Below are 72,089 nucleotides of genomic sequence, written 5' to 3'. Positions count from 1 at the left end.
TTCTTTACACTGTCATGTTTATTTCCAGCAGAATTTGCAGTACATGCATGTGCACATCTTCTGTTTGACCAATACTTCTGGACTATTATTGAAAACTGTTAGTTTTGTGGCATAATTAAGACACACATATTGCTTTTGTTTCAGGCTGGTATTTATATCAAAGGCATGAACCACATTTTTACAAATCTTCCTTGACTTTTGGAATTTTCCTTAACTTAAAATTGCTCATAGGAAAGCATGATATATGTTTAGGCAATTTCCTTTAAGTTTTTCATTGACTTATGTGATGCTTTTCTATGGTAGTTAAGATTTCCTTATGTTAAAGAAGATTCATGAAACTGAGGCCTGACCAATGTTAAATGTATATGTATGGGTTCAGCTTAGTTTATTAGCACACGATCATCAGAGGGTGGGCTATTCAAATTGCCCTTATACGTCCATGGTCTGTCCCTAAACAAGTCTTCGTATCACCATTTCTTGAGAAAAATCGAATGGATCTTTCTCAAATTTTATATGAAGGTTTCCTTGAGGCTAGGTCCCTAGTTGTCTCCCTTCGATTTTGGGACTAATCAGAAAAACAAATTGGCTTACAGGTGGCCATCTTGCCTATTCTTGGATTTTGACAATGAAAGTTGTTATTGCCATTTCTTGAGGAGTACAGGACAGATCTTTTCCAAATTTTAAATGTAGATCCCTTGGGGTCTATCTTTGGTTTTTTCATTATCATTATTATTTTGGAACTGATCAGAAAAACACATGACCAAATCCAATTGTCAAATCCAAAAAACAGTTGCCTGATACCTAGGTTATGATCTCTTAAGAGGAATTTTGAAATATCATATAACTCAGAGCAAGAAAAAAGGAAAAAATAAAAGAGTAGGAAAAATATCCAACTTTTAAAGAATAAAGAAATATATCCAACTTTTAAAGAATAAAGAAAACTAAATAATTTTGATCGACAAGATCAGTAAAACATTACGATACAAACATATTACGGTACATTTTCTATAGGTGACATCAGATTTCCTTTTATAGTATACTGTTTTACATATACTGGACAAATCTTTTCTTTAATAATATTCTTCTAAATAATGTATTTATATAAATAACTGAAAAATGGAAGCAGGAATGTTTTAGACAGGCACATAATTTCCTTGTGCAATGAGTAGTTATCATCAGGTAGACTTGTTTGATGCCCATTAGCTTGTATGCTGGAGAGCTTCCTCATTATAAACATAGTTCTCATTGGAGAATGTGATGTAATTACTTATATCGACCAAGATTTGCTGTACATGTTGGATGCTGTTGATGAAGCAGGATATGCTTACTCTTCATTTTCTGTACATTGTTTCTTTATATAAATATACATAAAACTTCAGATTCAGTTTGTTACATTTGGCAGGATTAGGTTTACAGTTTCTTTCCTTCTTTTGACATTATCATGAGAAACATACATTTTGAAGATAATGTTAAAACAGGGCTCACATTTTTGTCATGGAATGATTCTGATCAGCCTGTTGCCATAGTACTCAACTAAGTGTCATTAATTGATATAGCTGGTCCTAAATCTAAATTGACTTCAAATAAATTATATTAGAAAAACTGATATTCCTTACAATTTCTGGTCAAGTTATAACTATATGATTTTTTTGAAAATTTAGTGAAAATGTGCAGACTTACTTAGTAAATGGACAAGTTTTCGTCTTGAATTTGATTTATCAAAAGTTTGACATGACAGCTATGTACCTTTATCTGTTCAAAACATATTTCACACTTCTCAAGTTCTACCAAATTAATGTGTGTAAGTTAACATTGCCAAGAATGTTCTTGGATGATGCTTACAAAGCATTGTTATTTTTTGGGTCAGCTTTATTTTGTGCCAGGCATATAGAAGAAACAAACATACGAAAGAGGCTTCCATCTATGAAACACATTTTCAAATCTTAATGTACTACCAGCATGGTAGAGAAAGACAGAGGCAGATCCAGAGAGAAGTCCAACCAAATTTTGCAAAGTCTGGTTTTTGTTTGAAACTAAAATGGCCACCTAAGCTTTGTCACCATCTTGAAAAAGACCTTTTACCATCATGTTTAAACTGAACCCTGAAAGGAGTGATGTTGTTATTACTTAGGATGTTTGAAGATCCATAATGGCTATGAATACATGTATATATACCACAGCAGCATCTATCAAATAAGTTTTAACCCACTATCACTGTTGGTAACTATACAGGATGGCCATCTTCAATTTCTAGCCAACACTTGACTTAACAAAATTTGGTTTAGTTTGTCTCTGTATCATCCCCTATCAAATTTAGATTTTAAACTTAATCATGCTGGTAGTACTTAAAGAGTTGAAATGTGCTTTAATAATGGGGAAGATGCAAAGTCTTGATAACAAAATTTTTAATGATATAATGTATAAAAAACAGAAAGATGAGGGCAATCACATTCCATCTGGTTTCTAATTTTATATTGATTAATGAAGTCAATGACCCTTCAACACATAAAAATAAAATACATCACTATAGATATCATGTATCCGTTAAGTCAATAATGATACTTTATATCTGTAGGTATTTGATATGATTACAATTATCATTATCATACTTATATGTACCTATGATCTCTATATTAGAACATGCAATAAAGTTTACACTTTACTACAAGTAAGCAGACAATATTCATATATTCACACAATCCTGATGATAATTCTAAAGCATTATACATGACACTGCATTCAATCAATTCCCGTTACATATCAGAACAGTGTTTATCATTTACCCACCCAGACAATGGGTCAAGGTCCTATGTCTTGGAAGAGCTGCTGTGACTGGTTGGTTAAGGTATCTGACTGTTTTATCACAAGCCCTCCACCTCTGAGTCACAGGTTCCGGGCCTACTTTGGGCATATGCCAGGTACTGGCTGCAGATCCAGTGTTATTCTTTAGGAACTCAGGCTTTCCTCCACCACCAAACCTGGCAAGTCCTAAAATAGCCCTGGCTGATCAAATATGTGGTAAACCAAAACCCCAGTCTTGGAAATATTAACTCTCTTACACCAGTCTCTGGATAATATAATTCTTTGAATAGAACATTTATATCGATAACTAATATACTGACAATGTACTTCTGTATCAGTGTAAGATAAAAACCATGTATGAAAGACTGTAAATGGAATCCATAAATAAGATTGTCATTATATATAACTTAATAAATGGATTCAAGTGAATTAAAGACAACACTATTTCAAATGATGCACTTCAAGGTAAACAAGGAATATGATCAACTAGGCATACTAATATTTATGTATTAACCTACCTTCTGTGCTCTTGAGAATTTTATGCATTTGTTCGCTGGAATGGTCACTTGTCATCGAAATCCCGCCAAACATGAACAGACAAGACAATACCTGGACACAAACATATATTATGTCACACAGGTAAACTGGACACATATGTACATGATGTACATAAGTGCTCTAGCAACCAGCATCAGAAGATGTGGAAATACCATCGAAGCAACACAAAACAAAATAGAAAGAGTAGAACATGGGACCAAGTTGAACCGATATTTTGAAATCTGAAAAGGATCTATCAAGGACTTCTGGTTCAAGAAATAGTGATATCATATGTTCATTGTCAGAATTAGAAATGGTCTCTTGTCAGCCATTTTGTTTTTATGATTAGTCCCAAAATTGAAATTGCACATCAAGAGACCATGGGGAACTTAGATATGAAATCTGAGAAATATCCAACTACATGTAGTTCTTCTCCAGAAATAGATATTCTTTTATTGTCAAATTCCAAGATGTTTTACTGATCAGTCCTTAAATCAAAAGGGCATAACTATGGACAGATTGGAACCTTCACCTGAAATTATTAAATTGAAAGATCCATCAAGTACTTCACAAGAAATGGGGATCAGGATGGACAGATGGATCTGATGATAGTGGGCTAAAAAAGGCTTTATGATTTTATTATCACAACTGGAGACATCAATAGCTGAATGGCTGACGTGTAGTCATGTATTGGCATTGTTATACGGTATGCATCACACTGCAACAAGCTCAATGTATGCATAAAATTTAAACATGTACATATGTAATACATAGATGAGCAGGACTAATGGAAAACCTCATATTGTAGCTAGTGTTTTAAATCCAATGTCAGGGTAGTGGAATTTGCTAAACAGCTTGCACTATGATCCCTAGCTATGTGTAATAACACTTTCAACTCTAATTCATTTCACACTATCATTACACTCAACTTTTTACCAAGGCAGTGTTTTCTTTTTATAAATGATTTCGACCATTTTAATTAGTTTTCACTGTGGTTTCTCTTAAGTGGGTAAAATTGATTGAATTCCACGTTGACATCGGTGTGCTTGATGGCATGCCTTAAGGGCACCGAGAAGCATGTTGATTAGTAAATCTCCTTCCTTTGACAGTAGTTTTATAGTGAGACAGAGCAGTTAATGTGGTGAAAGGTAATTAGCTTCTGTCCAATATCAGTAAATGAAATTGCTATACATGTACAGTTGCTGTCATCATTTGATTAGTATTCAAATTTAATTAGATTGTCTGCCAATATAAGATATTGATTATTTCTAAATATGGTTTGTCCTCATATGAACATAGCCTAGTAATAACATCTGCAGTACTTCATAAAGTTTAGGTAGTTCTAAACAATTTATATCACTTAAAATATCTGTTATCTCAAACTGAAAGCCTCAATTGTTATATCAAGTCATTATCAGAGCCTGACATGGTATATCATGTCATTATCAGAGCCTCACATGTTATATTGAGTCATTATCAGAGCCTCACATGGTATATTGAGTCATTATCAGAGCCTCACTTGTTATATTGAGTCATTATCAGAGCCTCACATGGTATATTGAGTCATTATCAGAGCCTCACTTGTTATATCAAGTCATTATCAGAGCCTCACATGGTATATTGAGTCATTATCAGAGCCTCACATGGTATATTGAGTCATTATCAGAGCCTCACATGGTATATCATGTCATTATCAGAGCCTCAAGTGTTATATCATTTATCAAGTGTTATATCAAGTCATTATCTCACATGGTATATCGTCATTATCAGATCCTCACATGTTATATCAAGTCATTATCAGAGCCTCACATGTTATATCGTATTATTCACATGTTATATCAAGTCATTATCATATCGTCATTATCAGAGCCTCATTTGTTATATTGAGTCATTACCAGAGCCTCACATGTTATATCAAGTCATTATCAGAGCCTCACATGTTATATCGTCATTATCAGAGCCTCACATGGTATATCAAGTCATTATCAGAGCCCCGCTTGTTATATCGTCATTATCAGAGCCTCACATGTTATATCGTCATTATCAGAGCCTCACATGGTATATTGAGTCATTATCAGAGCCTCACAGAGCCTCATTTGTTATATTGTTATATTCAAGTCATTATCAGATTTGTTATATTGAGTCATTATCAGAGCCTCACTTGTTATATCGTCATTATCAGAGCCTCACAGTTATATCAGAGTCATTATCAGAGCCCCGCATGATATATCGAGTCATTATCAGAGCCTCACATGGTATATCGAGTCATTATCAGATCCTCACATGTTATATCAAGTCATTATCAGAGCCTCACATGTTATATCGTCATTATCAGATCCTCACATGGTATATCAAGTCATTATCAGAGCCTCACATGTTATATCGTCATTATCAGAGCCTCACTTGTTATATCGAGTCATTATCAGAGCCTCACATGGTATATTGAGTCATTATCAGAGCCTCACATGTTATATCGTCATTATCAGAGCCTCACATGTTATATCAAGTCATTATCAGAGCCTCACATGTTATATTGAGTCATTATCAGAGCCTCACATGGTATATCAAGTCAGTATCAGGGCCTCACAGGTTATGGTTCATTTGCAATGTTTAAAAATTAATATATTATGTATTTGTTATTCATTCATTTCCCTGTTTCACAGAAAAGCAATGAAAAATGATGATAGATAAACGAGAGTGTCATTTCTGATAAGCTGTTCTGAAATTTGAGAATGAAAATTTACTTTATAATTTTTGTGAAACGGATGCCAGGTTTCAAATGTCTGGCAAAAATTCCCACATAATATATGCCTTTTTTGATAGAGATTGTAAGGTGAGTAACGGGGTTGGGTACTTACAGTTCTAATAATTATTATAATTTCATTGTGTGGACATTTAGTTTTACCAATTACAATAAGATGGATGTCAGTCTTCTGTACACTAAATATCATTTATACATGTATGTTCTTGTTCTACAGTTATAATATTTTTTCGTTGTAGAGTCCCTCACAGGCAGAGATGTGTGGACCAAAACAGCTTGTGCTGGAGAATGTAATGACAATTACTCTCTTGAATGTCCCTACCAACAGAAAATTGCCATCAAAGATCTGCATTACTACTCCAAGCCTTTGACTTCAGAATGTCCGAGCACAGCCTGTCAGAACCTTGACAAATGTTGCAGATACGATCCATATGACTGTAGAGTGCCATTTTCAGAGTCCAAGGCATATGATGTGTACAAGCGTTGTTCTGGGATGCAGCGGTGTGGCTGGCTACATGCCGATAGGATGCCCTACTACTGTAACAGTAGGAACCACACCAACTATGTCCGTGCCTCCTACAAATGTGTTGATGGTATATCTTATACTTACTACATCCTCACTTTACACTTGTCATGTCTGTTCACATATAAATGCATAAGTTAAAAATTCTGAAGTTCCAGGACTATCTTTCACTAAAAGCTGATTATTGAAGATATGGTTTGAATTGGCTCTTATTTGAATTTAAATGCAAATGGAAAGCAACAATTTCGTCTGGTTCACTATTAATTCAATCTGGGAAACTAAACACAATAATTGTTTTATGATAGGTTCTGAAAAATTATGAATATAGATATAGATCTTCCTGAAATATTCTTGTAATATTACATTTATTTAACATATTCATTATGTATAAAACAAGGTTTGAATGTTTTGTGTAGTTCAATATTACATGAAAACATTTGTTTGATTATATTTGTAACAAAACTAGGAATGTATCATTAAAAATTGATTTTTTAATGCAGGCATTTTCCAGGGGCTCTGTGGGGTCAAATACAGCATGGTTCCATCTCCCATTTGGATTTGTTTCAAAATATGGCTAAATTCCCAAAATATATAGTTTACTCAAGAAAAATTCCTTCCCAATTGCTCATTTTTTCCCACTAATGAGATTAAATAGACCCATTCTCTGATGTGTGAAATAAAGCCCTGCAATGATTTTCTTCATCGTTATGTGTGCTTCCATTACAATAGGCTGATGTCATGTATGATGTCACGATAGTCTTGTTGTGTTACTGATTGTCAGGCATTCACATCAGTAAAGTCTGATTTATGATAAAAAAAGTGTTTATGATTTTTTTGTAGATTCCTCCTTCCTAGACATCTGTTCTAATCAGTCTCTTGAAGGAGACACCATCAACTTGATATTTAATGGAACTCATATGGAAACCTCTAACCGTCAGTCCAACCGCTGTGTGTGTATTCTGTCTACTTCTAACTGTGATTCCATTGCAAAGCTTCACTTCCGCACAGTTGATGTGCGACTTCACGAGGCCAGCAACATCTCAAAGTGTCATCCCCATGCCAAGTTTACCATCACCGATACAAATGGGCCTCGTGACTACAAATGTCAGACAAACCATTTTTACCGACAGTTCATGGACATATACTACAGTTCATCCTCTTATGCTCGCATGTCTATGTACTACGAACCAGGCGTGTACCCAGCCCAGGTTTGGCTGCAGGTCAAAGGTAAGACATCTATTAAACTTTGTCAGTGCTAATCAATGTTACTGTTGACATTCAGTGTTGATCTAAGTCACTGTTGACATGTCAGTGCTGATCAAAGTTACTGTTGATTTGTCAGTACTGATCACAGTTACTGTTGACAGGTCAGAGCTGATCAAAGTTACTGTTGACACTCAGAGTTGATCTAAGATACTGTTGACAGGTCAGAGCTGATCAAAGTTACTGTTGACACTCAGAGTTGATCTAAGATACTGTTGACAGGTCAGTGCTGATCAAAGTTACTGTTGACAGGTCAGAGCTGATCTAAGTTACTGTTGACAGGTCAGAGTTGATCTAAGTTACTGTTGACAGGTCAGAGCTGATCAAAGTTACTGTTGACAGGTCAGAGTTGATCTAAGTTACTGTTGACAGGTCAGAGCTGATCAAAGTTACTGTTGACAGGTCAGTGCTGATCAAAGTTACTGTTGACAGGTCAGAGCTGATCAAAGATACTATTGACAGGTCAGTGCTGATCTAAGTTACTGGTATTGATCGTGTTTTCAAGATTGCTGTGCTCTTAACTGCTTTGACTGGGGTTTTGACTTTTTAAGATTAATTTCTCTGCACCAAGGATATTTTAAGTTCAATACGGGTCCTAGTTCTGTGGGCCATATTTTGATTCAGATAAGATTTTCAAGATTGCCAAGAGCTGCCATTTAGACCTTGACTCCTGAGGTTTGTCTCTTCTCCTTCTTTAACTTCACACAGTTTGTTCAGTTTGTGTCCTAGATGTGCCTATGCCTATTATGAGTTTGATTAGACATTTAAGTAGACCATATTGGATTTTTGACTTTTGAATCTCATTACAACTTTTTCTCAAGACTTTCATGACAGATTTTCTTCAGACTTGGTGCATAACTTCATTATCTCTCTGTGGTGCATGCCAGCAGCCATATTAGATATTGATTTTTAAATATTGTTTGCAGTGTCTCGCAAAAATTGTAATTAAAAGATGATATTCATGAAAATCTAAAATAGTTTTCATTATTTTCCCTAGTAATAATGTGTGCCAAATTTTGAGCTTGATTGATATCCTTATTCCATTTTCAATTTCACATGATTCATTCAATAATAGTTGTTGCTTGTTGATATTACCTTTTAAATCTTGAACATGATTATACACTGTCATTCATACTTATAAAACACATCTATGAATAGAAAAATTCATTCAAGCATTAATGCCTGATGCACTACCATATTATTACAGCAACCTTACCAGGCCAAAAAGTGGTAATTTCATGTGGGAAGAAGAGTGCTGAAAATCCACGATTTTGTGGTCCAATTGAAATGATACCAACTACTCCTAAAACATACAATCCATCAGCCACAGTTAGTGAAGGTAAGATTGTAGTTAAATGAAAACACATTAGGTTGTTGTTAAAACCAACAGTTAAAGGAGTAAAAATTTGATATCAATTAGATATTGGATTTTAATGACACAAATTGTAGCTGTTCGCTGTAGTCAGTCTCTGTGTTAAGGAGGCTGCATGCTGACTATTATAGTTAGATGTACATAAACATACAGTTATATTCCCACCTGAAACCATGACAACATCATACTTGTGCAAAAACAGAACAGGAAAATGAGTTTATTAGTTGAGCAAAAACTAGTGAAAACAAGCTTTTTAGTGAATGTAAATGTGTAGTTAGGTATATAGTTAATGTAAGTTTGTAGTTAGGTAAGTTTGTAGTTAGGTATATAGTTAATGTAAGTTTATGGTAAGGGTATATAGTTAATGTAAATGTGTAGTTAGGTAAATAGTTAATGTAAGTTTGTAGTTAGGTATATAGTTAGGGTATATAGTTAATGTAAGTTTGTAGTTAGGTAAATAGTTAATGTAAGTTTATAGTAAGGGTATATAGTTAATGTAAGTTTGTAGTTAGGTAAATAGTTAATGTAAGTTTATAGTAAGGGTATATAGTTAATGTAAATGTGTAGTTAGGTATATAGTTAATGTAAATGTGTAGTTAGGTAAATAGTTAATGTAAGTTTGTAGTTAGGTAAATAGTTAATGTAAGTTTGTAGTTAGGGTATATAGTTAGTGATGTAAGTTTGTAGTTAGGTAAATAGTTAATGTAAGTTTATAGTAAGGGTATATAGTTAATGTAAGTTTATAGTAAGGGTATATAATTAATGTAAGTTTGTAGTTAGGTAAATAGTTAATGTAAGTTTATAGTAAGGGTATATAGTTAATGTAAGTTTGTAGTTAGGTAAATAGTTAATGTAAGTTTATAGTAAGGGTATATAGTTAATGTAAGTTTGTAGTTAGGTATATAGTTAATGTAAGTTTATAGTAAGGGTATATAGTTAATGTAAATGTGTAGTTAGGTAAATAGTTAATGTAAGTTTGTAGTTAGGTATATAGTTAATGTAAGTTTATAGTTAAGGGTATATAGTTAATGTAAATGTGTAGTTAGGTATATAGTTAATGTAAGTTTGTAGTTAGGTAAATAGTTAATGTAAGTTTGTAGTTAGGTATATAGTTAATGTAAGTTTGTAGTTAGGTATATAGTTAGTGATGTAAGTTTGTAGTTAGGTATATAGTTAATGTAAGTTTGTAGTTAGGTATATAGTTAGTGATGTAAGTTTGTAGTTAGGGTATATAGTTAGTGATGTAAGTTTGTAGTTAGGTATATAGTTAGTGATGTAAGTTTGTAGTTAGGTATATAGTTAGTGATGTAAGTTTGTAGTTAGGTATATAGTTAGTGATGTAAGTTTGTAGTTAGGGTATATAGTTAGTGATGTAAGTTTGTAGTTCGGTGTATAGTTAGTGATGTAAATTTGTTGTTAGGTATATAGTTAGTGATGTAAGTTTGTAGTTCGGTGTATAATTAGTGAATGTACGTTTGTAGTTAGGGTATATAGTTAGTGATGTAAGTTTGTTGTTAGGTATATAGTTAGTGATGTAAGTTTGTTGTTAGGGTATATAGTTAGTGATGTAAGTTTGTAGTTTGGTGTATGATTAGTGAATGTATGTTTGTAGTTAGGTATATAGTTAGTGATGTAAGTTTGTAGTTCAGTGTATAATTAGTGATGTAAGTTTGTAGTTAGGTATATAGTTAGTGATGTAAGTTTGTAGTTAGGGTATATAGTTAGTAAATGTAAGTTCATAGTTTAGGTTAACAACTTGTGAAGGTAAATTTGAAGTTACAAGAAAACTTTTAGTGAAAGTAAGTTTTGTAGATGGGTGGAAAAACTAAACGAGGGTTTGTCATTATGGGAACATTTACTTCAATTATTGTGAAGGGGAAGAATTGAGTGAAATAGATTGAGTAACAAACATTGTTTGTTGGCTGGGTTTATCACTCTGTGAGCAGGTACATTTTGAGTCATGGTCTTTTTGTAATAGCTTCTGGGTGCCTCATTGAGTGACATACAGGAGGCCCATGGGATGGCATCCAGAGCAACTGGGTGTGTGTCTCACCTAAGGACAAATCCTCAGCAGTATATACTAGTCTCAGTTTGATTCTCTGAGAAATACAAACCCATGTATAGTAGATGAAAATACCTGTTAAGTCTCATTATATTTGAGATGATATTTGTGTATGTATATTGTAGATGACATCTTTGAAGGGAATGGAGAACATACACAGGGTCCCCTTCCAGCCAACAATGATGGGGGTGGAGCCCAGTCTAAAGATCATACCGGTAAGACATTAGAAACATTACAATTAAAGTATTATTATTGCACACCACTTTGGAAGTTTTTGATGGACAATTATTTGTCACTTTAACTATATGTTTAAGGACCTATAGTTTTACTTGGATTTTCCAGAGAGTAAAAATGTACAGTTACCAACTATATATAGAATTATGCTTATCCATTGGTCAAGTTTGAGAATTCATGTTTGAGATGGACAAGGTCCCTTGTAAAATTATGATATAAAATATCTATTATCATTCAGTCAAGGTCACTGATACAATTGATATGAAATATCTATTATCATTCAGTCAAGGTCACTGATACAATCAATATGAAATATCTAGTATCATTCAGTCAAGGTCACTGATACAATTGATATGAAATATCTATTATCATTCAGTCAAGGTCACTGATACAATTGATATGAAATATCAATGATACATACAATTGATATGAAATATCTATTATCATTCAGAAATATCTAGTATCATTCAGTCAAGGTCACTGATACAATTGATATGAAATATCTATTATCATTCAGTCAAGGTCACTGATACAATTGATATGAAATATCTATTATCATTCAGTCAAGGTCACATTCAGTCAAGGTCACTGATACAATTGATATGAAATATATATTATCATTCAGTCAAACTTACTGGTGCAATTTATATAGAATATCTATCTTCTTTTGCTCAAGGTCACTGATATATATAATACAAAATAACTATCATCATTCAGTCAAGACTACTGGTACAATGATACAATATATATATATATCCTTGTAACCCTACAATAAACCAAGGAGTTCAACATACAAATTCTGACACAGATTCAAGAGATGGACTTATTGCAGGACAATAAAGCAGCAATGGTTTGTAATTCTACTAAACAGTGATAAACATGGTTTGGCTTTTTACAAACATGGGCTTATTGACAGATGAGATTCTTTTTCTTTTCCATATAGATATCTGATGTGTACTATGTTAACACATTACTTATACTATACTTGATATACCTCTCTATTTTGACATACATTCCTGACATCTAAAAAGTGCTGGTGATTATTATTTTTGAAAGTTTTGAAAACATCAGCAAATCAATTGATAAAGACTGTAGTACATGTTGGATCAGAGAAAGGAAAGAAATTAGAGGGATGTTTGCAGTGATAGTGTGAATATAAACCAGGAATATGTTCTGCATTACAATTATTGTCTTCAGTATCAGAACTTACTACACAGTCTTTATTTTCTAGAGTGGCCAGCTATCATAGGAGGGGCTGCAGCAGGGGCTATTGTTCTCCTTCTACTTATCATTCTCATCTGTATCATCCGGCGGAGACAATCAAGAAAACGGTAAATCACAACATAGTTATACAAACTGATAATGTTATGTGTGAATACATAGTTATACAAACTGTTAATGTTATGTGTGAATACATAGTTATACAAACTGTTAATGTTATGTGTGAATACATAGTTATACAAACTGTTAATGTTATGTGTGAATACATTGTTATACAAACTGTTAATGTTATGTGTGAATACATAGTTATACAAACTGTTAATGTTATGTGTGAATACATAGTTATACAAACTGTTAATGTTATGTGTGAATACATAGTTATACAAACTGTTAATGTTATGTGTGAATACCTAGTTATACAAACTGTTAATGTTATGTGTGAATACATTGTTATACAAACTGTTAATGTTATGTGTGAATACAGTGACAACAGATTTATATAAGTTAACATTGTTTTGTACTCTTGTTTATTGTATGTTTAATGTTTAATTTCGAATGAAATAAAGTTTACATTAAAGCAATTTTCTGTAATTCATATTGAAAATTACAATTGATATTGTTTGATATCTGTACCAGAGCATCCTTAGATGTTACATATACATTGTTTAAATGGTTTTAAAGTACTTTTTGGCTTGCTGCCATATTACTACAACAAGACCTAACAAATTTAAGCATTAGTAATTTTCAAAGTTAATTTACACAAGCTGTTTGTAAAACAAATATCAAGTGTTTGTTTGTTTTGAGTGATAAATACATTACTGGTATATGTATATTTAATATACAAGGGATTGATTATTAACTCATTTAAATCATGACAAGGCTTTTGAAGTACATACTGTCTTATTCAAGTATTGTTTTATTGTGTTTTAGGAGAAAAGCCAAGGAAAATGATGAGGAGACACGGAGAGTCCTGACGGGTGGAAGCATACCACCACCTCTTCCCCTGGCAGATAGGTACGAAGCACATGAGGGAAACTATTATGAAACAGTAGGGGCTACCAATGGTAAGCCTTCTGGGGACACAGGCAGTATCATAAGTCCAGGAAAAATCATGGAAACTTTTACACCTGGAAAGAAACAAAGCGGACAATTTTTTCCTCCTGATGTTAAACAACCACCTCCCCTGCCAACTCCGAAGGTAAACAAAAAATCTCCAGAATTTGAGGCAAATCCTTACCATATGCCGTGGGATAACGGTAACTTTTCAATGAATCGAGCTGAACAAAGGGATCTTGCGTATGCAACAAGTGATGAGATACAGGTACTGATCCAGCGGATGGAGCAGGATCGTCGTTGTCTCAATGAGGGTGTGAAGGAAGAGGAACAGGTCGTACCCAACCCTAATTTCTATATTCATATAGATGACTACAAGATTAAACAGAATCCACATAAACCTGTAGGGCATGGTGAGGATCATACTGAGGAGGGGGCAGGTGCTAATCCAAGGAATTACGAGGACATTCAAGTGGAATCAGACGAGGATACAACTAACTTAGCCTGCGAAAACCATGGCAGGGTAAAAGTGAATGTGTTGAAGGAATCATCTAATGAAAACTGTTGTGAAAGTGAGGACACAGGTTACCGGTCAGTAGGAAGCCCTGATCAGGTAATGGTCTCTGAGGATGATTACCTCATACCAGGCTCAATCAAGTCATCCCTGTCTGACGGCAGTAAAACTGGAACACTGCCAAAAACAGAGGAGGACACAGAAACCCTCACAAATCCCCGCCAGTCTGATGTTTTTGAGGCAGACAATGAAGCAGATGAAACCAGCACGAAGTTTTGACAATATTTGGTCGGAACTCATTTAGTCACAAATGTATACTCTTGTGTTGTGTAAGTTGAAATGACCATGCACTTGTATACTGCAATGAATTTCAAACATTCTTGCCAATTTGTGATCTAGGCTAAACGCTATAACACTGTCAGTATTTTAAATTCCATGTTGATGTTACACTTTAATGCCCATTGAATTTTTGTATATTTAGGTATACCGATTGTTTTGTTCTCAAGTAAACATTTCTGCTGAAAAAAATTCATCATGATAATTCTATGTTAGTTGTTAAAAAATTATCAGATAGATTTTTATGCACTCTTTCAATTTTTCATTGCACATCATTCAAGCATGCCAAGTTGCCACGTTTCAAGTGATATCAATATGCTGCCAAAGGAATGAAGTGAGACAAGTTATTAATTATAAACTAGAGACCCAAATTATTTAGATTAATTTTCATAGAGATAAGGATGTATACATTGAAATCAAAAGGTTTAACATGTTTAGCTAAATAGTTTTTTCAACCTGTTTGATTCTAGGAATAACATTTATGTTCATCAATCATGTAGTTTGTTGAGGAAAATAAGAGGTTGGGTAAGCAATAATGACGGAAACTTAAGACAATGTCACTTTTTTAGGTTCATACAACTTCAACATTTTCTCTCAGATAGATGTCTTTTAAGCTCTTTAGATATACATAGTATTATGCTGTCAACTGCAAAGTTTATTTCAAGAAAAAGTGACATTTTATCATGGTTTTGACAGACTTTCTAAAAATAGTAACACTAAGTCAATTTCATAAATCAGCTACTTATAATGCAGGAAAAAGAGTGTTGCTTACTAGTAGTACATTGTATTGTAAGAGGGGTGCATTTACATTAAAGTGTTATTTCACTTTTTTTAGAAATACTAGTTTTGTTACTAAGGATATCGAAGACAAGTGCAGCCATCTACATGATCGTCTATCATCATGTGCATTGTCTGAGGAGGATATAAAATCAACTCATTCCATTTATATAGAGGAGGTGTTTCACACCTTCACACAACCTGTACCTCTGGCCTTGATCGCGATTGAGTTGTGTTGCTATTTAATTAACATATGAATTACTACTCTAAGTGTTCTGAATGAACGTATGTCTAGTCAATACAACAGTAGTCTGTAGTGTTATCACATATAGATAAACACGCTCACATATTAATGTTTGTTGACATTACAAGCATAAACACAGCCGAAAATTTCGCCATAAATCATAAATTTGTTGACACCCTGTTTTTAGTTTGCATGTGAATTATTGGAAGGAAAGTATGTTGTTCTAAAAAGGTTATTTTATTTGCTGAAACTACAGAAAATTATGGCTTAGAATGGTTTTTTTTTTTTTTTTTTTTTTTTTAATGAATTATTCTAGATTTTATCTGTTACTTATTGATTGACCTTAAATATTTCCTGTATTCTTTATGTGTCTGTTGATTATAAATTATGTGAAGTTTTGAGTCTTTACATCAGCTTGACATTAATATTCAAATTGAAAGAATTTTAGATTGGAAAATTTACTTGTCATTTAAGAAAATATTGTCTGAGTTGACAATCATCATATTTAGTGTCATTTATCATTTATTACTTTTATATAATTACTAAAGTTAATATTAAGTTTATCATTAACTGGTAAACATTCCCACTAACTTGTGAAATTAGTTTCTATTGTGATTGTTATTTGATAAAAGAGTTTATCTAATGTTTTTTTTCCCATCATCAATACTCCAGGGGTTACTATCACTTTTGCTCTCTGCACCCCTTGAACATGTCATGGCAAAATTGAAGGTTCTATGTGTTACACTTCATGGACGAGACGAAAAGTCTATTTTGATCCTTTGATGTACATCAAAAAAATCTTGAGGTTGCACAACATGTTTTGAAATGGCTTTGGCTTTGAAGTTGGATGTCACTCCTTTGTAATATTCAAAAGGAGTCTATCTGCCTGTGATTGGTCAGTTTTAGTCTCTTTGATCCAATCAAATGCCTTTGCTGGTGCCTTCAATTTCGCCACGAGATATTCCATGGGAGCAAAGAGTGAAAGTGATGGTGACCTCTGTAGTATCAAAGGTGATGTTTTCCATTCCATTTACAAAATTCATACCATTCCTCTTAAAATTTTGTTAACACTGTTTCACAGCATATGCACTTATGGCTTCTGTATTCCCATTCCAGATATTGAAAATCCGGTTCTGTTACCAATTTTAATCTGAGTCTCTCCACTCTATGAAATTGTTTATAAAAGTGTTGTATGCAATTTTAATTATATATTACAATGTAATACACATGTACTTAGTTATGCTGGTGTTTATTTCAAACAATAAAAAGTACATCATTAGTTACAAAACAGATTTACTTCAGAAGAGGAGCATAATTTGAATTTCGGGGGAGGGAGGTATTTAATTTCAACTGTATTATTGGCAGGGTGTTGATATGGAGTTCAAAAAGATAAAAACCAGGGTAGTTTGACTTGGTAGAATGATGAAGAAACCAAACTGCTTTTTTTTTCTCTCTCTCTTTCTTTCTCTCTCTTTCTCTCTCTCTAGAGGGGCTGGAGATTATTAGGCAAAATATAATACTTCCTTTAAATGGGATCCAGCTACTATACAGTTGGGTTTTTTTTGTAACACTAATTATTTGGTTAAACATTTTGGATGTTTGTTTGTGGCTGTACATATCTGTAGGTATAGATACAGACATACAAGAAGCAGAGATTTCATGTTAATATCAGCTGAGCATTAAAATTTGTATCTTTAATGCACTAAAACGTTGTGAGATTAAATTCCAAGAAATATTACTAATAACAGGTATGTGTATATAATAGTAACATACAATATATAGAACATTATCAGGTATTACAGGTACCACCGAATATATGTATGGAAGATCACCGAAGATGACAGGGTAGTCACTGAAATGTCACACATTATTTTCTAACTGGTTGGTATAACCATACCAACATAAATGAGAACTTCTTTCCAACAATCTGTATAATATGTTCTGGGGTATACATGTTTGCAGTCTATTATGAATGTTTTTACTTTATATATATAAATATTAAAGTTATCAATATCTAGAAATTGCAATATTTATCATGTTGGGTTTATGCTGTGACAAAGATATACAAGGACATACCTGGTATGTGATTTAATTTCAAACTCAAATGTAATTTGATATGTCAATATATGACACAAAAACACTTTTTTTTTTTTTTTTTTACAAATTAGTTAAAATAATTGTTCTATTTGATAAGGTTGTGATATTTATTTCCTTTTCAGTATTTCAAAAAAAGAAAAAATCTTACAATTAAATTATGGTATCACACTGCTATGTGTGGATATGCCAGTTCTGATATGTATGATATACACAGAAAGCTGACTTCTTGCTGACACCTGAAATTAGAATTAATGTAATGTACAACAAGATTTATGAGCTCTAATGTCTTGATTTTAGTCTTTTTTCAAAAAACATGACAAAACCAATGTTCTACACAGGATGGTAGATTGTCTGCAGAAATAGTTTAATAGTATTATAATAGATACACATATATGTGGCCAAGATATAGGTAACTCCTTATGTTGTAAATGGCCATCTATAGTAATAGAACAGTTGTACCATAAAACATTATAATGAACACAAATGTAGTGATTTTATGCTTAGTGCAAAGTGAGATACGTTTCCTGTCAAATATCCCCATTTATTCATACTCTTTCATCGTGTTCACATTTTAAATAACCACCTCTACTTTGTACAAACCACAGGTGATGTACAATTTCGTACAGAAAATGGGAGAACCTGTTGAAACAATGGATTGTCAGTAAAAACAGAAACATGTTTGCTAGTTGCTGAATTAATGATGCATTACTGTAAAGGAAATTAATCATTTCAATTAAAATATTTAAAACATCACAAGATTTTTATTGGCCAAGATCATATATAAAGTGAAACAGCAGTGGAAACGGTTGTTTCGTGCACACTGAGTAGTTCTAGGAGTAGTAATAGAGAAGCATTTATCTTGTACATCATATATCTGTATACCAATTGACCTCAAATTTTTATATTGTTTTCAGAAATTTTGAACTTGTTATATTTTGGTAAATTTTAAAATGCTGTACTCAAATAAGCTTTAATTAATGAACATTTTTATGCCATGAAAGTTATCTACCTGTTGGATTTCTGGGTTGTGATGTCTCCAACAAGTTATAATCTTAGTGATTCAAATCAATTATATATATATGTGTGTGTAAGAAAAAAAAATATAATTTAAAGATACTGTACTTGGTTAGGCTTTCACAACTGTTAAAATATGGATCATTACATTTTTTGATAAGTTTTTTTATTCTCTCCCAAGTTTGTATCTACCTGTTAAATATTTCGGTTGTGATACTTCTTACAAATTACGACGGTAATAGTTCTTATTTAACACAACGTTAAACCAAAAAAAGAGTGAAAACAAATGTCACTAAAGGTCACTGACCTCCGGCATAAACTTGTTTTAACCACTGATGTATAATACATCCCTGTATTAACATTAATTCCCCTCAGTATTTTCCTAACCCATTTCATTGCCTTCATGTATTTGCTCAGATAATTGTTTCATGACTAATATGTCAGTATGTATACTGTGCACTGTCATTACTCCACACATTGCCTGTTCAGTCTAGTGATGCTTGTACTTTTGCAGATTCTGTTCTGACCACGTAGTCCAGTGACGCTTGTACTTTTACAGATTCTGTTCTGACCTCCCAGTCCAGTGACGCTTGTACTTTTACAGATTCTGTTCTGACCTCCCAGTCCAGTGACGCTTGTACTTTTACAAATTCTGTTTTGACCTCCCAGTCCAGTGACGCTTGTACTTTTACAGATTCTGTTCTGATCTCCCAGTCCAGTGACGCTTGTACTTTTACAGATTCTGTTCTGACCTCCCAGTCCAGTGACGCTTGTACTTTTACAGATTCTGTTCTGACCTCCCAGTCCAGTGACGCTTGTACTTTTACAGATTCTGTTCTGACCTCGTAGTCCAGGGACGCTTGTACTTTTACAGATTCTGTTCTGACCTCCCAGTCCAGTGACGCTTGTACTTTTACAGATTCTGTTCTGACCTCGTAGTCCAGTGACGCTTGTACTTTTACAGATTCTGTTCTGACCTCCCAGTCCAGTGACGCTTGTACTTTTACAGATTCTGTTCTGACCTCGTAGTCCAGTGACGCTTGTACTTTTACAGATTCTGTTCTGACCTCGTAGTCCAGTGACGCTTGTACTTTTACAGATTCTGTTCTGACCTCCCAGTCCAGTGACGCTTGTACTTTTACAGATTCTGTTCTGACCTCCAAATCCAGTGACGCTTGTACTTTTACAGATTCTGTTCTGACCTCCCAGTCCAGTGATGCTTGTACTTTTACAGGTTCTGTTCTGACCTCGTAGTCCAGGGACGCTTGTACTTCTACAGATTCTGTTCTGACCTCCCAGTCCAGTGACGCTTGTACTTTTACAGAATCTGTTCTGACCTCCTAATCCAGTGACATTTGTACTTTTACAAATTCAGATCATATAGAGCATGTTATGCATCTAAATCAGCTTCATGTAAACTTTTGAATTTTCTTTTTACAAAATATTATACATTATTTTTGTATCATTGCCATTTTTTATTGTATATATGTATATATGACCTACATTATTTGCAGCTGCAACGTCCATTGTTCGCGGACTAGGTTACTGAGGGGCCAAATATCACAAAACAATCATCTATACGACTAAAATGTTAGCAGTGTGAGAGTTGGATGCCAGTGTATATTGTTGGTTAGTCTGTACTCTGTGTATTTATAGGACAAACCTGAAATGTAAAAAGATAAAAATTGGTGATTATTCAGCTGTCAAAAGTATATTGTAAATTATGGGTTGTGTGATGTGTTTTACTGTTAAGTTTGTTGCGTAATATTGTGATAACATGTATAATCGAAAGTTTTTAAATTTTTTTTAAAGTATGTCTGTCACTGTAATGTCACTGTAAGCTTTGTAATCAAAATGTATGAATGTTGATTGTCCTATAGTTTTATATTGTCAGAGGACCTGGTCATGGGATAAGTATGTGCATAGAAATTCTTCATTTATTTCATGTAGAAATATTCACAATGTCACAATATTAGCAGAAAGTCAGAACACCTACTTGTAACAGATGATTCACAACCAACACTGAACATTTTAATCACATTGTCTCAAGTATGACCGGTGTCATGGTGCAGATACTAAGTGTGTTTGCTTACCCATGGAATTCAAATTTAACATCAGCATTGCTTCTACATGCTTCCAAAGCTGCTGACCTTGAATGCTTTTCAGCCAGCTTGTCTTGTGACCTCCAATGACATCAGATAGTAAATACCTTTAGTGAAGTGAACAGTAGAAAACTGTAGCTGATTTGACCTTACAATTTAGGTCATACTAACAATTGGCAAGTTACAACAGTACATTCCTAAGATGAAATCCAAGGCTCCATACCCCAATTCTGCATAATGATCAGCGATTGTGAATGATACTACATATAATGATATATTTATGTATATTTATGCTAATTATTTTGAAAAGAAAATTTGTCTATATCAGTTTTCCCCCCATGTTAAGTGGAGCTGTTTCTGTTATGAAGGCCTGTCTATATATATTTATTGGACTTTGCGTTTGCACTATCGCTGTGAATTCTGAATTTTGTCAAAAATCAGTACATGTATTAGTGAAAATAAACCAATTTTATTTTATCATAGAGATTTATTGTAGGCTAGACATCCAAATAATCTCAACGTCAATCAATAAACTGTAGGTTTGAAGTCCATGAAAAATAAACGTAAGCAATGTAGATGATTACTAAATTGATTTTATTTAAAAAAAAATATCATGATAATTTTACCCAGTTCACTACAAAACTGTTGTTGTGGTGCCTGTAACACAGTCACTTCATAGCTTTGCAATTATGTGTCTGTGCCAATCAGGGCATATCCACCTGCCTGCGAGGTAAATATTCCCTATGCACAAGTCTGTATTCCCATTCCTGACTAGAGCTTGATATGGAGTGCTTTAAGTGTTCAATGGTTTCTGTTATTATGAAGAAGTGCCTGCTATTTAATAATTTTATCTGTTGTTATCCAGAATCATATATGTATATATATTTATCAAATTACAGAAATTCAATAGCTGAATATTTTTGTCCTATTTTGAATACTTTGTTCCAAATCATATATTTCTGATTGCTGTTTTTGTACCTGGAATATTGATTTGTTTGTGTAAACAGGAAATAAGATAACAAGACACAAGTTTTTTTTTGGCATTATCTTGCAATAGTGTTCACCTACTTTTTCCTACCCTGTTAAATTTTACAACACATTGGGATAGTGTTTTCTTTTACTGCTCTGTGTTAAAAATTCTATTCTTTATTGTACTGTCAAGTGTATTACTAACAGTGATAAAACAACTCTGGTAGGTATCCCATGTACTAGCTCATCAAAATGAAAAATCACTATCTCAAACATATTAAGATGGTCTCGGAATAGTGACCCAATGATATTTTTCTACCTATTTGTGACTGGATAGGACTGGAAGACATTATATGACTGGATGGAATCACCTTTTTATCCAGCTTATACATGTAATTTTGACATATTTTTAAACGGTGGAGTGTTTGCTTATTTGTGAAATTTTTACTCCTGCCAGACAATTTTTTTTTACAGTTTTAACCATTTGCTAATATAGAATACCAGAGTTTATTTAAACATGACTGTCTTGCTACTTTTCCCCGAGTCACCAGAATTGCAATAGGAAGCTATGTAGTAAAAAAATTAGTTTCTAGGAATGTAAAGATAAGGACACATGTATATTTCATTTGGTGTTTGACTTTTTTATGTATACATATACAGTAATCATTCTGTTTCTACCCATTGTTATATACTGAAACTGAACCTTCTAGGGACCCGATACAATCTAAACCTTCCTCTATGATTTCTATACTTAATTGTATCATTTGAAAATCTTTTGTTTATAAAAAGATATATGTTTTTCCTGGTTTCAGTTTAGACTGGTTATATACAGTGTTAACATATTCTCCTAATTCAGTCTAATAAAAAAAGAAGACATCTTCAACGTGTCTATTCTACATCTTATCTGAAGTTCCATCCTTTCATCAATGATTTTCAAGTGCTATTTTTCTTACTTTTGGAAGCTTCACAAATTACAAGTGAAAGTGGTATACAATCTGTATATTTTTTTCTTTTTTAGTGTTTTTTCTTTTAATTTTAATATTTAATAAACAGATTTTCCGCAAAAAACATTGTAAAAAGAAATGAAGATTTACTACAAAATAGAGGAATTACACCCAGACATAGTATTAAATGTATGTATTTGTGTAGCATCTGTCAGTAGTCTGGTTCCATTGATGATCGTGTTAGAAGAGTTAAGTATATCCTGCGATATTTACCAAACTGGTCACCATTTGTAATCCTAGGATCCAAAAATCATCAGAAATATAATTAATGAAACAAAGTTTAGAGTAACACACAGCAGATAATCATTCTAAGGAACCAAATCATATCAAAACATGTTTGGATTTCTTCTAACCACTTAAACTATTTGTGGCAATATTTCATAGTTATCAATGAAGGATATAAAAAAAACATCTTCCTGGATATCATTATAAGATATATTTACTGCTTTGCACATACCACTCTTTATGTACATGTATATGGAAATGATGTTGAAATTACATATTTGTAGATGGATTATATATATATATATGTTCAAAGAATGTTTTGAAAATATGTCTGGTTTCTAGATATGGTTGTGTACATGTTATGATAATGTACATTAAAACATGTGGTCAATACTTACTCCAAATATATTGACTTACAGTCTGCATCTCTGTCTTGTTTTTCTTCTTTTTGTTGCATGTGGAAGGCTGGAGAATACAAAATCAACAGACAATCTCTTTGATGATCTGGATATAGACCTAAAATATATTCTAGAAAATTACTGTACAATGTAAGTGAAAAGAAATGAGATCAAGCAAAAACAAGCGCCTGTGTCTAAGGATCCTTATGTTCTTAAAAATAATAACTGTACAAAGTGTATTGGATCAAAATAAATACTATTTCATTTTGTACAGATTAATATGGTCAGTTTCTCCGATTATGCCAAGACTTGGTATCGGATGTAAAGTTTTATATCGCAAAGATGGGTAAAAATAACAAAGTATTGAAATACCGCAGATTATCTCAAACTACATATCAGCATCAAAAAATGGGTCGAAGATAAGTCTAATGTTGTTGACATCCAACTCAGCAATATTCTTGTACGCAAGATATATCTCGGACTTCCCAGCGGTAAGGAAATACAGACACGCCACAACAGAAGTTCTATAATATACGAGACTTCATTCCAAAGAATGACAGAAAAATATGTATTATTTGTTTCATTTCCACTTCGTCATCCCTGTGAGCCACATTCCTATGATATAATGGTTACATACATCACAAGGACAGTGTGTATGATAATGGAGACAAATTACCGAAACAATGGGAGTTGACAGGTTCACACAACTACAGCACTGTAAGTTCGCATACATAATGGTCCAATTTATTGTGATAATCGGCGTACTTGATAACCTTCATATCTATGTTACAGCAGAGTTTACTGGTAAACAACCCCTCCCTTTTACAATCTAACATCGGCACTCTCAAAATACGACTGAAACGCGTTCATTTAAGCGCGGAATAATAATACCCTACGTCCGTGGTTTAAGTAACCTTCGATTTGGTTGTCCAAGGTCTGCTTGATGCTAGAACAATCTATCTTTTTTAGTTCCACAAGGAAAAGTTTCCCATGCAAGTGATAAATTACAATTAGTCAAAATGTTTTGTGTTAAATGTGTATTTAAGCAGCACGTCGACTTTAATGTGATAATTACAACTTTGAAATTAAGTATGCGTCAACTTTTCATATTGGAAATGGAAGATTTTGCTAGATACAGGACAGGGGTCAATGTTACGTTATTCTATTTAATCAGAGCCCTAGATATGTAGGTCTCTGATTCTACGCACCAAATATATCTTCAGACACTATTGAATGCACGTTTCAGATTGACGTTGAATGTTGAAGATAAGGAGGTACATTTTCGGTTAATTTTGTATATTTAAAACGGTTGCATTGAATACATTATGCATACAATGCATTAAACAAACTATTTCTCCTATTGAATATGGTTGCTTAACACCAGCAGGGGCGTTTATGATGCAATGGGTTTATCATGCATTCCTGTGTAATCATTTTGGTCTCCCAGAGTTATTGCCCTTCGTTTCACTATGTCAGAACCGATGGGTGCGAGAATGATACTGTAGTAATTATTGTGGGTTTTACAGACCGGCCTGACCTGATTCACATTATTTCGGTCATTGAGTAGAATTTACCACTGGCAGATCCCCCTCCTAAAATTGGCCAAGTGACCATTTTTTCGTGAATGATAAACTGAAAATTCATCATCACACATGCGTATATGTCTACAACACTTCAATTACATACGAACTGGGGACATTATATGTTAGTACATGTATGTATCAATGTTTAAAACTCGTGGCTTGACCCTAATAATCTATTACTTTGTAATTTTATCGACACATTTCTTTACTCAAGTTACTATCAAAAGATGCTGTATAGTTTTCATTCCGTTTTAAGTACGTTAGGCCGGACCTGTATGATTGATTGGTTATTCTTATGCAGCACGGTCCCGTTATTTATTAATCGTGTTATTTTTCAATTCAGAATTTGAAATAGCGACCGCAAGTTACTTTTCCAATCAGTCTCAAAACTAGGCATGAATGAGAAAGCTTCAACGAACACTTAGCCTATGAAATTTTGTTTGATAATTTGTCGAAATCCAAGACACATATTTATTCCTCTGTAGACATGTTTTCCTATTGTACCGAAGACTGTAAAACCAAACAAAAACCAAGAAATTTTTCAGTTGAAAAAAATGCGCCTCTGATAAGATTAGTTCATGGGCTAGGTAACTAAAAATTCTTTATTATAGTGCTACAAAGAGATACACTCTGAATTATATATCGTTAGATTAGATCAAAACTTCATGGCTCAGTGAACAAACACAAAAATTGACGCTGCAGAATTCACCACTGGGCGTGGTAGTTTTTTTTTTTAATCAAACATCAACAAAGACTGCCTTGGAAGATATTTAAATGTGAGAAGTTATGTTAATTGATAGGATATCTTTTGTAAACGTAATATAAAAATCCTAACAGGTTAACAAAATCTTCAGGTTTTGAAGGTTTGTTAACTTTCCTGGGTGCTCACATTTCATCGCATCAGAGACTGCAACTCTATGCAGTATATGGGTTCAGAATAAAGGGAATTTTACTTAATATTCATTCTTTTTATAAATATATTCAAATTTAGTTGTTAGCCCCTGTGATCGCATTGGAACTATTAAAGATCGAAGTGAATATAGAATATGTCCACTTTTAACGAACCATCCGTTATGATAGCTATGCTGACACGATGTGTTAAAAACGAAGGGTAACGACCGTAATCTGAATCCCAGATTGAAAAAGTAAAATATTGATTACGTCCCTTTACAGAGCTCTTTGATAACTAAGCTAGATATGACATTTTGGCGGGAGATAGCGATGAATGTAAACTTCAGTCGAAGTCTGATGAATTCCAGCGATTGCATTTCATTTAATTGACTATTGGTATAGTCTCCTGTCGCTTGTATGTGTGCTATTTATGACACATTGTCAGGGCTGTCTGAATGCACCTATCTCAGAATCGAAGCGACATTACTAAAACACTGTCTGCGTGATTTAAGCACGATTTGTATCATTCGCGAAACATAAATCATTATATATACTAGTTATCATGGTCAGAGGAAGAAGAAATACAAATACACAAAATGATGTTGACAAACAAGATTGTCCATCAAAAACGAAGACTGAAGGAACGAAAGCAAGCATACTAAAGAACAAAGCCGACTGTGGTGAAGACAGTGGAACCCGGAGGAAAAAGAGAAAGTCCGATGTAGATGTTGTTGAAAATAAAGGGGAAGGAAAGGAAGTGGGTTTAAAGAAAAGCAAAGTTTCAACCAGGATCAAGTCAAGTGTTGGTGACAAGTTGAAAAACGGTAATATCCGTGGAAAAGTAAAACAAGAAGTCGAGAGAACTGTTAAAAAAGAACCAGCAGGTGAAAGTGACGTTGCCAAGAAACCAGTGGGACAGAAGACGAGAAAAGTGTCAAAACAAGCAGCGAAATCTGCGGTAAAGATTAAAAGTCAACCAAAGTGTGCCAGTCTGCCTGCCATTTCTAAATTTAACCTGTCATCTCATAAGTGTGCGAAACGTGTAGGAGCTCATGTTTCCATTGCAGGTGAATTAAGTCCCTTCACTCGATACTATTGGCTTTTCTAATCCAGAATGTCTTTTGGTGGTGGTATATCATGCAAATAGTATAGGTCAACTACACATACACATACTGTCTCAAATCACTACAGTTATGGATCACTGCATCTACAGCAAGTTTGAAACCTCTTTAGTGTAATAATCTCCTAATTACAGGTAGTTTGTTTTGAAGTTTTAAGACCACAGGGGATCAGGAATTATCACATTTGGCATGTTTGGACTTTCCTGATATGTAAATGAGTATTGATTTTATGGTTCAGGGATTTAGATAAATTTATACATTTTCAAAAACATTTGATACTGAAATAATTGGATATGACAACATATTGAAATGTCTTTTGTGTCCTTCACTCTTACAGGTGGCCTCTATAATGCTGTAGATGCTGCTGTTTTTCATGGAGCAAAAGCATTTGGATTGTTTCTGAAATCACAACGACAGTGGAATTCAAAGCCATTGCTTGATAAAGATGCAGAAAAATTTAGAAATGCGTATCAGGTAAACTTTTATGGAAGTTAATGTGGTGAAAATAATTTAAATGGTCATGCCACTGAACAAAAACCATGTATGTGAAAGACATTGAGGATATATAAAGATCTCCTGTCTTATTTCACTGTTTGTTTATATGCAGTATTGAAACACATTTACCAATTTTTAGCCTAGGAGCTTGGATTCTGTGCCAAATATTGCAAAAGTAAGAGTCATATTGGGTATAAGGGAGCTTTGATACAAGTCACTGTGACATTGTATTTTCGATCAGGAAGCAGGATTCTCCCCAGGTGACATCCTCCCTCATGGCTCTTACCTGATGAATTGTGGTTCGTCTAACCCAGAAACCCTCCAGAAAAGTAGGGATACCCTTGTTGATGAACTTCAGAGATGTGAAAAGCTTGGTCTGACGCTGTACAACTTCCATCCTGGTACATGTCTGCATGCTTTTAATATTGTATTAGCTAACTTTGTGCGATGACTTAAATTTTACATGATATAAATAATGAATTGGTACGATAAATTATCTTGTAGATAACAAAAATGACACAGATTACAGGCTGATATTTTTGTACAGGATCAAGCTGTGGCAATATCACCACTGACCAATCACTAGCCCTGATTGCTGAAAGTATCAACATGGCTCACACAAAGACCAAATTTGTCATAACAGGTATTTAGTGTATTGTATACATTGTAGCACTTGTATTAGGAATATATATTCCCACCACAGCTGTAAAAATAAGACAAGTTGCACTAAATCATGTGGGGAAAAAATGTCTTGGCATGTAGATGAACAAAAACTTGACAAGTTGTTTCTCAAATGAAACTTCCTGAAAATATGTTCTTGAAGAGAAGTTATTTGTCTGAATGTTGTTGAAATTTTACTGTTCTGTAAGCTTACTCTTCATGAAAGGAGAAAAACTGACTAAAAAGAAAACATTGAAAGAATTGTTCTGTTGATGGTTTTTCAGGAGTTTTGGAATGTCTAATTGTATGTATACATACTGTACTGATGGGAAGAATTTTTGTTCTACTATTTCAGTCATAGAAAATATGAGCTGTCAAGGTAGCACAGTTGGAGGAAAATTCCAGGAATTGAGAGAAATCATTGACAAGGTGAAGAATAAGGCTAGAATTGGAGTGTGTCTTGACACTTGCCATGCTTTTGCTGCAGGTAAGATCATAATGTAAAAGGAACATGGGATATGCTGAACATTCTAGAGTGATTTTATCTCGGGAAAATGTCCATAGACAGCACAATCACTCGTTACCCATTAGAATTTATAATTAATAAAAAGTAAGCCTTTGTCACAATACCTAGTGATTAACTGAGAGCAACAGCATGCTTTAAAATACTTGTAGTCAAATGATTCTTTATAAACCCACTGTCTTCAGATGGTGGGCCGCTCCGGCGTCTGGTGTCTGTTGAACGTCTGTTTGTTCTTATACAATTCGTGTTATCACTATTTCTCAAGAAAATACTGGATATATCATTTTCAAATTTTGCATGTAGATTTACCTTGGTCCATGGTAGTTGTGCATGGTGTCATTTTGAACAGATCTGAAAAATAAAAACGAAGACGGACGTCAATCTTGGATTATGACAGGGTTGTTTGTTATCACAATTTCTTGAGAAGTTTTGGATGGATCATTCTCATATTTCATATGTAGGTTCCTCTTGATCTGTAGTTTTTTGAGGCTGATTGGAAAAACAAGATGGCTGAGAAGTAATGAATGAATCTTTTGAAAATTTCATATGGAGGTTCCTTTTGTTTCCTTGTTGTGCCTTTTTAATTTTTGGACTGATCAGAAGAACAAAATGGCTAGCAGGTGGCCATTCTTGGATTTTGACTATGAAGGCTTGTTATCAGTTTTTCTACAAAAGAACTGGATGGGTCTTTCTCAGATTTTAACAGGTGTTCTCCTTGGTCCCAAATCTTTTCATTTTGATTGTTGAACCAGGAAAACAAAATGGCTGACAGACGTCTTGGATTTGACAGGTAAAGATCTTTAGAGGAGTTTTCAAATTTCATGTAATAAAGAGCAAATCGAAGGAAATATAGGGAAACAGTCCTAGATTTACAGACCAAATCAAGATCAAACAATAGCAGGTTCCAAGTTTCCTGTGGGATCTCTCGTTCATCTTCATCAAACAATGTTTGAATGTTTGTTGTTGTATTGTATAGCAACATTTTATCCATCACCAAAATGTGATTAGTCACTAAAAATGTGAAATTATCATGTCAGAATTAACAAAAGTATTTGCATTTACATAATTTACTCTGTAAGTCCTTGAAACCAAAAGCATTTGTAGGCTTAGACATTCCATGGATTCCACTTCATTGTAGGTCATGACCTGTCCAGTCAGTCTGGATTTGAAAAGATGATGGCGGAGTTTGGGACAGTAGTTGGTTTTCAGTACCTAAAGGCTATGCACCTTAATGATTCTAAAGGTATGTATTAGAAGCTCAAAGTTAAATTGGAAGATGTTTTCTTGAAATAGATATAATTGTTTTAAGGTTTAGAGTTGTCCTATTTGATATAGTACAATCTAATGTTAAACAATTAAAACTTTAAAGACATATTACCACATGTTTGTGAAACTGTATTATGTATATTTACTTCATTATGTTTTGACTTTGTCGTGAATGTAAATGACTGTTTTGTTTAATATATTTCTTACTGCATTGTGAAGTATTACCTGGATTGTAAACTTCTCCTTGTGATAAAGTAATTTCTCTCGATATTATACATTTATCATACAATTCTGATACTTCATTTGTCCCCTGCTTATTTCAGAGAAAGGGAAATATTCACTTGAGAAAATCTATCTGTCTTTCATTTCTGCTTTAGTTTCTGTGCAATAAATGTGACTGGATTTCACATTTATGCTAAATTAGTAAGGTACTTCATTTCTGATTGGCCAATTGGTTCCCATACATTAATTTTGCTAAATATCAGTGAATTTCTTAACATCCTTAAGCTAGACTTCAGCTCCTGATATTATACAATTCTGATATTGTAACTCACTCCTGATATTATACATTTCTGATATTGTAATTCACTTCTGATATTATACATTTCTGATATTGTCATTCACTCCTGATATTATACATTTCTGATATTGTAACTCACTCCTGATATTATACATTTCTGATATTGTAATTCACTCCTGATATTATACATTTCTGATATTGTAACTCACTTCTGATATTATACATTTCTGATATTGTAACTCACTTCTGATATTATACATTTCTGATATTGTAATTCACTCCTGATATTATACATTTCTGATATTGTCATTCACTCCTGATATTATACATTTCTGATATTGTCATTCACTCCTGATATTATACATTTCTGATATTGTCATTCACTCCTGATATTATACATTTCTGATACATTTCTGATATTGTCATTCACTCCTGATATTATACATTTCTGACATTGTCATTCACTCCTGATATTATACATTTCTGTTATTGTAATTTTTTCCTGTTATATATTTCTTAAACTGATGCTGTAATCAATTCACTCCTGATGTTACTCCTTTCTGCTGTTAAAATTCCCTACTGATATTATGAATTTCTCTTGTAAGGTACTGTGGGTTGTCACCTTGACCGCCATGAGAACATAGGACGTGGCCACATTGGGATTGAAGGCTTCAGACGTGTCATGTGTGATCCCAGATTCAACAATATGCCCATGATTCTAGAAACACCACCTGCCTCAGACGACATTTACACAAAAGAGATTAAACTGTTACATTCCATTTGTAAATCATAAAAGGGAACAATTTATTTCATAAAGGACGATTCTTTCATGTTCCACCCAACAGCCTTTGCAAAAACTACACCTTTGCCAAGCTATCAGCATTAAGTTGAATTAATCAATCAACTTTTAGATCACCTGACACAAAGTCTCAAAGTGACTCACATAATGAATTGTGATTGCCTTCTTTCCAGCATCTTAAACATTTAACATTTGCAACTTCTTCTGGAACACCCCAGAACAGATTTCAACAAAATTTTGCAAAAAACCTCCCATGGCCAAAGATGAACCAAAATTATTCAAATTATATGGACTTACTCACCTGGGACTTTAATTTCAAAAATCTTTTCATCATTACCTACATATCGAAGAATCAAATGCTTTTCTTGGAAGGAAGTGTCTTTAGGTGCTTTACCAAAACGTGAATTGTGAATTTCCTGACCCCAGGGTCTCATATTTTCCAGAGGGAGGGGGTAAGTTTTATTGTAATTGTATAGGAAGTTTTACATTTCTATGTCCCACCATGAAATAGCGTTGCCCATGTCTATCCTGCCCTGTCCTGGCCAGTCGTATCTTGTACAATCTGGATTCAATGTAAGCACCTAGTAACTTCATTCTTTGACAGATTTTGGTCAAACTATATATAAAGATAAATTATTATATAGTCAAGGCCAAAGTCACCTTTTAATTTAAACACTTATCAATTTCCTTCTTTCATGGAACCTGGTCAAACTTTCTGCACAGATCAAGTATGACTTTACTTCAGACATAGATTTTACAGAGGTCCAAGGTGAAGGCCATGGCAGCGGGGGCATTTTTGTCCGACATTTTCTAATATAGCTTAGTTTGTTTGTTTTTTCATTGCAAGTAATTTAAACTAGATTAGAATTAGTATAATATGAGAGTTTGATGTTATGTTATGTTGACCCTGGCTGTCCCCAAGGGATAGATGGACGATGTCAAATTGACTCAAAGTTTTAAAATCTTTTATACACCTAGATTTGATAGTTTCTAATACTCATTGTGAATGGAAAGGTCTTTGGGTGTTTTACCAAAATTATGAGTTTCATGACCCTAGGTTCTCGCAACATAACCCCCTTGGGAGGTTTGTGTATGTAATGATACAAGGACTGCAGTTATAGTGCAAGTATGGATGCTGTAACTAGTCCTAAAGGAGTTCTGGTATAAGGATACAGGAACGTGTCCTACAGGAATTGTACTGTACAGATAGAGTAACTGGTCTCATTGGAAATGTATGAAGATTTAGTTACTGGTCCTAATTGAGACGTAGTGTAAGGGTGGTGTAATTTGTCCTGATTTAATACGCGAACTGGTCCTACTTTAAAGTGCAAGGCTACAGTGACTGGTCCTGCAGTAGTTAAAGTGTAAGTAGGGATACAGTAACTGTTCTACAGGAGTTGTAGTGTAAGGATACAGTAACTGTTCTACAGGAGTTGTGGCAGAAGGGTACAATTATTGAGAGATGATTTAGTTTTACTAGCGTAAATAATTTAAATATACATGTAGGATCTGGCCCTACAAGACCTGTTTTATAGATAATGATACATATAGTAATTGTACCTACAGCAGTTAGTTTTGTTATTAAGGCACCAGTGTTGTATTTGTAGTATATGATTAATCACTCGAATGTGTTTGCTTTTGTGTGGTTGTTTTCTTTTTCTTTAAAAATAAATTCTAAACACTGGTTAATTGACTTGTGATTTTATTTTATACAGTAGAAATTAAAGGCATAAATAATAATAACCTATCCTCAGATTTTGATGGTTTTTTTTATTTCGTTTTCTTTCTAAAATCATTTCATTCACAGGAAATCTGAAAACTTACAGTATGATGACACTTTGTAAAACACTTTTGAGGATATCTTCATAAAATCTTTATGTATCCTTAATATTTGTATAACTTGTTCTACTCTATGATATCATTAAAATTATATATACAAAATGTATTTTGTATATAGAAAATATTACTGGGAAGAAAAAAAAGTCAAACATTTCTTTCAGTCATTCATACCTGACTTATGCTACAACCATTCTCACTGGTATTTTTTCTTGCATACAAAATGAATTAAGCCATGACAATGTACTTGTATATGATAATTAAGTGAAGAGATGCCATTCCTCTACAGCCCACTTTCCAAGAGATACATGTGAATATCACTGCCTGTGCTGAAGCTGCAAATGGTCAAGTCTTTCAAAGATAATGAATCGAGACTTGTGGGTGAAGATGCTGGTACAGATAAATTCTGTCAATTGACAGTACGATTACTGACAGGAAATTCCACGAATAGGAAGGTTGTGTCAAGATGATGCCACTTGAGAAAGGGGTTCTTCTAGGTATGTTGCTAGAGCTTCAACCTGCAACAACAAAGAATAACTTATGACTTGAATTTTGATTTGGCTACCTTGTACACTATATCACTATTTTTATGATATATCTAATCATTTCTCAACATCAAAATAGGTCGAAAACTTGACTTACGGTATTATGGGTGTAATGGAAAGAAATAAAGCATGAATATTTAAGATCCTTTACCTTTGAGGCATCTTTCCACAAAGTTTTACAAGTTTCTGTCCACAGGATTAAAAAATTAGGTAAATGTATTGCTATATCCTTATATCCTTGATTCTACTCACAAAAAACTATGGGTACACTATTTAGAGTGATATCACAGCATGTGGCACAGTTTGTACAGATAGCCTCAACTTTTTGTGATTTCCAAACTGATTTTTATTGAAGTCTACTGGCCCCAGATTACAAAAATTGCAGGTCTTCAGTGCTGATAGCAAACAATGAAAATCTACTAACTGTTGCTTCTGTTTGCACCCATCAATATCATATTTTGAGGCAGATGTGGACACTTCGTCATTTTATTCTAGGAAGTTCTCTACACACAAATTTATTTCGCTGCACTTATACTTATATCTACGCCTACTTATTTCCATACCAAGCTAATCGTGGCAAATTATATTTTTTTGTTCACTTTTTCCTTTATATGTCTGGAATGGCAAGTGAAAGAATTCAATAGTATTCAAAGTGCCCATAAATTTGTATGCCCATCGACTATGCCTTATTGCAAGGTAAACAAAAGATTGCAGAGATTGGAAACATCAGGATTTTGACCAGAAGTTCTTAATTACACCCCTAATACCTTCAAAGAGCTGACCAGTCATTCTGGTTAATTTGCCTACCAGAGACTGGTAGAAATTGAAATTGATTATTTTGGGAAATCTTACCTTTGCTTTTAACAACCCAAATTCAACAATTTCCTTTGAACACATGCACAGCAGTAAATTGGCCACTCTGGTTATGGCCACTTTGCCTTCCTATAAGAAAATGATGCTGAATATCAATAATTTGTGAGATTTTGTTCTCATCTACAATATATACATTAAAAAGTAAACAGTTACGGCAATTAGTTTTGATGATAATACAAACATACCGGTACTCCACATTTTTTGTCTATTCCACTTGTCCTTTTGGAATCATAAATGTCATTACACTAATTCTGTGACAATAAAACAAAATCAGACAAGTGCTATAACAGTGCAAGCAATCAACATCTTACCTCACATTCTAATAAAACAAACTCCAGTTTATCTTCATTGAAAGCATGAGCTCCACTTTTCTGGTAAGAAGTCCAGATGTTGCAAGCTATAGCAGCTGTGACAGATGCATCCTTGTCTCCATACCCAGAATAGGCTAACAAGGCCCCTTCATTGTTGAGTAAGCTAGAACACAGATAATACATTATAGTCTACTTGCAAGGACCTAGTTAACTACCAGAAAATGTATGCTTCTATTGTGTAAAGGGGAATAATTCTGACAAGTCTGTAATTAATAAAAACAAACAAAATTACACATTTTCCAAGTAATCTACTTAAATGTTTTTAGAGTGATGAGAAAACTTTCCTCCAAATACCATTTACGATGACATTAATATGTATTAAGCCAAAGAACAGACTGTTTGAAAACTTGTTACATACAAATGTATACCCTTTTAAACCCAGACAGTTATGTTTTAAACGTTCTGTTAAAAATATATATATCTATATATATTTTTTGCAAATTTGTATGGTTTTATTTGAAAACTCAACCTCATATGTGTTTACTGTATACTATGTGACTTGTAGTGAATACATACACAGGCTTCACTTCCTTAAAATTAAGTTTTGACATGTATAATAATGATATGTAATAGGAAGGAGTAATGAAAACACCTTGTCACCGCTGGGACTGGAACTAGTGACCTTTTGGTTTCTAGTCCGACACTACTGCTTGACTAAAGGGAAATTTCCACTAGTCGAGGCTAGTAAGGCGACCTGTACTCTCAGCTTCTACAGATATATATGTTACTATGCCTTTTCAATTATAAGACAAGTCTTGTTCACATATGGTATCCAAACATACATCAACCAACCAAAATATACACTAATCAGAATGACAAGTAACAAAATATTTATCTTTTTCTGTCCTCAAAGTGTAGATTACTAGATTTCTATTTAAATCATTTTTAAAAAACTGGTCATCAACTGGTATATGTCACTGTCCAAATCCTTGTTATAACTAAGGGGGTAATCCATCTCTTCTTTTAAACCTGGATTCCTCCTTGGGACTTATTTATATCGGACGTTTGACAATCGTCAGAGGGATTGGGGAACTGGGAAGATATTAGCTATTCGATTAATTTAATTTGGTTACAGGAACCAGACTTTTTATTAGAGTAAGATGTTTATACAGACTGACTAAATATGCAGTCATTGAAACTGCATCATATTCAAACTCGCTAACAATTTAAGTCGTTTACCTATCATCACTATGTCATTATCATCATGTCACATGTCATAGCCCCCATGTTCGCGGCCTATGCAATACCCCTTCAACCACCCTGAGAAATGTAGAATCATTGTTGGAATGTTCGGAGGTATTTACAGAGTGCTTTGTACTCCTCCTGAATTGGCCTGACTCAGGACTTGTGTGAGAGCTTTAGGTTTGAGCATTTTCCACGGTTTAGTTGTTTTCTCCTCTTCCTTTTCAAAGTTCTTCTGCTACACTTCCGGGTCATATGACAGCAGCGGCCAAACTTATGTCGACGTCGTCAATTGGTTCAAATGTAAGGTCATGACCCTTATCTTCATTTCCGCAGAAGCATGGCTGAGAAACGAAAACACTTACCCGAAGATGTTGTGGAATACTACCTTTTCCCGACGTTACCGGAAACATTGAATAAGTCAGAAGTTGAAAAATATTTGGAGGAACTGTTGGATTCGTACCTGGCCTTTGTTAGTCCTTTGGTGGTTGATTACATTTGGCAAAACGACCCGTTCTCTCTGATAGTGACAGCAGAAGGTTTGTGACTCATAAACTAGTTTTGGCTTCTGTCATTGAACCCATCATAGAAAAGGGTTCCCCTTTGTCTGCTCGGCATTTTGTATTTGTCCCAATGAGAATTCCGAACCATATAAATTGGCGAATGCATTTATTGTTTCTGATAATTATTTTATTGATCGCAAACACGCGATCTATGTAAACGTTATACATACGTACGAACGTTTTCACCCGTTCGAAGTTGCAAAATTATACTAATTGTACAATAGTTAAATCTTTAGAATATGCGTGAATTAGTTTGTCCTAAGATCAGTCTGCCTGTTCGTTCACCGACTAAAACAGTATCAACTAGCCACGATAACATGGATCAGAATTGTCATGTATTTGGTAATTGATTGTTTAAAAAATATTGTTTTGACACAGACTTGTACAACATGCCCGTTATTTTAATAGTTCTTTAATTGATCAAAGTTTATTTTTCTTGTTGTCTACTTCATTATGTGACATACAATACAAAGGACAAGAAATCTGCTAAAAGAAAAAAAAATATTTTCCCAAGGTTTACCAAACACTTGAAGTACCACTGTGTGCACACTTTATTCATATCAATCACTATTAAATATTCAATCATCATAAAATAATCTGGTTGAATGATTTATAATCTAACATTATTTTGCTGACTGCAACTGACTATAAGTTTCTCATGTAAATCAGTGTTAAAGTAATGTAACACAGAGCTCTGTAGCAGGAAAGTAAATTATGACAAGTATCTGTGTAAAGGATAGGTCATTGTGACTTGTACATGTAGGTAGTGTCATTCAGTCTGGATTTTCATGTCAGAGACCCAGGTGAAATTTCTGTCAGGTGCTTGGCTGGAATTTTCTCTCCCCATTCTGTAATGTAAACCTATATTTGCTAATTTTGTTGAAATTAAAATTTTGGCAAGTCTGATGGCTATTATTTTTCTGAAACTTCTTCATTAAGCTGCATGTAATGGTGATCATTTTTTTTTCTTTCAATGCTTTCGCTAGGATTCAAAATTGAGACCTCTGGCTTCCGAGTCCAATTTTCAACCAATTTATGCTAAAGAGAACTTTTCTTTAGCCAAGCAATATATCATGACTAGTATTTCATTATGCTAAGTATCTTTCCAGAGTTCTTACATGGGTGCCAATTTAACAGGTCATAGTTTATTTCAATGCCTCTGCTGGGACTTGGCCTTGAGACCTCTGGCTTACTAGTATGACAGTCTACCTGTCGAGCCAAAGAGAAGTTGTCTTTAGTAGAGGGATATTTCATGACAATTATTTTTCCAAGGTTACAGACATTTCATGAATTTAAACCACCAAGCCAATGATCCTGTGCTGGCTAATGGAGCAACATCAGTAATTATTACAAAAAAATATAATTGATATTGCATATGGTAATGTCAGCCAGTGAGGGATCCAGGGATGGGGTGAGACTTTCTGCAAGAAATTTTCTTTTGCTTAAAGCATTTATAGGTATTCCAAGACAAAAAGTCTCATGGTGACCAATTGGGATTGCCTTTTGTTCAGTGTCCTGTGGTGTACATTGTTTATTTAAATTTTCAATGTTTCCAACTTCTTCTGGAGAACCCCTGAACCAATTTCAATGAAATTTTGCATGACCTTTCCATAGCCAAATTGTCAATTATGTTGTCCCCATCAGGCCAGAGGGATGGGGCCAAAAGGGGTAAATTTGACCCAACTTTAAAAAATCTTCTCAACACTCAGATATAGTAGAATCAAATGCTCTTCATGTATGGATTGAATAATGGCATTAAAGTGATTTACATTGTAAATTTCATGATCTCACATTTTCTCCTGGGGCAGGGTGAAGTTTACTGTAGTTGGTATAGGAAAATAACATTTTTCAGTATGATTTGTATATTTTCCTTTGGAAATAATTAAGACTAGTTTAGAATTATTATTATAGGATTAGAGTTTGAGCACATATTGATCTTGGCTGACCTGGTGCTGATGAGTGAGGCTGAAAGGGTCAAATTGAATCAAATTTCCAACTTTTTTTTTTATTAGCGCACAAATATAATAACAGGTAGGAACAAATGCTCTTCAAATGGTTAAACATTGCTATAGATTATATAACTTAATTTTTAGCATGATTTCTATTAATTCAAACACTTATTTTCTTTAACTATTGATGTTATGCACAGTCTATTTTGGTTAAACATTGCTATAGATTATATAACTTAATTTTTAGCATGATTTCTATTAATTCAAACACTTATTTTCTTTAACTATTGATGTTATGCACAGTCTATTTTGGCATTATGTGTACCATGCAGTTCAATTAAGTTTACTTACTTTGTCAACAAGATTATTTCTCTGACATGTTACAAATCCAACAACATTTGTCATCATGTTGTAATTTCAGCTTTCAAGGGAAAATGTTTTTGCTGTCCATTGATGACTGTATATTTAACATTTTCACATGTATAGAAAATTCTAGTTTGTTTTCATAAACCAAAAGTGGCAACCTTAAGATAATGCATGTTGTGATATGAAGCACAATTTTCAAAATTTCCTCAAAACTGCAGCTACACAGTGGCGATTCATTCAAGCATCATTGAATTAAACAGAAACAATCATTAAAATATGTTATAATTTCGTTGTATTTTCTGCCATTATGGGTTGAAATGTTTTTATCCTTAGCAGCATTCAGATTGAATGTTTTGGCACTTGTTTTCTTCATCAGTTTAATTTTATCTAGAGAAAGTTTCAGAAGAATTATTGTTCATTATTTTTATATTTTTTTAATTTCCAATTTTAAGAAATAATACATGTTTATTAGTGCACTGAGTTTAAAACTGAACTGGTAAAAAATTGCAAGAAGAAATGTTGTAGTTATGCTGTAAGGAAAGTGTGGAATTGGGCTCTGTCAGAATGGTTGGTTTATCAGGTGGAAAACATGATAAGAGGTTTGAATTAATCAGGAGATGAGCACTGTTATAGCCAAGTAATTGTGTTTACATCCTGTTCAGTCGATAATGTAGCCATGTAAACTCAAATTTACTATTACTGACTGTCTGAATATAAATCAGCTGGTCAGTTGACCAAGGGAATAAAGGTAATTACGCAGTTGTAGAAATTAATTCAGAGAAATAAATCCTGACCACAGAGATAGGTCAGGGTAATCTGTTACAGAAAAAAATCAATTATGTTATTAACAAATTACAGACGCTTGGCAATGTTATAGATTATCAGGGATGCACATAGATGAAATATTCATTGGAGCTACACTGTGTAACAGAGAGAGAATCTATGTGCTGTAGCAAAAAATTTCTTCACTTCAGCTCTTTTATTTCTCTAGAAAACACCTTTGCTAATGCTACAGTGCTATTACAGATTGTAGGAGTAATTTTGACTCTTTATTTAGAGTTTCTGCTGATCTCTTTGCTGGTAACATCCAGATTGCAAGTCTTAAAGAATTTGTCCTCTCTTGCTGATACCATTTTTTTTTTTTTATTAAAGATGGTATTAAAGGTAAGAACCAGTGCATTGCCATAAAACTGCATTGCAATATGACATTTTTTTTTATGGTGGTAACCCTTTATATACAAGAAGTACATTATGTGGTGGGTCCTATTGATAGATTTTCTGATACATGTCATGGACATAAAATTCTAACATCTTAAAATTAATTAACACCTGGGTTCTGTATGTGACATGTATGTAACAGAAAGCTAACATGGAAAGGTAGTTCAAGGTAAACTTTACATTATTAATAGTAATAGATCAAAAATATGCAATGACAAACTAAGTATCCTTTTGGGATGTCAGATGTCCTCCAAGGGATGTGGTTGCATAACTGGAAATTTTAAAAGCACTGTTGCAAACATTTTATGTGGTTCATTTTCTGATCATTTCTAGTTTCATTCTGTTCTAGGCAGGGTCAATGAAACTGTCTCGAGGTAACTTTATTGTACCCCCATCCTGTCCCGTCCCACTCCTAGTTAGAGAGGGGTTATAGTAATTACCTTGTCTTTCCTTTCATCCATGCATCTTTAATAACTTTGTGTACAAGATATTTCATGAACCCATGGACAGGTTTAGTTTATATTCATATCATTGCATCACCCCACCAAAGTCTACACATGATTAGAATTTGGTGGTCATTGGTCAAGTTTATAAGTTCAAAGGTCACCCTTAATCACGTTTGAAATAAAAAGCTTGTATACATGACACCTCATGAACCACAGGACAGATTTCATTCATATTCACAATTTGGCATTACTTTACCTATGTATACTTCTCCTGATCAGATATTTGTGGTCTTCACTCAAGGTTAAAGGTCAAAAGTTACTGTTGTCCACTTTTGAAACAAAAGGCTTATACAAGATGGTTTATGAACCCCTTAATAGAATTAGATAGATTTAGAGGAAAAAAATGAGAGGATAGGGAGTACCAGGTATATTATGTAACATACTGTGGTGTGGGAATAAAGTGGCGATTTTCACTACCCAGTCCCATCACTCTATCGCATTGATCAAAATTTGGGTAATTTCGCGACTTCAAAGACTATGCTAGGTAGGTCATAAGTAAACTTGCCATATTTGTTAAATTGGTAAGGCTGACCGCCTGGCCACATAATCAACACCTAGCTAGGTGAGTACACTGCCCTGTGATCTAATTAGTGTCACCCAATTCATGTTAATCCGTGCTGACCGCTATGCTTGGGAGCACACCTTTACACAACCGGCCAATTTTTCCCAACCTAATTAATGGTAGACCATTGGTCAGAACTCATGAGCTGGCCCAGGTAAATGGTAGGTTAAGATGAGGTCATTATACAGATAATTAAGCAGTAATTACCATGTTGTACTTCCTATTCAGTCAAATGACAAATTCAACAAGGAAATGGTTTGAAAAAGGATATTTATGATGTAACAATGTGCAAGTGTTCCTCAATCAATACCATTAATTCAACCATATTAGTCCTTAAAAAACTGCTAAGTTGGCATCATGATTTATTAAATCAGATCTAAGAAATATTTCACTCACTGAAAAGTTGACTAAAATTTCAAGCATGTTGGGTTCTTCCCTCCAAAAGAGTGATAATTGTTAAAGAAGAAGTAGCTACACTTATAGGAAATAGGGACGGATCCTGACCAAATTTCCGCATTTGGATCTACTTCATAGTAAATACAAACATTCAAATATCATGGACCATAAGATCATTATATTAAGTGAATCACTTACATATCATTGTAATTTCATATGTTATCAAGCACTCTAAGGGTTATCATTCTGGCATTTAGTGTTTTCTTGTGAAGGGCATAGCCCAAGCTACTATCACATAACCCTTTTGGCAATCCAAGTGGCTTTGTAGTATCCACATTGAAAAATACACCTATATACAAGATATTGACAGAGCCTAATGTGGACAATTTTGGATTTTTTGGTGGAATATTAAAAAATAATAACATGTATTCCATGTTAACCTGTATTGAATGCCATATCATTTCTGGGAATGTGTCTGAGCATGTGTCATACAAAAATTCTGGAAGCTACCAGGGTAGTGATGGTCATCCAGTTAGTCTCAGACAAGTACAGCTGATCATGCCCCCCTACAAACTGCATGTTCTGATTGTTCTACAGTGCAATCAGCCCCCATCCTGATCTGTATCATTTCGAACACTTAGGCAAAAGTGGTCGTAGTTGTTCAATAGGCAAGGTTAAATAGATATTTGTTTGTTGATCTTGGAAGTCAACTTGTTATTGTGGCTCAGGTTGTTTGATGACAAATAAGGTCAGTGTAATGTTATTAGCGCAGTTTCAGGTTTGTTAATTTTTCCGCAGTCTGTTATTGCAGGTCGAGGTTGTTGGATTATGGGCCCTGTGTTAAAGCCCTTATTTTGTTATTCTGTCTTCATCATGTTATGTTTGTTTACAGATTTATCATGTAGTTGTGGACAATCAACATTTCTTTTAAACAAGACAGGTCAACCTAGGAGTGTTGGTGTATGAAAGGCAATGACTGTATACAGCCAAACAAATTTGATAATTCTAGCCAGTCGGTATGTTAGCTAATAACCCCGATAGACAGATTTCGTTTTCATGGTAAAGCACTTCACCCAATGTTCAAATGTAAACACTGGTCGACCTCCTCCAGATCTGTCTGTGTCTATCTTTGGGCCAAATAAATCAATATACACTGTTCATGTTTACTCTCCATAACTAAACTCAGCTAAGCTTTTTGTAACATATTTTTAGGAATTAGCAAGATAAAACTATATTTATGAGAACTTTTCAAGCCACCACCTAGATCACCGTTGTCAATATCAAAATTTCTTTAAACAGCTTTCATTTGAACCATTATGAAGAAAATAGTGATATTTTACGCTTTTGATACCCATTATATAATGTTCAACGCCTGATAATAAGAAATACAAGTGATCTGTAGAACGTGACTGTGTTTTGGTTTTAGGGTTTTACCCTACGTATATCATGACACGCTACATGCTACACACTACCATGTTGTATAGGTTGGAAATTAGGTCTAGAACACTTTCGATCACATTATTGTATTTACTCAAAAAATATATATTTGTATTAAATCTTAAGTAAATTTCTAGAATGTTATTCTGTAACTATGGTTCGAATATCTTGATCTGTTAACTGGATGACTTTATTGCAGTTATATGGTATATTTTCCCTATAGAATTTTTCTGGGTGGCAGCTGTTAATTTGAGAGATGTAGAGTCAGTGTTACTAGATAAACACATAATCCATGTAATTTTGTGTGAATTTCATTTTTTTTCATTACATTTAGATAAAATCATAATTGAATTTGCTATGGTTACTGTTTCATGTTTTTCCTGTGCGTTAACCTTGCCCGCAAGTGAATGTCAGATTAGATATCAGAGGGTGATAGGCATTGACTTTCCAGGACTAAGTATACAGCTTGGGACGAGAGTCAATTAAACCATTGTACCCTGACCATCAGCAGCACCAGTTCGATTATATTCTGATTGGATCTGTTATTTTTATGGCTCAGAACAACTGTGTGGTTTGTGAGAACTTGACCACTCTGTTAGCAGGCTTAAGGCAAGGATTCTTCCACTGTCCTTTCAGTCTTATCATCTATTGTCGTGAACCTTTGGAATTTTCATCACTGCTTCATATATTGATAAGACCCCCAGGAATTGTATTATAAATGTTGACATCAAGTAAACACAAGGCAGAAGCTCTGGAGGCATGAGTAGTCTGTTTATTTGAGGCCACGAACAATAATAATGATTTCAGGTTTTGCATTAGGTAATTGTAACATAAAAGCTGATTATTTAGATATGATATACATGTCTAATTACTAATAATGTGAGTTTTGTCCTTAATACATGTACTAATACATCAGATTGATTGATGATATTGTATAAAAAATATCACCAGATGTTGCAGAAAAGGGATATCATTTTTTCTGGTTAACACACATTATAATGTGTATTTAGTATTACAAACCAAGATTACCTCCATCAAGGTGACATTGAGATTTTAGAAGGATAAATATAGACTCAAAAAATCCTGTGATGTAGTGATGCATGAATAGGTTAAGTACAGAAGATGGGGATTGCCATCCCCTGTCTTTTTATGTCTGTTAGCGGGAGTTCTGAATACACAGTCTTCTCATCAATATCAGTGTATAGAATTGTGGGCATCGGATCCCAAAATTGTTACAAATCACTGAAGCATTTTATCCCGATAATTTAAGTAGTTTCACGCCTATGATATAGCATAAATCATAAACACAGATGTTCAGCAGAACATGTAATTATCAGATTCTGCAGCAGTTTATGATCCATCATGTAGCTGGTGACTGCAATTGTAAATAAATCAAATTCAGTGCCTGGTGTATGGGGAAACATGTGAATTGTGAGATATGTATTGTTGGGAGGTTCTACTAAAGGAAATGTTCAACTGTTTGGTATAATAGCCCTGGTCAGAATACAGCAAAAATTTGATAGTGTATTTACATTTTGTTTCTTGTCTTTGTGTTTGTTGGTATAATTTCTTTCAAGGTCAAAATTTAGCTGTGATATAACATGAAATTATGTACATCATGAAATGGAATAGACTGAGGTGCACACAGATATGTACAATTTTGTAAATACCAAATTTAAATGAATGTTTAGACTGGCAACACACTGTCCTTTCTCCTAGCTTAGTGGCATTAACAGCTTGTGAAGGTACAGGGTCTCCTACCAGACTACATAGGGTTTTCTCAGGTTCTATAGTTTGTGATTGATGGAAGCTAGCCTAAACTGATTGTTTGTTTTGCCATTGTTGTGAAATAAAGTTAAGGAAAAATAAAAACTGGGAGATGTTGTTGCTAAATAAGACTGGCTTTTCAGAATCACCACTTCAGAATGTGGATGAATGTAATTAATTTTAGCTGAAACATTTTTCTTGAGTAGATCCTATCCATGACTTTCACGGGTTATATCTCATCAAATACATTGCATAACTGTCCTTTGTATGTCTGCCTTAATTCTTCACTGTAGTCCCCAGACACCACTTCTGCAGGACAGTCATTTATCAGAAAAAGGTCTCTCCAAACGTAGGTGAAACTGTAGGCCTCTGGTGATGAGAAAAGGTTGTCATAGTCTTATTTGCAGGTCTTTTGTATCAAGATATGTTAATATCTGCAAATTCAATCAAAATCTTGATCCCTATGAGGGTTTATTATAAGATATCAATGGGTTTCTATACCAGTGACGGTTATTTTTAAAATCAGTATACCAGTCTCCATTAAATTGGTTTCTTAAATATCATAATACATAGAGGCGATATGCAGCTTAAATTTTCACCACATGAAATTTTTCATATTAACAGTATAAGGGTATAAATTAAAGCTTTCAAGTATTCCTAAATATAGCCCCCTCCTACCAACCTCATCTCAAGTAAATGCAACCCTTTCCCACTTGTCTCCTATCAAGCAAATGTAACTCTCTCCACCCTACTTAATCTCAAGCTAGAAATAACCCTTTTCCACTCACCTTCTATCAAGGAAATGTAACTCTTCCATCCACTTTGCTCAAGCAAATATAAAACCCTTCCCAAGCACCTCTCAAGCAAATATAACCATGTCCCCCCACCTCCTCTCAAGCAAGTATAATTTCGTCCTCACCAGTTGCAACCACATCTTCTCAAGCAAATATAACCCTCTCCCATTCACCTTCTTCGTCTCAAGCAAATAACTCCTCTCAAGCAAATATAACCCTCTCCCATTCACCTTTTCCCTCTCAAGCAAATAACTCCTCTCAAGCAAATATTACCCTCTCCCACCTACCTCCTATGAAACTTCAGGTACCTGATTGTTTTCAGGTTCTTCAGGAAAATTAACCACACAAAATTAATACTAAACAGGAGGAAAGTAGATTTAAAAATGAAATACAAAATTAATCTGAAATTACACTGAAATAAGATCCCTTCATATTTCATGGAATTAAAAAAAAAAATGAAGAAGAATTGAATTTCAAGTCAATGCTACCGGGTAATATAAAATAGAGTTATATCAATATTCTTACACTTTAAAATAAATTGAAAATGTTTTACATGCATTGATTTTCACTTTTAATCAGATTTCTAAATGAATTTATTCTACTGTTACAACAGAAATTAATGGAATGCTACAAAGGTTGAATTATTAATCCTTTGTGAGCTAGGATTTGTTGGATGCGCTGCGTTGGTGTTGTCGGGAGAACATCTTGATTTACGTCTCACAGTAGTGTCAGTATGAAGTTATATTTTTACACCCATTCAATTGCTTTTGTGCTATTCCATTTGTTTTATGATATTCCGTTGGTTTTATGATGCAATTGACTTTGGTCCACACACACACACATATATATATATATATATAGATATATATTGGTTTGATAGTACATAATACTATTTGAATGTAAATCTTTTCACACATACTTTTATTGTTAAATTACAGTGCTCTGAGAAACCTTTGTGTAATAAAATTAAGCACAGCTGCAATATATATAACATATCATAAATCCTGCAGGTTTGAGGTCATAATAAACCGAGTTGTTATATTACGTTGCAAACTTTATTTAACCACCTTTACTGGTAATCAGAGGTGTTGGCTTCCTGGGGTATTTCAGGATAATTACGGTATTGAGGTGACTGATGTGGAGTTTATCTTCTATATGTCTAGTTGTGGAGACAATGAATATTTCTGTTCTCTCAGCTTCTTACTGTTGTTAGTTATCTCCCTTGGTGCCCATCCTTTATGGAGATTGTTAAGCTCAGATGAAATAACATAAGCTTGCCATGTATAGAAAGCTTCTCTTGTTACTTAATACACTTGGTTTATATGAAACCCAAGCACAATAGCAAAAAAACATCAGTACACTAAACCATATTTTTCACATTCATTGGTCCCTTAAGGAATTAATTTGACTTTGACAAAGTATTTGTGCAAGTATTTTCCAAGCATTATACATGTATTGAATCCCAACTGTCATAAAGTTGCTGGTATTGAATGTAACCATGCACATTTTTTTTCAGAATTGATCTGCAAGTTTTCCTTTCACTTGTTTTATAACAGTGGTGCATTACTGCTGCACTATACTGACTCTTTAACTCCTAAAGTGCATGCAGCTTGTGATGGATCGATCATATGGGGGCTAATGTTTTTTGCATCTCTCTTCATCAATGTTGGTTCATTTATAAAGTTAAAAATTTGTGGACTAATATGGGCTTGTCTGGTACATTACCTTATAACCGTATTTATATGAGTATTTTCTTACATTAGGCACAAAAGTTAAAAGTTGATCATAAAGTATAATGTACTTTGTACACAAAAGTTGGTGAGAAAATTTTTAAATTGTACACTGTACTGATTTTGAAGTGTATTAGAACCCCCCACCCCCACCCCTCCATTCCCCCCAGCCACCACCATCTTTTTTTGTATTTATATTAGTAAATATATAAAATATGTTACCAATAGGTAATCTGTATGCTGTCCTTCAACAGCTTGTGATTTTTTTGGTAGTAGACTATCTTACCAAAAGGCTAGTAGTGTTGTAGCTGTGTGAAATTCTTCAAAAGTTGAAATTTGTTTTCACTTACTCTACATACATATGGAAAAAAATCTTAACTTGCGAAATATAACTATTCATCATGAATATGACAACGAAGAATATTCTCTATTATATACATGTTCTTGTACACAATGTAATCCATTATGACTTCTGTCTTCAGATGATAGGAGAGGTTCGTATTGATTTTTCCATACTATAAGTAAATAAAATGTTACAAAAGCCTTAAAAAACAAATTTGTGAAAAAAGAAATGTCTTTATGGATAGCCAGCTGTATTAAAATGAGATAGAAATCAATATCATGTGCATGTTAACTACACAGTTTGATCCTGTGTCAAGAGTGTTTTGTCACATGTAAAGCTAATGCATCACTGATGGGACATTGATTTCCTTGAAGTCTGACCCTAATATGATTTCAGTCTTCAGAGGCTTAAGTGTCTAAGATCTATCCTTAAATATATATTAGAAAGTTTAGAAATATAAAAAAAAATGATAAAAGGTTTATATCTCACCTAGTTCAGATATAAGCAGAGGCCTAAAAAAATACCTGTGTTTCTGCTAATTACAACCTGACTTGTTGTAGAACCAACTCCTTAAGTGTTTTTAACAAGTTTTGAAGGAAGACTATTAGTCAAAGAGTCCATCTCTATATGTCAGCAGCCGCATTAGCTTAGCATTTCTCCTGGGTAAACTCTGGTGGGTTTCAACACTCACAACATGTGGCAGTTTATATGTTTCTTAGGAAGCTAAGAAAAGGATCAGTCTAAGCTGAAAAGGCTGTGACCTTGTGTAAGACACTTATCCCTGATTGCAGTGGATGACATGTGATGGTCCTCCACTATGTTGTTCAGTGAGGTATACAAAAGCTACCTTATACAAGGATATCCTACCTCAAAATGACACTGGGACAATAAATCAAGCAAATACACACTCTATAGATCTATCCCTATTTACAAAATAAAAACATTTGATGACCAACCTATTCAGTATATGCTTTTTTTTACTCTTGCATGTTAGCTGAATGGTGTGTTTCTGTGTAGGCGTTTATTTTTGCAGGGTTGATATTTAACCACTTCCTAAGTTAAAGAAATGTTCCATGCCAGTGTCCTTTAATGAACATATATAGTAACAGTGGTATTTGATATGCTGTAAAGGCCATTATCCTCAACAGAACTTGCTGAATAACCACAGGTGAATCATTGCATAATATTGCCTTTCTTTGACAGGTGATCTTCCTGCCCACCTGTATGGAAGAACGAGCTTTGGAGATAACATAGATGATGAATGGTTTATCGTTTACCTGCTGTTCAAGTTAACAAAACAGTTCCCTGGGCTGATTGCCAGGTGAGTAATAGCCATATATATAAATATGTGATCAATCAAGTTGGAAATTCTCACAAAAATTCTATACCTGATCTAATGTGTTTGTAACGGTGTATATATATAGTGTATTTAATGAAACTAAACAAGTGGACATGGTATCATAACCAGACTTTTGACTTATTCATTTGATCAAACTAAATACATAGGGACTTGGTATCATAACCAGACTTTTGACTTATTCATTTGATTGATCACGCTAAACACAGTCAGATGGACAAAGTATCACTCTGCGACTTTTGTTTTAATGTTGTTTAGATTATGTTAAATAGAATATTACTTGGATCTGTTATGTGGACAAGGATATCTTAACCTAAGTGTGAGAAATTATCTGTTTATCACAAGGCTTGCTGAGTGTTGATACCCAAATCTTACACAAAGCTTGCTGAGTGCTTACAGTCAAAATCTTACACAAAGCTTGCTGAGTGCTGACAGCCAAAATCTTTTCAAAGCTTGCTGAGTGCTGACAGCCAAAATCTTATACAAAGCTTGCTGAGTACTGACCACCCAAAATCTTACACAAGGCTTGCTGAGTGCTTACAGTCAAAACCTTACACAAAGCTTGCTGAGTGCTGACAGCCAAAATCTTATACAAGGCTTGCTGAGTGCTTACAGTCAAAACCTTACACAAAGCTTGCTGAGTGCTGACAGCCAAAATCTTATACAAGGCTTGCTGAGTACTGACCACCCAAAATCTTACACAAGGCTTGCTGAGTACTGACTACCCAAAATCTTACATGAGGGTTGAGATATTTCTGTCCACTTAACAGATCCACGTTTATTTTTCTCACATACTTTTAAAAAAAGTAACAAAATGTAAGTTGTTTTGCTATGTGTTTGTCGAGCCATCATCAGTGTTCCATTACATGTGCTTTGAAATCTATCAATTTGTGACATGGTTACGCTACATAATGTGATGACACAATCCACTTGTGAGTAGTTATCATAGTGGGTGGCAGCTGTCTTTCCCAAGATAGTTGGATAGTTATCCCATCCCAACCAATCACCCTGTGAAAGATACGAGAATTTATTATCTTGCGCTTCTTGATTTTGATAATTCAATGCTTAGCACTGTCATAAACTAAGCTTATGCCTGGTATTTGAATGCCTTTTATATCCGTAATGTGGGCCTATAACAAGTATGCTCACTCTGTAGTACTCGAAGATAGACTTATAATTCCTGTTTATTCAAACTTGATTGATGTCTGAAAACATTTTTAAAAGATGAAAATACCAGGTAAATGTTTATAAGTAAATAAAATGTATGTAAAGGGTCTGTACTTATATAAACCTGACATGCAGGTGTAATTTTGTGTAATTTTGTGTTATTTTGTTGTAGGGTGATCGATAATGATGAGGAGTTTATGTTGATTGAAGCTGCTGAGGTTCTTCCAAAGTGGATTGACCCTGAAACTGTTGAAAACAGAGTAAGTTCAACCACAGTAATGAAAGGTCCTTACTTTGTATTGATATTTACTTGTTAGGTTATTGGACCTATCAGGTCAGAATGACCCAAAGCCATTATGTTTTGTCTGTCACAGTGTGCCTTTCTGTGTAAACTGCCAATTCAAATGACTTCTTTCAATAACCAAAAGGCACAAGGTACTGATATCAGGCTTATAGCATGCTGGGATGAAGGGCTACCAAGTTCAATTTCAAATGAATGACTTTGATCCACTTTCAAGGTCACCAGGGTCAAATGTATTAAAATCTTCTTGACGACAAAAAAGTCCAGGTTATTGATAATGCTTTTGCAACATAATTGGAAAACATGCTTCCAATTTATTTAAATGATTGACCTTGACCTACTTTCAAAGTAACAGTTGTGAGAACTTAAAATTTCTTCTCAACAAGGAGGTGGATCCTAGGTCATGGTATTTATATCATAACATGATTTTGGAATAAGGTTTTAATATCATAGAAACCAAGAAAAACCTCTGTAAAAGATATAGAACAAGAGAGTGGTTCAGGTCCATTGGACCTCTTGTTTTGCCGTTACTATAACATTGTTCTGAATCTGAATTGTTTTCATCATTTAATTACTGTTCCAACTACTACAGCTTTATCATATAAAGTTCTTTAAAGTTAGATAACTATTAAGGCCCATGGCCTCTTGTTTTATCGGGTAATTTTCTTGTTTCCTTAAATAGTGTCCTATGTAAAAGACACTGGAATTCTCCTTCTGTCTTATGATGTACATGGCCACATTTACAATGGACAACTACACATTATCTCACTTTTTCTCTAGGTGTACAGTAACAATCTGGTGTACATTTATGATGTACACTTTTTCTCTAGGTGTACATTTACACATTTTTCTCTACAAACAATGGACAACTACACATTATCTCACTTTTTCTCTAGGTGTATATTTACAATGGACAACTACACATTATGGTGTACATTTACAATGGACAACTACACGTTAACTCACTTTTTCTCTAGGTGTACATTTACAATGTATCTCACTTTTTCTCTAGGTGTACAGTAACAATGGACAACTACACATTAACTCACTTTTTCTCTAGGTGTATATTTACAATGGACAACTACACATTATCTCACTTTTTCTCTAGGTGTACAGTAACAATGGACAACTACACATTAACTCACTTTTTCTCTAGGTGTATATTTACAATGGACAACTACACATTATCTCACTTTTTCTCTAGGTGTACAGTAACAATGGACAACTACACATTATCTCACTTTTTCTCTAGGTGTACATTTACAATGGACAACTACACATTATCTCACTTTTTCTCTAGGTGTACAGTTACAATGGACAACTACACATTATCTCACTTTTTCTCTAGGTGTACAGTAACAATGGACAACTACACATTATCTCACTTTTTCTCTAGGTGTATATTTACAATGGACAACTACACATTATCTCACTTTTTCTCTAGGTGTACAGTAACAATGGACAACTACACATTAACTCACTTTTTCTCTAGGTGTATATTTACAATGGACAACTACACATTATCTCACTTTTTCTCTAGGTGTACATTTACATTGGACAACTACACATTATCTCACTTTTTCTCTAGGTGTACAGTAACAATGGACAACTACACATTATCTCACTTTTTCTCTAGGTGTACAGTAACAATGGACAGCTACACATTATCTCACTTTTTCTCTAGGTGTACAGTAACAATGGACAGCTACACATTATCTCACTTTTTCTCTAGGTGTACATTTACATTGGACAACTACACATTATCTCACTTTTTCTCTAGGTGTACAGTAACAATGGACAACTACACATTATCTCACTTTTTCTCTAGGTGTACAGTAACAATGGACAACTACACATTATCTCACTTTTTCTCTAGGTGTACAGTAACAATGGACAACTACACATTATCTCACTTTTTCTCTAGGTGTACATTTACATTGGACAACTACACATTATCTCACTTTTTCTCTAGGTGTACAGTAACAATGGACAACTACACATTAACTCACTTTTTCTCTAGGTGTACAGTAACAATGGACAACTACACATTATCTCACTTTTTCTCTAGGTGTACAGTAACAATGGACAACTACACATTATCTCACTTTTTCTCTAGGTGTACAGTAACAATGGACAACTACACATTATCTCGCTTTTTCTCTAGGTGTACATTCACAATGGACAACTTCACATTATTCCACTACCCCAGTCACATGCTGAGATCACCAGTCTGCCAGGTGCAGCGCCGTCCATCAGCGATGCTGTCCAGTGTGTTCAGTCTTGTTCCCACGCCACCGTAGCCTCCGCCAGTATACAACAGGCCATACAGACCCGGATCAATGAGTATGTCCGACACTGGTTTTTAGTCTGTGTTAGGTAGAAGCTTATCACCTTGTAACATCTAATCAATCAGTTTAAAGTGTATCCGGCCTTCATTGTGATGAGGCCTAGGATTTACAAACCAAAAAACAAACAGCCCAAAAAGCATTTCCTACAATGTTAAGCTGTTAGTCAGAGATTACACAGACAATGTTCTTTTATACGCATATATCTCTAGTAACTCATAGCATAGACACAACTTTAAAAGTCAAAGTTCAATGTGTGACAAGCTAATTGGGAGGTGTACAAGCAGATTGCTTTATTTGGTTCAGATGAACTGCTGCTGCTGTTGTAGTTGTGTCAATAACAAATCTTTACCTTTAAATTGCATTCTGACCTCAATACCATATTTTAACATTGAATCTCATATTAAGTTCATTTCTAATGAATGTTGGGTGCTTATTGTTTCAGAGAACTCTTACCTAAAATCATCTTTACTGTGTGCTTGGTGTATTGCAAAACATCCTAAATCAATCTCAACATGTGTTGTAAATATGCCTAACACAATGTAAGAATATTTGTATTCTTAAATACCATTACCATTATCAATTCTATCACTAGGTTTCCAGCTAAAACCAAAGAAAACACTCACTATGCACACTGCTACATCCCTGCCAACCTAGCTGCCATCTTGGAAAAAAGACCCCAGTTGGTATCCAGCGGAGTGTTGGCTTTCTACTACAGAGATCCTATTGACCTTCGGGTAAGATCTTTATTGTCAGGGAGCTCGCCTTACTGATATTGATGATTTACCCTCAGTAAATACTATAATACTTTAAATTCATGTTTTCTGAGCATCCAATGATATTCTGGGCACAGTTACGGAATGAGAGGTATTTGGTACATAATAGTTTCTGAGCGACAATTTCAAAAATAATTTTCTTTGAAAACCATATATCTGCTTATAATAAAATGTAGAGGACCTAATTAATTTCCTAAACAAGTATAACTTCTATGTTTGGATATTTATGAGATAACAAATTCTTTGAATTGCCTAAACCTAGTAGCTTGTTAAAGGTGTTACATCTTATTCAAAATTTTCCTTTTGACTTTTCTAATGTACATGTAGATTTACACTGTACTTTTATCTGGATGTTTCAGTCATGTCGAACTATGCAATACTTCCGACCAGGGACAAGGGTCATCTCAAGGGTAAGTATTAGACCATGTATGTGTCATGATTCAGTACACCTGTCTGTAATATACAGGTACATAACAAGTTCTGGACTTGGATAGATTTCCAAAGTCATCAATCAGAAATACACTAGTCATATTTTGCTACTTTTGAAGTAAAAGCTTCTGTACAAAATGAATTCAATTCATGTTTGTGTTGTACAAAACAGTTCTATAACTGATGTTAGTGTTTTTATGGTCAATTGTAAAAGTTAAAGAGACAATGGTCATACTTCACTCTGTTGGTGGGTTGTGGAGTTTGATCAGTTAACAACTTGGAATAGCTGTATTAGGTTATCACTAGCTGTGTAAAGTGATGCCTACCTTTGGTGTAGATTTACCGATCATAAGTATAGCAATATGTTGATGTTAACTGTCAGTGCTATATGTATGAAATCAGAGCATCTTGTATGATAGACTGAAAAATCAGAGTGATGGATTTTAATCCCACCAAAGTATAATATTTGGAATGTGGTCATGCTTCACTGCAATATTTTGACTTGTTAACACTATAACTATTGTTATAATTTTGCCTGCGAGTAAAACTCTCAGTCTGATTTGCTTTAGAATACAGGAAACATATATAGAAGCTTTGACATCAAAGTTGTCTGTACATCTATGTTTGAGATGAATGTTTGACCTTTAGCAGGTGCAGGTCACACATTGTCTGTACATCCATGTTTGAACAGAAATCTTATTTACCTTTTTCAGGTGAAGTTCACACGATGTCTGTATGCCCAGTTGATGCAGCAGAAGTTTCAGCCTGACAAGCGTAGTGGCTGGGTCCTACCTAGCTCTCTAAATCCTAAGTACAAAGCCCATGACCTTGGCATGAAGCTGGTAAGTTCTTTGTAATTAAATCTGAAGTGATTTGTCATGTACAGTTTTTTATTTATACCAAACTTATAAAACATTCAGACATATTCAAAACAAACAATACTGTTTGAGTTATCATAAATAAACTAGTATTTTGCTTAATTCTAGGCCCATGGCTTTGAAATTCTGTGTGCAAGGTGCTCTTCTAATCGATCTACCAAGAATAACGGCAAATGTACACCTCCAGACAGTGATGTACGGTGGAACAGATACCTTCTGTCTCTCAAAGAGCGAGGCTTCTTCAGAGTGAGCTACAATCTATTATTATTTCACCACTACATGACTGATTGGAAAAAAAGAAAAGAATTTTTCTATTTCCAACACTAAATGTTTTCAGGTCACTTTCAACAACGGTAAATGGACCATCTTGTAAGTCCTTAATCAAAAGAACATAGTGTTCTAAGGTGAATTTAGCAATTACATTCCAGAGCTACGGATCTATTTTCTATATCTGCCTGATTAAGTGTTATGAAGAGATATCTATGTATGGAGGATTCTGTGTAAAATTGTGGTCTTTTGTCTGAAATTGCTTTCATTATTAAAGCACTGGGCTAAAAATGGAGTATTTTCATAACTATGACACCAAGATGAAGGTGCCCTCAGTGTTGTTATCAACATGTCTATTTGTTTATTCTTTACTTGTAAGCTCTTTTAATTTTCATTAATTTTCCCTAACTCCAGCTGACTAATATTTTTGATATTTTATATGGTGATAAATAGATGTAAAACAATGTCTTTTTGTGTCAATATCTCATCAAAATTATTTGTCATATGTCAAGTTTAGGTTTCATGACAGATATATGGCAAATATTTTTGTGACATTTCATTGAAATGAAATTGATTGTAAACAAGCAAGAATTTAACAAAAATTAAGGTCATGCTGTCAAAGATCAAACCTGGCATTTCTTAGAAATATTTTGTTCTTGTATGTAAGTTGCAAGAAGTTATTAAGGCTAAGATATTTATGGTTTTAGTTTTAGGGTAAATCATTTAGCTCTATCAGTTTGAAATGTTTGTAGTTATAAGAAAAGATGACAGGTGAACCAAATTCATTGTCATAGACTCATTCAAAAACATGGTTAAATTTCTTTTTGAAAATGCAGTAATCAGGTATATTTGAATAGGGATGGTTGTGTGCTGTGTTTCATGATCAGAATTACATCAATAACACAAAGAGGTCGCTGGTCGACCAATTCATTATCTAAAATTATTGTGCTGAGTGTGACCTCTTATTTCTCATGTACTATTTCATTGATGCTGATTTCACCCTGACAGAAAGATTAATTGATATCTCTCTATTTATGATTAAAACCTGATGACAAATATGTGTCCTTACAGTTTTAGTATTAATTATCCCATTTAAATGTTGCATTCACTATCATACAGTATATAAATAATTACTCATTGCTGAAGAGACTCCAGCCTAGTTCCATTGCCTAGTTGACTTGGATTTCAAACATGACAATTTCGGTCAATGAAAAATATGAATGTTTGTATTATACAAAATAACGAAAAACTGACCAAGAAAAACCAACTTTGTTTTGTTAACCCTTTGTATATCTGTATGGTTTTTTTAAATAACAAAACATTTTGTGACTCATTATTGGAGAATGCTGATGTTTTCTTCGCTTCTTGTTGAGAACTAAAAACAATTGTAGCTATCTCTGATTTTTTCATGGAGTTTTACAAAGGAATAACTGCTTTATCCAGCTGAACATTTAAGTTAGCTTAAAGGCTACTGTTATCAGAATCTGGACTTTGAAAAATCGACAGTCAGTGTTGGGTAAATCACCTTTTGGAAGCTAGAAAAATCGACAGTCAGCGTTGGGTAAATCACCTTTTGGAAGCTAGAGGTTACAAGGCACCTATGTTTCATGCTGAATAAACCTGCATGGAGTGTATCAAAATTTGAGGAAAGTTTGTGATATCAGGTATTCCTCATAATATTATACAAAAATAGTGCTTGATGCATCTATTCAAAATTTATGGAGGTTGTCTCAAATTGTTCAATATTCATCAGCCGATGGACTGTACAAAGCACCCTTTATCCAAATTACATTGTGTACCATGGGAAAAAACTATTGAAGGCTTGTCTTCAATTTCAAATACTGATTCCCCTTTGTCCTTAGTTGTGCCTGTTCAGATTTTAGACTGATAAGTGCTAACACTGGCCATCTGGATTTTGTCAAAGATTGATTCCTTATTTCCCAGATGCTTCTTATTTTTTGACTGATTGGTAAAAAAACAGATCTGAACTTTCTCCAAAGTTCTAAAGCAATCGACGGACAACATTTTAGGACTACAGCCTGGTTATAACCTCACATGTAGTGATATCCTACCACATCACACTGACTACAGCCTGGTTATAACCTCACATGTAGTGATATCCTACCACATCACACTGACTACAGCCTGGTTGTAACCTCACAGGCAGTGATATCCTACCACATCACACTGACTACAGCCTGGTTGTAACCTCACAGGCAGTGATATCCTACCACATCACACTGACTACAGCCTGGTTGTAACCTCACAGGCAGTGATATCCTACCACATCACACTGACTACAGCCTGGTTGTAACCTCACAGGCAGTGATATCCTACATCACACTGACTACAGCCTGGTTGTAACCTCACATGTAGTGATATCCTACCACATCACACTGACTACAGCCTGGTTGTAACCTCACAGGTAGTGATAGCCGATCACATCACACTGACTACAGCCTGGTTATAACCTCACAGGCAGTGATATCCGGTCACATCACACTGACTACAGCCTGGTTATAATCTCACAGGCAGTGATACTCTGCCACATCACACTGACTACAGCCTCATCCTCACATGTAGTGCTATCCTACAATATCACACTGACTACAGCCTCGTCCTCATATCTAGTGATATCCTATCACATGACACAGACTACAGCCTGGTTGTTACCTCACATGTAGTGCTATCCTACAACATCACACTGACTATAGCCTGTTTGTAACCTCACATATAGTGCTATCCTACAACATCACACTGACTATAGCCTGTTTGTAACCTCACATATAGTGCTATCCTACAACATCACACTGACTACAGCCTAGTTGTAACATCATAGTAAATCTATTCATGACCTTATTTTCTGTTACCAATACTCTAATATATCTTTCACTCTGTTAACTTGATTTGTTTTGACGTATTATAAGTTTCACAACTGAATATTGATTCCTGTTAAGTTTCCCGATGTGATTTATTGACTTGCGTGTTGTGAGATGTAATTACGTGTACGGCCATAAGACATTCAGTCAGTCCGTTATTAACAGTCCCTTGTGGTTACCTAAGCTATGCCAGATCCCATTTCATGCAATGATCACTTCACTCCTAATTGATTTTTGTGATATTTTTCTGATGAAATAGGGAAGTATAGGCTTGGAATTATTAATGACATGATTTTTTTTTATTTGACGATCCTTTTATTGTTTGATATCTAATGATATAAAGTCAGATTCAACATAAAATTTTGTGTTTTAGATCAAATAACTTCATCTTTAATATTGAAACTAATTTGAGTAAGACCATGGACATTTCAATGGCAGTTACTTTTGATAGAACTCTGTTCATCTCACCTTTTATCTTTCTGTTTGTCATCTAACCATTTGTCTCTGTCCACTTTACCTTTCATCTGTGCCTATCCATCAAACTTACTATCTTTCTGTCTGTCTAACCCATATCGGTTTGTTCATCTAACCTTTTTTCGCTTTAAGTCCACATAACCTTCTGTCTCTGTCTGTCCATCTAATTTTTTGCCTCTCTCTCGATCCATCTAACCTTCTGTCTCTTATGTCCATTCAACCTAACTGTCTGTCCATCTAACCTTCCATCTGAGTCTAGACATTAATTTTCTATCTCTGTCTGTCCATCTGACCTTCTGTCTCAGTCCATACATCTCATCTTCTATATGTATCTGTCCATCTAATCTTCTATATGTGTCTGTCCATCTAATCTTCTATATGTATCTGTCCATCTAATCTTCTATATGTGTCTGTCCATCTAATCTTCTATATGTGTCTGTCCATCTAATCTTCTATATGTGTCTGTCCATCTAATCTTCTATATGTGTCTGTCCATCTAATCTTCTATATGTGTCTGTCCATCTAATCTTCTATATGTGTCTGTCCATCTCATATGTATCTGTCCATCTAATCTTCTATATGTGTCTGTCCATCTAATCTTCTATATGTGTCTGTCCATCTAATCTTCTATATGTGTCTGTCCATCTAATCTTCTATATGTGTCTGTCCATCTAATCTTCTATATGTGTCTGTCCATCTAATCTTCTATATGTGTCTGTCCATCTAATCTTCTATATGTGTCTGTCCATCTAATCTTCTATATGTGTCTGTCCATCTAATCTTCTATATGTGTCTGTCCATCTAATCTTCTATATGTGTCTGTCCATCTAATCTTCTATATGTGTCTGTCCATCTAATCTTCTATATGTGTCTGTCCATCTAATCTTCTATATGTGTCTGTCCATCTAATCTTCTATATGTGTCTGTCCATCTAATCTTCTATATGTGTCTGTCCATCTAATCTTCTATATGTGTCTGTCCATCTAATCTTCTATATGTGTCTGTCCATCTAATCTTCTATATGTATCTGTCCATCTAATCTTCTATATGTGTCTGTCCATCTCATCTTCTATATGTGTCTGTCCATCTCATCTTCTATATGTGTCTGTCCATCTCATCTTCTATATGTATCTGTCCATCTAATCTTCTATATGTATCTGTCCATCTAATCTTCTATATGTGTCTGTCCATCTCATCTAAGCTTGTATTTCTCTATCTGTCCATCTTACTTTCTGTCATTCTGTTCATCTAACCATCTCTCTCTCTCTATCCATATAACCTATTCTCTGTCTATTAAACCTTATTTTTCTTTCTGTCCTTCTAAGCTTCTATTTCTCTGTCCATCCATCTAACCTTCTATCACTCTGTTCATCTAACCTTCTATCTCTCTCTATCCATATAACCTATTTCTCTGTCCATTAAACCTCTTTCTGTCCTATTAATCTCTCCTGTCTTTGTCTATTCATCTGACTTTCTGTCTGTCTTTGTGCCCATCTAATCCTCTATCTGTCTATTCATCTTACCAATCTGTCTGTTCATCAAACCTTCTGTCTCTGTTCATTTAACCTTCAACCTCTCTGTCTATCTAACCTTTTTCTGTCCATATAACCTTCTGTCTGTGCCTGTCTACCTAACCTTCTGTCTCTCATTCTGTCCATCTTTTTATATCTGTCCATGTAAGCTTCTATATCTCTCTGCATTTAAATTTTAGTGCAACTGCTCATTCACTTTCATCCTGACTTACAATAATGGAAAGTTATGGCCTTAGGTGATTGAAGCACCTGTGTCTTGTGCATAACAATTGATGTAGGAAGTTTCTAAAAAACAAAATGGCTGACAGGTAGCCATCTTGGATTTTGACAAGTTCAGTTTGTTATTACTTTCTTGAGAAATACATTTTTGAACTGATCAGAAAAATAAAATAGCTGACAGGCAACCACCATCTTGGATTTGAAAGATTTTTTTAGATTGTTATGGCTTTTTTCTTAAGAAATTAGAAATTTCACACACTTAAGAGCTAAAAATGATGAAAATGAGAGGAAGGGGGAAGGTGCAAATGAAGATAAAAAAATGATGGACACCTTGATCCCCCTGTAATGTCTTGTACAGTGTTGCAATGTTTATATCATGGCATTACACTGCATATTAACAACAATACATACATATGATTACATGTGTAGTAAAGGCAGAGCAATATCCGTTCAGTCAGCTACCATCCACTGGTATTGGATGATGTTCAGTGATTTTAAATTTGATTATCATAAGACAATTTGAATACAAATTCATTATATGAAGGAGATGCTGTTCAAGACTGTAGGTGATTACCAGTTAAGGACTTTCTCAATACAAATGCTTCATATTGAAATTCACGCAATTGATGTTTATCTTTCACATAAAAAGTGTTACTAAAATTGTATTGCCAGATTTTTATATTTGCCATTTTTATCCAGCAGTAAGCCCACAACATGGTCGTAGGATGTATATATATAGCTGATCTGTGAAATTATTGACCAGTACTATTTTATTGTCCTGTAATAAGCCCATCGCGTGACTTTGAGTTAAAATATAATTCCTTTTCTCCTCTTGACCATAACTTACCATCAAATATTTGACACAACAATCTCCTGTGGAATATTAAACAGGAAGCAAATGTGTGATAGGTTTACCAAATCTGTTTTGTTTTCTTAATGCCAGCCTAGTTATAATGTATGGCAGTGTTAGTTCATAAAAATAAAAATTCAAAAACTTGTTTCACACAATCACAAATAAAATTAAAACTCATGTAAGTTTACTAATTTATCATTATACCATCATTTCCTTTGCATCTGAACAAAAACACTCTACATGATTCAATATGACAGTTACAGATCTTTGCAGACTGCAGTGGTGATGATATTGTTGGGTGTTGTCTTGCTGCCTGTTAAAGATATATGTAAATCAATGTTGAGGTGTGTAGGTAATACTAGCTTGTTTTGCCAAGAGCTGAGGAGGTCCTCATGTTGTTTGTTCACCACTGACCAGTCTTTGACCAGTACAATAAATGGAATCTGACACAGTATGATGGATTCTCTGATACCAGATATCTGTCTACTGACAACCCAGGCTGTACAAATTATTCTCCGAGCCGAAAACAGCACATTCTTCTAATTCCTGAAAAATACTGTATTTCACATTTTAGCAATATTTTGAAGTTTGATGAATAATGACGATGTCAATTTCATTATTTCATAATATTTCAGAAAATTAAAATTCTTTATTAAGACTACATTATGTAAGATAGCATTTTACCATCAGTTATCATATGTCTGGGTCGAAATAATAGGTACATACACATATGTTGTTAATGTACTGGATGTCTTAAGTGAGTAAATAATGCTTTCATTTACATTCAAACCTCCACTCCAAATATACTCTGATAATATGTAACTGCTTGTAGCAATTTGTAGTATTTTTTCAGTCTTGAATGTTAATCTCTTTCAGGTGTTTGTGTCTTAATTTTTTTAAGTATTTATCTCTGTAACATGCAACAGTCCACGTTTTTTGCATCTTTTAGATTTTTTGAGATGTCTGTGTTTTATAGTAATGTGTCATTGCATTGCGATCCTATAGATCACATCTAGGTACAAGTTTGATTCTATGTGTTATAGGGGGAGATAGAGGGATCAAAGGTCTACAAACAACTATTGAGTGATGCTAGGCAGTTCTACACCGACCAGTTACAGACAGACTTGAGGTAAGTTACAGGTAGACACTATTGAGTGATGCTAGTCAGTTCTACACCGACCAATTACAGACAGACTTGAGGTAAGTTACAGGTAGACACTATTGAGTGATGCTAGTCAGTTCTACACCGACCAATTACAGACAGACTTGAGGTAAGTTACAGGTAGACACTATTGAGTGATGCTAGGCAGTTCTACACCGACCAATTACAGACAGACTTGAGGTAAGTTACAGGTAGACACTATTGAGTGATGCTAGTCAGTTCTACACCGACCGATTACAGACAGACTTGAGGTAAGTTACAGGTAGACACTATTGAGTGATGCTAGTCAGTTCTACACCGACCGATTACAGACAGACTTGAGGTAAGTTACAGGTAGACACTATTGAGTGATGCTAGGCAGTTCTACACCGACCAATTACAGACAGACTTGAGGTAAGTTACAGGTAGACAGTATTGAGTGATGCTAGTCAGTTCTACACCGACCAATTACAGACAGACTTGAGGTAAGTTACAGGTAGACACTATTGAGTGATGCTAGTCAGTTCTACACCGACCAATTACAGACAGACTTGAGGTAAGTTACAGGTAGACACTATTGAGTGATGCTAGGCAGTTCTACACCGACCAATTACAGACAGACTTGAGGTAAGTTACAGGTAGACACTATTGAGTGATGCTAGGCAGTTCTACACCGACCAATTACAGACAGACTTGAGGTAAGTTACAGGTAGACACTATTGAGTGATGCTAGGCAGTTCTACACCGACCAATTACAGACAGACTTGAGGTAAGTTACAGATAGACACTATTGAGTGATGCTAGTCAGTTCTACACCGACCAATTACAGACAGACTTGAGGTAAGTTACAGGTAGACACTATTGAGTGATGCTAGGCAGTTCTACACCGACCAGTTACAGACAGACTTGAGGTAAGTTACAGGTAGACACTATTGAGTGATGCTAGTCAGTTCTACACCGACCAGTTACAGACAGACTTGAGGTAAGTTACAGGTAGACACTATTGAGTGATGCTAGGCAGTTCTACACCGACCAATTACAGACAGACTTGAGGTAAGCTACAGGTAGACACTATTGAGTGATGCTAGGCAGTTCTACACCGACCAATTACAGACAGACTTGAGGTAAGTTACAGGTGGACACTATTGAGTGATGCTAGGCAGTTCTACACCGACCAATTACAGACAGACTTGAGGTAAGTTACAGGTAGACACTATTGAGTGATGCTAGGCAGTTCTACACCGACCAGTTACAGACAGACTTGAGGTAAGTTACAGGTAGACACTATTGAGTGATGCTAGGCAGTTCTACACCGACCAATTACAGACAGACTTGAGGTAAGTTACAGGTAGACACTATTGAGTGATGCTAGTCAGTTCTACACCGACCAATTACAGACAGACTTGAGGTAAGTTACAGGTAGACACTATTGAGTGATGCTAGGCAGTTCTACACCGACCATTTACTGACAGACTTGAGGTAAGTTACAGGTAGACACTATTGAGTGATGCTAGGCAGTTCTACACCAACCATTTACAGACAGACTTGAGGTAAGTTACAGGTAGACACTATTGAGTGATGCTAGGCAGTTCTACACCGACCATTTACAGACAGACTTGAGGTAAGTTACAGATAGACACAGACCCATTATAGACTAGCCTGAGGTAAGTTACAGACAGCCATAATAGATGTGACTTAAGAAACTGCCCTGAGGTAAGTTACAGACAGCCATGATAGATGTAACATACAACCATGATACATGTGACTTAGAGACAAACCTGAGGTAAGTTACAGGCAGCCATGATACATGTGACTTAGAGACAAACCTGAAGTAAGGTACATACAGCCATGATACATGTGACTTAGAGACAAACCTGAGGTAACGTACATACAGCCATGATACATGTGACTTAGAGACAAACCTGAGGTAACGTACATACAGCCATGATACATGTGACTTAGAGACAAACTTGAGGTAAGTTACAGGCAGCCATGATACATGTGACTTAGAGACAAACCTGAGGTAAGTTACAGGCAGCCATGATACATGTGACTTAGAGACAAACCTGAGGTAAGTTACAGGCAGCCATGATACATGTGACTTAGAGACAAACCTGAGGTAAGTTACAGGCAGCCATGATACATGTAACTTAGAGAAAAGTTGTAAATGGTCATGAACATGTAACTTAGAGACAGACCTGAAGTAAGTTTCAGACGGTAACAGTTCATTCAAAAAGAGGCACTTCTTTTTAAATTTTTAGATAATGGGCTATTCAGAGCAGCCTTCATCTATGTTTTGTGCATCCATAAATAATTTTTGTTATCGCTATTTCTGAAGAAGTCCAGGATGGATGTTTCTCAAATTTCATATATGTTCAGTAGGTTTCTCTTGGTCCGTAGTTATGCCCAACAGGAGGCCATCTTGGATTTTGACAAAGAAAGTTTGTTATCTCTATATTATGAGAAGTATTTGATGGATCTTTCTCCAATTTCATATGTAGGTTCCCCTTGGTCCCTAGTTGTACTTATTCATGTTTTAGATTGAAATACAAGAATTGAAAATCAGAAAAACAAAATTGCCAACAGGAGGCCATCTTGGATTTGACAGTTAAAGATTATCATTGCTATTCTGCAAAGGAATGTTCAGATTTCACATATTTAAGAACAAAACAGAAAGACAAAACAAAAGAAAGGAAAATATCCAAAGTTTAAAGAACAAATGAAGATCAAACAATGTTAGGCACCAAGATCTCTTTGAATCTACTGTTGTAATGAGAGTCTTTATGCTAGTAGCTATGAATGATGTAACAATGCTGTTTATTGTAGAGAGGGAAGCAGTAGGAATACAGGAAGTGAAGTACTCAAACTGTTGGACTCTGTTGAATTTGACATTGAAGCCATGAGGAAAGCAGAAACAGACTTACCTCCCCCTGATGGTAGGTATTAACTTAAACTGTATCTTATATACATATACACTAATTCCACTTAGAAAAGCATATTTAAATACAAATGTATTGTCATAGTAAAAATTTAACAAGTCTCAAAGAGATCAATCGCTAACAAGATGTTATTAAAAACAAAGGGCAGTAACTCCTGTTAATATTTTTATATCAAAATATACTCAAGAAAACAATGAAGCATGGAGATAAAACCTACGTGGTCTCAAAGATAGAAGTCAAAAACTGAAAAAGATTTCTCGAGAAAAGTTTTATTTGCATGAGAAGGGGAAATAACTCTTTTGTCAAATAAAATTCCTTCTTGAAAAGCACTTTCTGTAATTGTTGTAAAGCTTACAAAGTTTCAAAAAGACAGGTTTAAAGCCAAAAGGGAGATTACAAAATGAAGTTTACAATATTCTGATAGATGGATAGATGGACAATGATATCTTTGATTAGTCAGGAACCATAATGTATGGTTTGATTTTTAAGGCTCTTTATGGCTAAATAAAAGCCCACACAATTACTGTTTTTATTTGGTTGTCATTGCTATCACATTGTCAGCATTGTAACAGTGTGTTGGTATGGTTACAGATGATGGATGGCTAAATTTGACACCAGAGACCCTGGATGAGATATTAAGGAAAAAGGCTGGTCCTAATGGTACTGAGAAGACCTCTAATGCCAAAGACCCCATTGACTTGTCCAAGGTGGCTGACAGCATGAAAGCCTTTGTAGAGAAGATATCAGGGGTGGATGGAGTAGAAATTCCTGTGTGGGTATTTTATCAAAATGTTGATCCTTATACATCTTTATTCTCTTAAGTTTTGCATTAACACTAGTTTTTTACTTTATTTTTCTACAGAAATGTTTACTTTTTTATTTTGTTTCCAGTGATGGTGAAGATGATGATGAGGATGATATCCAGTTTGATAGTACCGGGTTTATTTCAGCCATGCAAAAAATGTTTGGTAAGTTTGATAGTACTGGGGGTTATATCAGCCATGCAGAAAATGTTTGATAAGTTTGATAGTACTGGGGTTATATCAGCCATACAGAAAATGTTTGGTAAGTTTGATAGTTTGATAGAAAATGTTTGGTAAGTTTGATAATACTGGGGTTATATCAGCCATACAGAAAATGTTTGATAAGTTTGATAGTACTGGGGGTTATATCAGCCATACAGAAAATGTTTGGTAAGTTTGATAGTACTGGGGGTTATATCAGCCATACAGAAAATGTTTGGTAAGTTTGATAGTACTGGGGGTTATATCAGCCATACAGAAAATGTCTGATAAGTTTGATAGTACTGGGGTTATATCAGACATACAGAAAATGTTTGGTAAGTTTGATAGTACTGGGGTTATATCAGACATAAGTTTGATAGTACATATCAGAAAATGTTTGGTAAGTTTGATAGTACTGGGGGTTATATCAGCCATGCAGAAAATGTTTGATAAGTTTGATAGTACTGGGGTTATATCAGCCATACAGAAAATGTTTGGTAAGTTTGATAGTACTGGGGGTTATATCAGCCATACAGAAAATGTTTGATAAGTTTGATAGTACTGGGGGTTATATCAGCCATACAGAAAATGTTTGGTAAGTTTGATAGTACTGGGGGTTATATCAGCCATGCAGAAAATGTTTGGTAAGTTTGATAGTACCAGGGTTATATCAGCCATGCAGAAAATGTTTGGTAAGTTTGATAGTACTGGGGTTATATCAGTCATACAGAAAATGTTTGATAAGTTTGATAGTACTGGGGGTTATATCAGCCATACAGAAAATGTTTGATAAGTTTGATAGTACTGGGGGTTATATCAGTAGTACTGATAGTACTGGATTTATAAGTTAGCACTTTGATGACATTGAGTGTTAATACTATAGTCAATGTTTATGTATTTCCACCTTTGATGGGAAGGGTGCTGACAAATTCTTTTACCAATTTTTATGCACGTGGTCCTGAGAGTTAGACCAGGTATAATATTTCAGAGTTTGGTAACACATGGTCCTGATAGTTAGACCTGGTATAATATTTCAGAGTTGGTAACACATGGTCCTGAGAGTTAGACCTGGTATTATATTTCAGAGTTGGTAACACATGGTCCTGAGAGTTAGACCTGGTATTATATTTCAGAGTTGGTAACACATGGTCCTGAGAGTTAGACCAGGTATTATATTTCAGAGATTGGTAACACATGGTCCTGAGAGTTAGACCTGGTATTATATTTCAGAGTTGGTAACACATGGTCCTGAGAGTTAGACCTGGTATTATATTTCAGAGTTGGTAACACATGGTCCTGAGAGTTAGACCTGGTATTATATTTCAGAGTTGGTAACACATGGTCCTGAGAGTTAGACCAGGTATTATATTTCAGAGTTTGGTAACACATGGTCCTGAGAGTTAGACCAGGTATACAGAGTTGGTAACACATGGTCCTGAGAGTTAGACCTGGTATCGTATTTCAGAGTTTGGTAACACATGGTCCTGAGAGTTAGACCTGGTATTATATTTCAGAGTTGGTAACACATGGTCCTGAGAGTTAGACCTGGTAGTATATTTCAGAGTTGGTAACACATGGTCCTGAGAGTTAGACCTGGTATCGTATTTCAGAGTTTGGTAACACATGGTCCTGAGAGTTAGACCTGGTATTATATTTCAGAGTTGGTAACACATGGTCCTGAGAGTTAGACCTGGTATTATATTTCAGAGTTGGTAACACATGGTCCTGAGAGTTAGACCTGGTATTATATTTCAGAGTTGGTAACACATGGTCCTGAGAGTTAGACCTGGTATTCTATTTCAGAGTTGGTAACACATGGTCCTGAGAGTTAGACCTGGTATCGTATTTCAGAGTTTGGTAACACATGGTCCTGAGAGTTAGACCTGGTATTATATTTCAGAGTTGGTAACACATGGTCCTGAGAGTTAGACCAGGTATTATATTTCAGAGTTGGTAACACATGGTCCTGAGAGTTAGACCTGGTATTATATTTCAGAGTTGGTAACACATGGTCCTGATAGTTAGACTTGGTATAATATTTCAGAGTTGGTAACACATGGTCCTGAGAGTTAGACCAGGTATTATATTTCAGAGTTTGGTAACACATGGTCCTGAGAGTTAGACCTGGTATTATATTTCAGAGTTTGGTAACACATGGTCCTGAGAGTTAGACCAGGTATTATATTTCAGAGTTTGGTAACACATGGTCCTGAGAGTTAGACCTGGTATTATATTTCAGAGTTGGTAACACATGGTCCTGAGAGTTAGACCAGGTATTATATTTCAGAGTTGGTAACACATGGTCCTGAGAGTTAGACCAGGTATTATATTTCAGAGTTTTGTAACACATGGTCCTGAGAGTTAGACCTGGTATTATATTTCAGAGTTGGTAACACATGGTCCTGAGAGTTAGACCTGGTATTATATTTCAGAGTTGGTAACACATGGTCCTGAGAGTTAGACCTGGTATTATATTTCAGAGTTGGTAACACATGGTCCTGAGAGTTAGACCTGGTATCGTATTTCAGAGTTTGGTAACACATGGTCCTGAGAGTTAGACTTGGTATTATATTTCAGAGTTTGGTAACACATGGTCCTGAGAGTTAGACCTGGTATAATATTTCAGAGTTTGGTAACACATGGTCCTGAGAGTTAGACCTGGTATAATATTTCAGAGTTTGGTAACACATGGTCCTGAGAGTTAGACCTGGTATTATATTTCAGAGTTTGGTAACACATGGTCCTGAGAGTTAGACCTGGTATCGTATTTCAGAGTTTGGTAACACATGGTCCTGAGAGTTAGACTTGGTATTATATTTCAGAGTTTGGTAACACATGGTCCTGATAGTTAGACCAGGTATTATATTTCAGAGTTGGTAACACATGGTCCTGAGAGTTAGACCAGGTATTATATTTCAGAGTTGGTAACACATGATCCTGAGAGTTAGACCTGGTATCGTATTTCAGAGTTTGGTAACACATGGTTCTGAGAGTTAGACCTGGTAGTATATTTTAGAGTTTGGTAACACATGGTCCTGACATTGATATATATGATATTATATTACAGAATTTGATGACAATGATAGCGCGTCTAGCTCAGACATGAGTGAGTACGGATGGGATGACTCAGACCAGGACTTTGATGACCAACCTCCAAGTGGGAAGCCATCCAAGCGTAAACAAAAGACTTCTGTGCCAACAGTGAAAGACTACATGGACATGATGGACCGTGAACTGGCTCCTTCCAATGTGGGCAAGAGTTTTGAGAGGGAACCACAAGTAGGAAATGGCACACACACACAGGTAAGCACTGTAGGTAATGGATCAAGTCAATGCATATTAAGGTACCATATATATGTCTTCTGCATTTACATAGATTTAATTCACAAAAGAATGAACTTCCTTACAAAAAATCGCAATAAAAATTCATGCCAAACTGATATTCTTACATGTGCTATAGGACTTATATGTTTATTTTACAGCCAAACAAACCTTCAAACAAGAAACAGAATGTTAACAGAGACATTGATGATGAGGATGATGACTTTCAGCCAGTAAACATTGATGTAAATACAGTGAAAAACATGCTTGAATCAATTGGAGCACAGCAAGGTCTGGCTGGTCCTGCTTCCAACATACTAAACTCCATGGGAGTCAATGTTCCTCCACCTGACCCCGAGGATCAAGAGCAAATTGAAGTCCCTGTTCCACCTCCCAGAAAGAGGACTCCCAAGTCTACCCCGACCAAAAGGCCAAGTTCAAGGACAATACCTTCCTCCATATCACTTTCCAGCAGCAATAACACTACCCCTGTTAAAAAGGAGACAAATGTCTGACTCACCTGACAGAGTGTGAACATATTTCATCATCCACGCACAGGTTGGATCAGTTCGAACATTGTAAATCTTCATGATTGGGAACTTTTCTTCCATGTGAAGAAAGATAACTCAATTTTTGTACAGAATTTAATTGATCAGACATCTTGTAAAACAGTTGAAGGAGAATACTTGAAGAAAAGAATGATTTTTCCAGTCTCCTGGTTGTAAGAGGTCTATTTGACCTTGAGTCTGTCAAATAATCCCACATACCTTAAGCAGATGGTGGGTCATCCATACCAATAAGAGACAATGATTGTACCTATCAACATTGCTGACAAATGTAACACACTGGTGTAGTTTTCATGTTCAGGTTAACAAAAAGTATTTTGATTATAAATATTTTGTTCTTTAACTTTGATTTTTATTGTGTTTGATTCACAATATTGAACATAACCAGACATATTTTTCCTCTTTCAAAACTTATTTTTTTATGGAAAATTTCAAACGTCAGTATTTCAGGTATTAGATGCGATATTGGCAAGAACATTTTTAACTTTCGTAATATCTTATAAAAACATTAAAAACAAAAAAGCAAACAAAAATTTACTATCTATTACCTGGAATGAGATTAATCAATTTGGTATAGGTATATTTAAAATGTTTGTCATTCACACAAACAGAAATTGTAAACAATATTTTTGGGAGCTTTAAAAAAGTCTGTTTTGAAGGATGTTTGTGAAAGCTCTCAAAATACACTTTCCAATTGCTGTTTGTGCTAAGGATAAACATCATAAGTTATCTTTTACCTCTCTTTCACACAAGAGAACAAAAATTCTGATATAAAATTCCGACTGAGTTTCAAGGGAAATGTGATTTGACCTGTAGTCAAGGTCAGGTGAGCCTTTATCAATTTAATTATTTAGACCAATAAATTCATGAGTAAAATACATTACATTAAATAGTTAACCAATTTTGTTTTGTCACATCAATAATGACAGTAGATAAGTGACACAATTTACAGTGCTCAAACATATGTATGAAAGCATTATCTTATAATCGTACGACCTTCCTGTTAAGTCTTACCTCTCATTCCCTAATAATACCTGTACCAACATATCTTTGCCCTTTTTTAAAGTAATTGTTTGATCTGTCACATTCAATTATTGTCAATTTCCTTAAAAATGCCAAAATATCTCTCGACAGATAATTAATGTTTAGAGTATGGTATATGTAACTTTTCGAACATAGGATTTTTCTGACATTTTTGTGAATAGCGATTTTATTGAATGTTTTTTTGCTCACTGTTGGAAATCATAAGTGTTGAAATCCATAACTTTTATCAGTTAGGAGGTACTGTACTACTTTATACCCTGAAATGTGTTGTGAGACTCTTAAAGTTTTTTTTTATATTTTGTTGGTGATGGAGCTACTGTGAAAAAGCACGTTTTTGTGTGTGGATATTTTAATTTGTGTTTTATGTCTGAAAACTAGTCATGACAGGAAGATGTGCATCAGGATATGTGAGCAATGCTGCTGGAATTCATCTATTTATGTCCTACATTAAAAATCTATCTAGTATGTGTGGCTACATTGTATAATGAAATAAAATTAGGAGTCCTTACCAGTTCCTGGTTTTATAGCCTTATTACATACAATTGTCATTGTACATGTATGATGGGAAGCCCATATGATATATATGACGTCATTGTGTTGTGTTTATATACATACATGTAGATGTATTTCTTATGTATTTTATTAGTAAAACTACTTCCAAATGATGAAAAAAATCCATTTTCATGAAATGTTCTTTTTCACAGTAGCTTGTTTTTTTCCCGTTAAATTGTGATCAGATTATGTTTTGTGTCATTCTAAAATGTTGAGTACTGCAATACATTCTTTTATATAT

The 72,089-nt window shown here is 34.6% G+C and overlaps 4 protein-coding genes across 4 annotated transcripts in view; 3 read left to right on the top strand and 1 right to left on the bottom strand.

The window, feature by feature from the left end:
* LOC132556322 (uncharacterized) overlaps positions 1-14,621 on the top strand; it is a 15,782-nt gene extending 1,161 nt beyond the window's left edge. The window contains exons 2-7 of the mRNA XM_060220705.1: positions 6,340-6,693; positions 7,464-7,850; positions 9,094-9,225; positions 11,446-11,535; positions 12,786-12,885; positions 13,706-14,621. Of these exons, the coding sequence (XP_060076688.1) occupies positions 6,340-6,693; positions 7,464-7,850; positions 9,094-9,225; positions 11,446-11,535; positions 12,786-12,885; positions 13,706-14,621 (1,979 nt within the window). The remainder of the gene's footprint in view (positions 1-6,339; positions 6,694-7,463; positions 7,851-9,093; positions 9,226-11,445; positions 11,536-12,785; positions 12,886-13,705) is intronic.
* An 11,923-nt stretch (positions 14,622-26,544) lies between these two features.
* On the top strand, positions 26,545-31,482 carry LOC132556321 (probable endonuclease 4). Its single transcript, XM_060220704.1, has 7 exons — positions 26,545-27,049; positions 27,441-27,577; positions 27,840-27,999; positions 28,146-28,241; positions 28,614-28,745; positions 29,920-30,024; positions 31,173-31,482. Exons 1-7 carry the CDS (start codon positions 26,545-26,547, stop codon positions 31,358-31,360), a joined length of 1,323 nt encoding a protein of 440 aa, XP_060076687.1. The 3' UTR covers positions 31,361-31,482.
* A 1,569-nt stretch (positions 31,483-33,051) lies between these two features.
* On the bottom strand, positions 33,052-36,405 carry LOC132556301 (ragulator complex protein LAMTOR2-like). Its single transcript, XM_060220684.1, has 4 exons — positions 36,296-36,405; positions 34,932-35,094; positions 34,600-34,689; positions 33,052-33,720 (listed from the first exon to the last, which is right to left on the bottom strand). The coding sequence occupies exons 1-4, from the start codon at positions 36,361-36,363 to the stop codon at positions 33,664-33,666; spliced, it is 378 nt and encodes a 125-aa protein (XP_060076667.1). The 5' UTR covers positions 36,364-36,405; the 3' UTR covers positions 33,052-33,663.
* A 108-nt stretch (positions 36,406-36,513) lies between these two features.
* On the top strand, positions 36,514-70,201 carry LOC132556316 (protein ecdysoneless homolog). The gene is made up of 14 exons (XM_060220700.1): positions 36,514-36,712; positions 49,008-49,125; positions 50,501-50,588; positions 52,794-52,972; positions 53,570-53,711; positions 54,110-54,160; positions 54,893-55,021; positions 55,166-55,303; positions 62,325-62,410; positions 65,249-65,358; positions 65,953-66,133; positions 66,253-66,329; positions 69,433-69,668; positions 69,848-70,201. The coding sequence occupies exons 1-14, from the start codon at positions 36,514-36,516 to the stop codon at positions 70,199-70,201; spliced, it is 2,088 nt and encodes a 695-aa protein (XP_060076683.1).
* Positions 70,202-72,089: the final 1,888 nt, after the last annotated feature.

This window comes from Ylistrum balloti, unplaced genomic scaffold (assembly GCF_031769215.1).
Source record: "Ylistrum balloti isolate Yb309-2 unplaced genomic scaffold, AGI_CSIRO_Ybal_v1 Utg370558, whole genome shotgun sequence".
NCBI lineage: Eukaryota > Metazoa > Mollusca > Bivalvia > Pectinida > Pectinidae > Ylistrum > Ylistrum balloti.
The sequence above is the reverse complement of the archived record's forward strand: the minus strand, read 5'-3'. Positions and strand labels throughout refer to the sequence as shown.

Bases quoted from the DNA above. Each gene is read 5' to 3' on its own strand.
- LOC132556301 (XM_060220684.1), bottom strand. From the start codon at position 36,363: ATGCTCAAACCTAAAGCTCTCACACAAGTCCTGAGTCAGGCCAATTCA. The intron at 35,095-36,295 runs GTAAATACCTCC...TCTGTGTTCTAG, and splicing joins GGAGGAGTACAAAGCACTCT to CTTACTCAACAATGAAGGGG. The intron at 33,721-34,599 runs GTAAGATTTCCC...TTGTTGTTGCAG, and splicing joins TTGGGTTGTTAAAAGCAAAG to GTTGAAGCTCTAGCAACATA.
- LOC132556316 (XM_060220700.1), top strand. From the start codon at position 36,514: ATGGCTGAGAAACGAAAACACTTACCCGAAGATGTTGTGGAATACTAC. The intron at 54,161-54,892 runs GTAAGTATTAGA...TACCTTTTTCAG, and splicing joins GGACAAGGGTCATCTCAAGG to GTGAAGTTCACACGATGTCT. The intron at 55,304-62,324 runs GTGAGCTACAAT...TATGTGTTATAG, and splicing joins AAGAGCGAGGCTTCTTCAGA to GGGGAGATAGAGGGATCAAA.
- LOC132556321 (XM_060220704.1), top strand. From the start codon at position 26,545: ATGGTCAGAGGAAGAAGAAATACAAATACACAAAATGATGTTGACAAA. The intron at 27,578-27,839 runs GTAAACTTTTAT...ATTTTCGATCAG, and splicing joins AATTTAGAAATGCGTATCAG to GAAGCAGGATTCTCCCCAGG. The intron at 30,025-31,172 runs GTATGTATTAGA...TTCTCTTGTAAG, and splicing joins GCACCTTAATGATTCTAAAG to GTACTGTGGGTTGTCACCTT.